Source organism: Siphateles boraxobius, unplaced genomic scaffold (assembly GCF_051911475.1).
Source record: "Siphateles boraxobius isolate OS27281-9 unplaced genomic scaffold, OSU_SipBor_1 15, whole genome shotgun sequence".
Classification (NCBI taxonomy): Eukaryota; Metazoa; Chordata; class Actinopteri; order Cypriniformes; family Leuciscidae; genus Siphateles; species Siphateles boraxobius.
In genome coordinates, this window is record NW_027508755.1 from 3499557 (window position 1) to 3571645 (window position 72089).

Here is a 72089-nt window from a genome sequence, read left to right on the forward strand (position 1 = left end):
GACATGCGGAGTCCCTCAAGGCTCAATTCTTGCGCCACTCCTATTCAACCTGTACATGCTCCCAATGAGCCAAATAATGAGAAATAACCAAATCGCTTACCATAGCTATGCAGACAACACACAGCTCTACTTATCCCTATCGCCTAACGACTACAGCCCCATTGACTCCCTTTGCCAATGCATTGATGAAGTAAACAATTGGATGTGCCAAAACTTTCTTCAGTTAAACATAGACAAAACTGAAGTCATTGCGTTTGGAAACAAAGATGAAGTTCTCAAGGTGAACGCATACCTTCAGTCTAGGGGTCAAACAACTAAAAATCAAGTCAGGAATCTTGGTGTGTCTCTAGAGTCAGACCTTAGTTTCAGTAGTCATGTCAAAGCAATAACTAAATCAGCATACTATTACCTGAAAAATATTGCAAGAATTAGATGCTTTGTTTCCAGTCAAGATTTAGAAAAACTTGTGCATGCTTTCATCACCAGTAGGGTGGATTATTGTAATGGACTTCTCACTGGCCTTCCCAAAAAGACCATAAGACAGTTGCAGCTCATACAGAACGCTGCTGCTAGGATTCTGAGCAGAACCAGAAAATATGAACATATCACACCAGTCCTCAGGTCTTTACACTGGCTGCCAGTTACATTTAGGATTGATTTTAAAGTATTATTACTGGTATATAAATCATTCAATGGCCTAGGACCTCAATACATTGCAGATATGCTCACTGAATACAAACCCAACAGATCACTCAGATCATTAGGATCACATCGGCTAGAAATACCAAGGGTTTACTCTAAGCATGGCGAGTCCGCCTTTATATATTATGCCAGCCGCAGCTGGAATCAGCTTCCAGAAGAGATCAGATGTGCTCCTACAGTAGTCACATTCAAATCCAGACTCAAAACACATCTGTTTAACTGTGCATTTACTGAATGAGCACTGTGCCACTGTTCGTCCGACTGTTTGCACTGTATTTTATTTTATGTTTTAATTATTCTGATTTCTGTATTTTATCTTTTATTCTAAACTGTTTTAATTATTCTGATTTCTTTTGATTATTTTAATTTCTTCTATGTAAAGCACTTTGAATTACCATTGTGTATGAAATATGCTATATAAATAAACTTGCCTTGCCTTGCCTACATCATATATGTTTCTATGTGTGTATACTGTGAGTAATATATCTGCAATATATTTATACACATGCAGCACCATATCTTATCACATGTGCATCTATATATTATGAAGTGTATCACTGAATATGAAATGACATAGCCTAGGCCTACATGATATATTTAGTAAATATATGGTCAGATATTTTTCAATTAATGAAAAGCGTAAATTCTTTTTAGATTCAATATATTGAATTCAAATTCAATATATTGTAATATATTAACGCAATATATTATTCTGTAGCCTATAGCCTATTTAAAAATATACAGCCCACTAGTTTCTTCCTCCTGTAGCTGGATGTGGTTTGTCACTTGTGCAGTCTGTCAACTGTGAAGTGTTTCTGCTCACTCCTACAATGTGAAGCTATGAGCCGCTCAGTTTTTTTTTCATTTAACGTTTTGCAGCGTATGTTTTCTTTAGACTACATTTGAAACTCTGTATAGCAGCAGCTTTTAAGGTGAGTATCATAATTCTTGATCCTTTACTGAGGACATTTTTTGTCTAAGAGGAGTGTTGTTGAATGAGCAGATAAAGTTTTTTTAATGGACAAACTAAAATTAGCTCGAGCAAATAGTGTGTTACGGAAATAACTTACAGTGCGAACCTAATTTAATGTTTCCAGACACTTAATTGCATGTTCATTAAATTAACCTTTATCATAGTTTAAATTGATATTACATGCAATTGTTTGAACTAAAGTGCTTTTTGACACACTTAAGTAACCGTATAGATCTTTATACTTTGAAACACGCTTAAAGTTACTGCTGAATGTACTGACAAGCATTTAAACTAAAATATACAATGTCATTTGTCATGATGAAGTTGCAATTTAGTTCATAGTACATAATCAAGTACTTTACATGTGCTTTAGTTTGTAAGTCAACACATCAAAACAAGTGTACTTTAAAACACGACAAATGATTCTTAAAACATAATGAGTTAAAATGTACTGTACTTTAAAGTAAAACTTTTAGTTTGACATTATTACAAAGTGCACTATTTAAAAGTGCTTAAGTGTATTAAGAAAGTGTAGTTTCTATGTATAATTAAGTGGCCTTTTATTTTGTTAATATTATATTATTTGCAAGGCAGGGTCTGATATTAACTTTTTTGCACACCAGCCACTATGGCTAGGGGTTTTCCTAAGTTATTAGCCATTTAGCATTTTCCCTGGTCACAAATTTTACACCAATACCATGGGGAAAACCTGCCATAAAGATCATTTTAATATTATCTCATAATTTGGCAGCAGGTTTATTAGGTCTTTAACTTTAAGACCTGACGCACAGATACATTGTTCTGTTACACATGCGTTTTCTTTCTCAACTGTTTACATTCACTTAAAACAACTAACTATGTTTACGTGAATACTGACATTTTGACAGTTTACTTAGTTTATTATTGTCTTTTAAAAAGACTACAATTGAAAAATGTATAGTCTGTATTATATATAAAATTAAACCAGCCAAATGCGCGTCACTCCTTCTAGCCACTTTGGCGGGTTTAATTTTATATATAATACAGGCTATACATTAGGATTAGTGACCGTAGTGTGTTAAAGGATTAGTGCACGTAAAAAATAAAATTCTGTCGTAATTTACTAATTTTCCTACTATGGAAGTCAATAGGGTTCATCAACGGTCTGGTTACCTTCTTCAAAACATCTTCCTTTGTGTTCAGCAGAAGTAAGAAAATTATACAGGTTTGAAACAACTTGAGGGTGAGTAAATGATGACAGAATTTATTATTATTATCCTTATTATTTAGAACTCTGCAATAAATGAATGATTTTTTTTTTTATCCATGTGGTTTATTTAAGTAAGAAAGGCTCGGGGAAATAAATTACACCTTAAAGGGATAGTTCACCCAAAAATGAAAATTAGGCCATGATTTAGGCCTACTCACACTGAAGTCATCCTAGGTGTTTATGACATTCTTCTTTCAGAAGAATTCAATCAGAGTTATATTAAAAAAATGTCCTGGCTCTGTGTATCTATTCATGATAAAAGTGCATCTATTCATGATAAAAGTGTATCTATCCATGATAGAAGTGTATCTATCCATGATAGAAGTGCTGTACACACGGCTCTGCGGGGGTTAATAAAGGCCTTCTGAAGTTAAGTGATGTGTTTGTGTAAAAAAAATTTCCCTATTTAAAACTTTATCAACTAAAATAACTAGCTTCCGGCAGACTGAAAGAAGAACGTCATACACACCTAGAATGACTTGAGGGTGAGTAAATCATTTTGGCGAACTATCCCTTTAATAAGGAAGTTCATTACTGATTATGATACAGCTTCTGCTCGGATGCACAGTCTGGATGGCTGCATCCCGGATCACGGAGACGATTCCCATTGGATATGAAGATGAAGAGCTGATTGAGCTGGAAGCTGTTGGGAGATCACACAGAGCAGTGAGATGTGGGCACACGCCATACAGACAGCCTGGTGTAAATCCCATTAATAAAAGACCATAGGGAAGTAATAACTTACTGTTTTTGTCTTATAGTTGATGTGACTCATAGGGATCGAGAAGACCTCGAGGCACAGCGTTACCATGAGCCCAAACACACAAACACCCCGCAGAGGAACAGCTGGTCCTCTTCAACGCAGAGGGTCCTGTCCTCCATGCCCAGTCGCTCTATCAGTGAGGGACTGTTTCCATACGGTTTCCCAAGGAACTTTAAAAAATCATGGCTGTTTTACTTCAAAACATAATAAACTTACTACTTAATAAAAAAAGATAACAAAATAGTTTTTTCAAACAAACCCTTGTGAATAAGCAGATTTAGATCAACTTTACGTCAAGGCCGCATTATGACCTCAGGTGTGCATTAGGCTATCTTCTAATAATTCAAAGGCCCCTCCGTCGTCAATCGTTTTTTATGCACCTTTTATGTAATTCAAATTAAATGACAATTTAAGTACTGTAAGTACACTTCACATTCGACACAATTAAATGCACATGGAATGATTCTGGAAATTTCCTATGAACTGAATTATGCGATTTCTTTTAATCAGCTTGTGATTTCTAGCGCATGTATGCAGTCAGTTTTCCCTAAGTTTACTCACAACAGGTGTAGATAATCACATTAGCTATTCCTTTTGTGCATGCGCTGTCTTTCTTTAAAATAAATGCCCATTTTTATTTTCCTATCAAATGCAATTCCATTTATACATTAATTTACTTGTAGTTACTTGTAACATAGATACTGTACGTTGAGGTTCAAAACAGAATCATTTTCTGCACTTTATAGCAATGTGTTCATTGTCATGATTCCTGTCTTTGTGTTCCCCTTGTCTTGTGTGAACTTTTTGTTTTTTCCTGTCTTGTGCCATGTTTTGTAGCAATTGCGAGAAATAAACTCGAAATTCACTCAGAATTGCATGTTTATATCTCGCAATTCTGACATTATAACACGCAATTGGGAGATATACAATGAAAATTGCGTGATTTAAAGTTTCAATTGCGTGTTATAAAATCAGAATTGCGTCATATAAAGTCGCAATTGCGAGGAGAAAAGTCAGAATTGCAAGTGTATTTCCCGCAATTCTGACTTTATTACATGCAATTGCGACTTTATATCATGCAATTGCGACTTTATATCGTGCAATTGCGACTTTATATCGTGCAATTGTGACTTTATATCATGCAATTGCGACTTTATATCATGCAATTGCAACTTTATATCATGCAATTGCTACTTTATATTATTCAATTGCGACTTTATATATGTGCAATTGTGGCTTTATATCATGCAATTGCGACTTTATATCATGCAATTGCGACTATATCGCGCAATTGCGACTTTATACCATGCAATTGCGACATTATATCATGCAATTGCGACTTTAAATTGTGCAATTCTGAGAAATACAGTCAGAATTGCGAGATGTAAACTCGCAATTGTGAGATAAAAGGTCGCAATTATCTTTTTAAATGTTTTATTCTGTGACGGAAACAAGCTTCCACAGTTAAGTGTACAGTGTCTTTTCTCAGGATGTAATCAGACAGCTGTGCTCTCCCAGAACCAGAGCCGATCCACCAAAACACGAAGAAGACGAGCGCCTAACCCCGTCTCCAGCGCTGCTAACCAGCATGTGTTTAGAGACTGGGCTGATCATGGTTTGCAGCAGTTAAACACTCACAATGCCAATCATTTCAATCAAACAGGGCTCATATATCATGAGGAATCACTTTTCCTTGATGTTTTAAGATAAACAGGAGGAGCTGCTGAATAAACTACAAGATTTGCCTGCTGGAGAATGTGTACATCTATTGCGTGAAATGCCTCTTAGTGTCTCTGAGAAGCGTCAGATCAGGTACAGACTGACTTTCCATTAAAGCTACTTAAAATGTATTTAGGAAACAATAATGAATTTATTCTTTGTGTGAAAATTTGTGTGAAAAGTCTTTGTGTAACCTGTCTTTTTAGAGCGTTATGCTTGGGCTGGGAGCTTGAACAGCCTCTCTCTGAAAACAGAGTCCTGTGCTGCCGTCAGTTTAAAGCGTGTTTCCTGAAGGTGACTTTTTGCACAGTAACTTTCAGATTTACATTAATTCTGATAATTTCCATGAATCGTGTTTAACTTAAGTTGATTTGAAACTTGCTGATGATGTGTGATGTCTGCACAAGTATATACACGGTGGCATACATTGCATTCGGACCGATACCGTTTTTAATTCTGTGTAAACTACAAAAACATGAATTTGTGAAAACGGTGATGTCATGCACATGCGTATTACGTGTTCAGTCTACAGGCGCATAGTGTTTCTTTACAAAGTGACATCACCAACTACTGACCTGGCATGAATAATACAGTGTTTTAGTCGTTTCCACCGATCAGTGTGAACGGGGATCGTTTTGACCATTTTGTCGTATGTACGTGAAAAAACGCAAAGGAAAAACTTTTCTGTTTTTAGTACATTGTTGTCATGTAAAAGTACCCTAAGGAAACTAACTAGGACATGCTAAACTGAAAGGATATACTAAAGACAAAGACAAATGATGGTTAGTAAAAAAATAAAAAATAATAATAATAATTTAATATCAAATCAATAGATTTCAACAACAACAAGGCAAAGTCACTCTTCAGTTGTCTCTCAAGAAGACTGGTTTTATGTCTTCAATGCTTTAACAATGTAAGGCCGTGTGTGAAACTTGCCTTAGAGGAATGGAGGCATTGGTTAGAGGGGGCGAAACATCCATTCTTAGTACTTACCGACCACAAGAACCTCCAGTACTTGAGAGATGCTAAAAAACTCAATCCACGTCAGGCCCGATGGGCACTATTCTTCACCTGTTTCGATTTCAGAATCTCATATCGTCCAGGCTCAAAGAATACTAGAGCGGATGCCCTCTCTCGCATCCATGCCCCAGAAACTCCGATGGAGGAACCTGAGAACATCCTGCCCGAGAATCTGTTTGTCAACCCCATCCAGTGGGAAATCAACGAACAATTATTGGAATTGTCACGACAACAACTTAGAGTCCCAGGATGCCCCCCCGAGAAGATTTACGTACCTGAGGATTTCCGCAACTCTCTCATTTCATCAGCTCACTCCTCTGTAGGCACAGGTCATCCTGGAATAGGCAAAACTTTCTCAACTCTCCAACTCAAATATTGGTGGCCCAACATGCAACAGGACATCACAACGTTCGTACAAGGTTGTATTCCCTGCGCCATGTCCAAAGTTCCCAGAAATCTCCCTGCGGGTAAATTAGTAGCACTTCCTGTCCCTCATAGACCCTGGTCACACATTGGAGTAGATTTCGTCACGGATCTTCCCCCTTCTGACGGCAACACCTGTATCCTCGTAACCATCGATCAGTTCTCCAAGGCATGCAAACTAATTCCTCTGAAGGGTCTCCCTACGGCTTTTGTCACTGCTGAACTTCTGACGGAACATGTTTTTCGAAACTTTGGCATCCCAGAGGACATCGTGTCCGACAGAGGACCCCAATTCATCTCCCGAGTTTGGCGAGCCTTTTTCACTCTTATGAACGTGACTGTAAGCCTATCATCAGGGTATCATCCGCAAACAAATGGCCAAACCTAACGAAAGATCCAGGATGTAGGACGCTTCCTGCGTACATTCTGCCACACCAACCAGAATATCTGGAGTCGATATCTAATTTGGGCAGAGTACGCACAAAACTCCCTCAGACAGTCATGCACGCAGTTGACTCCTTTCCAGTGTGTGCTGGGTTACCAACCCCCATGGTTTCCATGGTCCGGCGAACCCTCAGAAGTACCAGCAGTAAATAAGTGGTTTCAAGAAAGCGAAAGAGTGTGGAATCAAACCCTTCATCACCTCCAGCAAGCGGTGAATCGCCAACAGCATTTCGCAGATGCTCGTCGCCGTCAAACCCCTGAGTATCAACCCGGACAGTTAGTCTGGCTCTCCACAAAAGACATCCGTCTACGTCAACCTTGCCGCAAATTCAACCCCAGATACATCGGACCATTCCCCATTGTAAGACAAATCAACCCAGTCACCTACCAACTTCGTCTACCCCCAGAACATCGGATCCATCCCACGTTTCACGTCTCCCTCCTGAAACCTCATCACCCTCCTGTACCCAACTCAGCCACAGAACCGGTTCCGGAAGATAACCCCCCGATACCGCCTAAGCCCATTTTACCGAACCAGAGCCCATTTATCTGATAAAGGAGATATTGGACTCCCGACGTCGAGGTGGTCAGCTCGAGTATCTGATAGATTGGGAGGGGTATGGACCAGAGGAAAGATGTTGGATACCCCGGAACGACGTCCTTGATCCCAATTTGCTCCTTGAGTTTCACGCTCAACATCCTGACAAACCTGCACCACGGCCCAGAGATAGACCACCACGACGTCAGGAGCCAATCAAACACAACATCCTTCGCCACACAACGATCACTCTCCCCAGAATACTAATCACCTGCACCTGTTCACAATCAGTAAGCCTCATCAAACCCTGCATAAAAACACTCACCACAACCTCAGTCATTGTCAAGCCTCCAACAGGAACAGACCATTTCCCTTGTCTTCCGAAGTCTCTGATATGTCCAGTTCCAGCCAAGTAACGTATACTCACCTGTGAATTACTAACCTCTGCATTCCTGTTCCACGGTCTTCAGAGATCCTGTCCAAATCCGTGTTTCCTGCAATCCTGTCTGGATCCTTGTTCCTCGAAATCCTGTCTGGATCCCTGTTCCCAAAAAAACCTGTATTCTCCTGAGTCCCTGTGTTCACGCCGAGTTGTCGCTCCCACGACGACATCTGAAAGAGAAAAGACAAGTATAAGAGATCTGTGACTGCTTGACATCAGTTAACCTGAAGAGGACCTGCTTACCTGTAATCTGCCCCGCACGTAGTAATCTTCACCAAATCTGCACCTGAACTTTTAGAATACTCACCTATGCACTTGTGTCACATTAAATAAAGCTGTGTTTGGATTCACTTACCTCTGTCTCCGTGCCTGTATCCTGACAGTGTGTCCACCAAAGCCTTTTTTTTTTCACGCAGTTGCCGTATTTTTCTAATTGTTTTCAATGAGAGCGCCGCGTTTTTTAAACGCCATGAGCATAACGAGACGTTTTTATTCACGCTGAAGCGCTGAGCGTCCGGCATTTTTGTTCAACTTTGGGGTAAAATGCAGCGCTCATCACTGTCACTTTTTACACAGCCGTCCAATCACAGCGGAGAAGGGGCGGGACTAATATCACACCGAGCAACCGTCAACAAATGACAACAACAAGCATTATAACGGAACAAAATAATTTAAAACAAGAGCCAGAGAAAATACGTTACATGTATCGATATTTTAATATAGAATCAACACAGAAACAAAATATGTGTGAAATGAGATACTAGTAACACTTTCACGAATATTACATATCATAACAAGCAAAGTGTCTCAACTTAAGAAAAAAGAAATTCTGCGTTGCCAAAATGCTCTCAAGCGCCCATAGCTAGGCGTTTTCAGCTGGCTAAAAACGCTTTGGTGGACACACAACCTAAGGGCGACAACAATTTGCACCCAATTTGTATATAAATCACTGTTGAAAATTACATTTTTAAACATTTTAAATGTAGATTTCTGGAGGTTAGTATTAAAAACCTGCCTGCACTTCTTTTCGCTAGGTGTTGTGTGGTTGCTGGTTAGGTAAACTCTCGCAGCAGAAATCCATACAGCTCTGGCAGAAAGTGCTTAAAAACATCAGTGCTCGCTTTGGTTCCGGGATCCTGTCCTATTTCATCTTCCTCAGAAGACTGTTACTCTACAACATCGTCTTCTTCCTCATCAACGGCCCTTTCCTGCTCCTACCACAAATCTCAAATCCACCTCCACCTTCAAAAGATGAACACACGGACCTCTGGATGCTTACTGGCACGGTGAGGATGTATATTATCTAAAGCAAGTCCTTTATATTAGGGTCATTGTTTTTTGTGGTTTCTCTATGGTGTAGATGATTCATTGGGCAAAGGGAAAGGACATATTTTAAGTAAATGCCCTGCTTTATATCTCTTACCGTTTTTTGTTCCTCAACAGGGAATTCTGACAGACACAGTGATGTTTTATGGCCACTATATCAACTCCACAAGTGGAAATTGCCAAGCTAAAACTGAAATGTGTCCTAACAATTACAACATACCCCTGGCATATATTTTTACTATTGGGACAGGCATGTTTGTTACATGTGTAATGCTTGTTTACAGGTTTGTCTATTTTCCGTACTCACTGTTTTAATTCATTTTCACATCATTAGCTTGATTAAATCATAGTTTCTTTTTCCTTCCAGGATGTCTAAAGCATTCGGAAAGAGTTTCTGCACGTTCAAGCCTACTGGTAACCTAGCTATAAAGGTTTTCTGCTCTTGGGATTTTAAAGTCTGCAAGAAAAGGTCTGTTAAACTGCAGGCGGTGAACATCTGCACTCAGCTGAAGGTTTGTGGAAATATGACTCATATTAAAACTACTTTATCCTCCACAGCTAGCAGTAACTGCAAGCACTCTGAGTTCGTTTAAAGTTTGTCATTTCACTGTTTTTACTCAATATAGTGAAGTTTCAGCTATATAAAGTATTTAAATGCATTGTAAAGTTTAATTGTGTATTAAGAAATATCATTGTTTTAGTGGACTCTATTAAAATAAGTTCTGAGTACTCAAATGTTGAGTTTCCTCAAATGAAATGAGCTAGCTTAACTTGTTGGGTTTTACAGTGCGCACTAATAATTAAATTACAGTATGTCATACACAAATGTTGGGATATTTGAAGACATGTATGAACACTTAAGTCAGATAAAATATTATATTCTGCACTGTCAGAAAAAATAAATGTGCAAAATCGTACTTTTAGGGGTACAACAGCTTATCACGGGGCTATACTCTTGAAGTTTTTACCTTATCTACCCCTAGAAGATGCATATGAGTTCCTTAGAAAAGTGAATATATACCCTTAAAGAGTCAGTTCACAGTTTACATTTACTCATTCTCATGCCGTTCCAAACCCGTAAAACTTTTTTTTAATCTCCGGAACACAGATCAATATATTCTTAAATAAATCTGAAATATATCTGTCCCTCCATTGACTGTCCACGCAACTACAAATTTGACTCTTCAAAAAGTTAAAAAAGATATTGTAAAATGAATCCATATGAATCGAGTAGTTTACTCTAAATTCATTTCTGAAGAGACTCGATTGCTTTATATGATGAACAGATGTAATTTAGTAATTTTATTCACATATATATAAACATTCTGTCACGGGGAGGTTCAGGGAAGACGGAAGCAGAAGATATAATCCAAACGAGTTTAATTCACAGAACAGGAAGACAGGCAACCGCGTGTAAAACACAAACAATACCGGACACTGAACAGAAGACAGGCAGGAACTTAAATACACAGTGGTGATGATACAAATGACCGGCAGCTGTGAGGGAGGTAATCAGTGTCCATGGATACAGATTGGTGGCGGGAAACTCAGACAGGGGAACACACGTGGAAAATAAAAACAAAAAGAAAGTCCAAAGAAGCCTAATGGCGACACATTCGTCATCACACAAATCAGATATGATAAACGTAAGCACAAGCATGCTCACTTGACGTGTGAGAACCAATGAGGTTTATTCTCGTGTTACGCAGCACGTTTGAGTCTCTACAAGAGAACCGATGAGGTTTTCAATGGAGTGTAGGCTTCCTTGAATGATTTGTGCTCTTAACAGTGCACTATACGGAGGGAAATGTGGAGAATGAAGTGTACCCAAGCTTTTAGGTTTAGGTTTAAGATCTCCCCGTCTCAGTTTCTAGATCCTGCCCCCTTTTAAAGCTGTGAGATCTCCAGTTAGGGTGACCCCCCGTCCCGCTTTGCGTTGTAGGCAACCGCACAGCATTTTCACTCCTTGTCCCGCACGTCGCATATTGAGAAAATGTCCCAGCATTTTCATCAGTCTGTTGCTTTTTAGTTATCATATTGTTTTTTATTAAGTTAGATAAACATTATATGACTCGTTCCAGAATTGCAGGTACATTTCAAGTAGAGAAAGAAAACAAAAAATAGGATATTATTTTTCTGTTTATTTTCATAGAATGCACTTTAAATTCAACATTTTCATTATTTGCTGATCTTGTGAGATTTAAAATATTAATACTGAACATCAATTTACTAACAGAACTGTTATAGACAAATTGGGTTGACGATAACAGAGTTGACATTTTCCACTGTTTTGTGCTTTAGCTCAATATGCTAACCTCAAACCAGACACCATGTCTAAAAACAGTTTTATGGGTTTTCGCCATATTGTCATTTTTTAAAAAGTGAATGAGAGATTCACTGCAATATCACAATAATAGATTTTACAAATAATGAATCTACTATTGGTGTATCCTAAACATTTTGTACAAATGAATGAGAGAAGAATAATGACTGACATCACTGCTTTCCAGAGTTTCCCGCTAGAGGAAGTGACATCACTTGGTGCAAGTCACATGCTTTTTCTACAAATGCTTTGGAGTTTTTTTATTTATTTATTTTTATAACAGGTAACAGAGTTGACCAGAACGTAGGGACAGACACAAAATCTATTTTTTTTATTAATTCAATTACAAATAATACAGGGAATCTATATTCTATGCAATTGTTTATATAACAAAAAATATTTGAAAATTAGACTTTATGGTTTCATGATAATTCAAGTTGAATGTGTGAATCAGGAGGCAGAGACAGTCAATAATAGGTGGAGTGGGAGTCATTTAGTTAATATTTCCCATTAAAATATTTTCCTAAATATACATAAAGCATTATTTTCAGTGATAGTTTAATATAATTTGTGTTTTTTTTAAAATAAAAGGTTTATCTGGGAGACTCGAAATGTACCACCTTATTCTAGAATTACTCATAATAGCTGGAGGTTATGTTTTAGTGTTGGTAACATGTCCCACATTGTCCCACACAAACTTATAATCGTCCCACATTTGGTTTGTTTGATGGTGGTCACCCGATCCTGCAGATAAACCTTCTCAACCCCGACGCCCCAGGCCTGGTCAACCACTTTAACCACCCAGAAACCACTTCAGATGTGCCAAAAACACCAACAACCTTATGCTGGTTTTAGTGATGTGTAGTTTTAGTGTCCTATAAAAAAAAAGTTTTTCATTTGCTAATAGTGAACTATGCGTTCAGTACAGAGCTATCTGTTAATCAGGGTTTCTTGTTAGTAATCAGTAGTTACTGGAATGTTAATATTGTGTTACTCATTTGTTCCTGTGTAGTTATTCATCAATGACGGACCAGTTTAAAGTGCTATTGTCATTTGTTTAATGTAAAACACTTCCTCCAAGCCCATTGCACAAGACTTTCTGACAAGCCTAAACACAGTAGCACCATCAACACTGTTTTTTTTTTTAAAACAACTGACTTGGTATCATCAGCAAATCCACATGTTTGTCCAAACAATGGAAGACAGGGACAATTCAGTTTGAAGACACTAGTGGTGCATACTTCACCTTTAACGCACAATGCATACTCATTTGTTGACTCTCACCATAGATTTGAGTCTGAATGTTTGTGTTGTAGGAAATGCTGTCAGAGCTCAGCTGCAGAAAAAAGAAGAGGAGCTTGTGTTCAACGTTGGGCTGGTTGAGTGTACACATACTAGTATGGTCCATTTGCTTATTTTGCATTGGTGCCTGCGTGATGGCTGTTTACTTCCTCCACCCTTACATTGAGCAGGACGTACGTATGGTAAGGGTCTGGTCAAAGTGTCGAATAGGCAACAGGAAACCTAACGCTTGATACATCACACAAATAATGGTGGAAAAGACCAGTCACTTCCTGTTCAGTTCACACAACAGTTATTTTCGCTGCTTCATCATATTGCAAATAGCTTTCAAATGTATTCTCTGGTAACTGTTTTCTTCAGATATCATCTGGACATCTGGATTTTTTTTTCATTGCATTACTGATACGCAACGTGTTTTCAGGGTGTTTTAGTTTAGCCTTTGCAAATTTGACAGAAATTCTGTGCTCATTCTCAAGAAAAAAAAGCCATTTGTATGATACTGCAATTGATAAATTGAAGTTCTCTGTTCAGAGCGCAATGCAAAATAAGTCATACAATAAAACTCTTTAAATTGTAAATGTAAATGTGCATCAAGTTACATTTTTATGGGTTATTTAGAAAACTTTAACGTCATTGAAATGCTCACAGATTTTTCCTCTAAAATGCTATATGCATCTCTGAATTATTTTGTCTTTGCTGAACCCTGTTATGCTGTGACACTTAAAACTAAATTGTATTTTCTTAGAATGGGCTTGATGTGTGATCTGGCATATTGTTTTTGAATACTTGATCTGATATATTGTGTGCGCGTGTCTTTATCATGTGTGTTCAGGAAAATGACCAACTCCGTTTGCTGACCCTGCCGCTGGCCGTGTCTTGCCTCAGTCATCTTCTGCCTGGTTTATTCAACAAGTTATCCTGGGCGGAAGATTATAACTCCCCAAGTGTTCACATTTACGTGTCCATTGTCAGGTCAGGGAAGCATTTACTTATTTGCATATCATTCTTTCACTAACTATTTATTCACTTCCTGTCTAATTCTTCCGTGAGCTATGAGCATTTTGCTTTCAGTGCAGCAGGAAGCAACTTTAGCATGCTTCATTTGATTTCCTTTAAATCTCTTTATATTTGCTGCTCTAGTGTGACATTTGACATTTGAATGCGCAGTCTTGCATGACACTTAGACACCTTTTAGACACATTATTTGTCTGTTTAATAAGCGAGAAAGTCCTTCTTCCAAACCAATGAGATGCATCATTTACAATATAAAATTGAATCTTACAGCATTTTCCACATAATGGAAGCAGTTATGTTTGTTTTTAAACTTTGTTAACCCGTGTACATCAATTAAAAACAAAGTTACACATAGCTACATAGAGGACAAAAATGTCCAAGTCAAAAAACTGTCATAAAAATGTGAATCTTGGGAGCACAGACTTAAGTTTGGTATTATTTTAAAGACCCTTGGCAGATTATTGCTGAAGTAAAAAAAAAAAAGTAAATAAAAAAATATATATAAGTTTACGTTTAAGTCAACATTATTTTATATAAAAATATATATTTTATGAAACAAGTTGAACTCTAAAACGGCTAGAAAATCAAAGCCATAAATCTAAATAAATTGTGTTCCAAATTTGAGGATGATATCTCAAAAAATGAGCTTTCGGTAAGAGTTTGTTTGGGCGCAGTAACAGATTTCCCCCATTGGTTTCCAGCAAATCTCCACTGGTGCACACAGTAATTGGATTTTAGATTTGCAGTTGAGTTTTTCTCTCTCAATATTACAAACACACACACACACACACACATACACACACACACACACACACACACACACACACACACACACACACACACACACACACACACACACACACACACACACACACACACACACACATTTTTTTATAACACACATACCAACCACACTCTAACATCCATACCAACGCACCCACACAAATTATTGTTGCATAATTGATCTATTTGGCTCTATAATATACCGAAGCAGAAAACAGGAATAAAGCGAGTATTTGCTTTATAGGCCAAACCTGAAAAGAATGCCACCATCTGGTAAAAAATAGTAAAAAACAAAATTTTGAAGCCTTGCCAACAGAATGAAAGCCTCTTAACAAAGATTGCATAATTTTATAGTTAAATGGCCCTGGGATTAAACAAAAAAAAAACTGCAGTTTTAATGGGTTTCAATGTGCACATTTTTGTCCAAAAGGCGCTGAGAGGGAGTTTTTTTGTATCTAGTGTAAAATAGATTTTTTTTAAAGGAAATGGTGGTGAAATAGTAAAATTCCAATAAAAATGCACACCTGTGCCAAATTTTATGCGTTATCATTAACACAGGCAAAGTGATAAAAAACAACAACTGAAACAGCCAAAAATGTCCATAAGGATGCACAGGGGTTAAAAAAAGAAAAAGAAAACTCTCACATGTCAAATGGTAAACCCCCAAATGACACAACTTTTTATGTTTTATGTCTTTGACTTTTAGTTTGTATTTCAGTTTCTGTTTTCTTTTGTTCGTTTTCCTGCTCCTCGTTTGTTACCATGGTCACCGCCATTATGTGTTAGTTTGGTTCAGCCGTGCGTGATTAATTACCTTGTTTTGTTAATGCACTTAAATTCTGTTTTGCTTTCTGTTCATTGTCGGTTGCATGTTGGCTTGATATGCTGAGTTTGTAATAAATCTTGTGTTATCTTATGATCGTCTTATGTGAATTTGAGCGTTACACCAAACTTAACGATATTCACAATATGTGTACCTTATATGTTGCTAAAATATGTAATACTGTATCATTTAAATGCATGTATACAGAAATTACATGTACAAGAATCTTGCATTTTAAACTAGATTTCTATAAAATCTCGTTTTCATTTGTTTCGGACATGCTTATCCATTTAAATATACGTTAATAACTAAACTGATGTCAAATAACATATGTGTTCAGTTCAGAAAGGTTCAAGACAGGTTGTTATTATTAGAATCAAATATCTGAGTGTTCAGCAACAACCTTTCGCCTTTCTGTTTTCACAGGAACCTGTTGTTGAAGGGTTGCATTTTTAGTGTGTTGTGTTACTGTTGGCTCAATAAAATGGATGACAGCAAGAAAGGCCAAAAGGTGACCAGAATCATGAAACCTGAAGACCTCTTTTAAAAAATCCAGTAATGTTGTTATTTCAACAAAATTATTCAAAGCAATATTGATCAAGCACCCAATCCTCACAGTTAATTTGTTGATTTTCTTTTCGGTGTGTGTAGGATTTGTGGAGCCCGATCTCATGAAAGTGAGTATCTATACAACGAATGTTATTTCTCGTGCAATTGATACGCCAAAAATAGTTTTTTTGCGTGCATATGATGTAATATGCACACACTCCCAACCCTAATCCTACCCAAGGGGTTTTCAGTGCGTAGCATATGCGCGCAAAAAACATTTTTTGGTGTATAATTGGCACGAGAAATAAAATTTGTGTTATAGATACGTACTTTCATGAGATTGTTTTGGAATGAATGATCATTTAATATATATATATATATATATATATATATATATATATATATATATATATATAAACTGTTTCTATCTATGTGCTCATTAGTTGAACATGAAATAAAGCAGGGTTGTTTTCACTTGTGTACTTGCAGTGCTGGGAGACATTTGTTGGTCAAGAGCTTTATCGTTTGGTTGTAATGGATCTAATAGTTGCAGTGCTGTACATCATCTTGACAGAGTTTCTGTGGGGGTAAGTCCTCCTGATCCGTGTAATGGCAGTGACGTTTATCTGGGTTTATTGACTCGCTCTGCTCCTTCAGGCTGTGTTTCAGAAACTTCACATTGAGGAGGAGGAAACTGGAGTTTGACATTGCACGAGATGTTCTGGAGCTCATCTATGGTCAAACGCTTGTGTGGTACTGTCACCTTCTCATAAAGAAACACTACATGTTGTCCTGATGGCGTGACACTAACAGTGTTTTCTGTGTTTCTTTCATAGGTTTGGTGTGCTGTTTTCACCCCTGTTGCCTGCAGTACAAATTGGGAAACTGTTTCTCTTGTTCTACTTCAAAAAGGTCAAGAGCTTCTTAGTATTTTTTAGGCTTCTTTTGAACTACAGTTGAGGATAGGATATTAAGTTTAATAACTTTATTGCTTTAATTGTAAAGATGTAGTTCCTCCCAAATGCAATTCGGTCACAATTTACATGTTGTTCTTTAGTGAAACACAAAAGGAGATGATAGGCTGAATTGAATCCGTGTATCATTCGTTCAGTCGTTTTTTTTTATAATATTAATAGTCAACATTGAAAGTAGAAGAATGAGAAGAGCCTAGTCAGATCAAATTTATAGCAGCAATAAACCTGAGTGCGCAGCGTCATTGTTTTATCTATTAAGCACAAATAAAAGCCTGACAACGCTAAATGTTCAGTTTTCTGATAATATAATTCACATATTAAAGTGTAGCAATAAATTAAATGTAACAATTATATTAATACTAACTATAAAAATACCAATGGAGTTGCTTGATGCAAGTAAATGGTGATCTAATTATTTTATGGTTAAAATATATGATCATGTAACATGAATATATGATCATGTAACATAGTCTTATTTGAATGAATGAATGAATGAATGAATGAATGAGGGATTATATAGCGCTTTTATATGTACTACTGTACACCCAAAGCGCTTTATAATCATGCCAGGGAATCTCTCCTCAACCACCACCAGTGTGAGCATCCACTGAGATGATGTGCGCCACACACACACACACACACACACACACACACACACACACACACACACACACACACACACACACACACACACACACACACACACAGATGGAGAGAAGAGAGAGTGATAGAGCCAATTCAGTGTAAGGGATTTTTCGGAGGCCATGATTGGCGAGGGCCATTGGAGGGAATGTGGCCAGGACACCCGGGTTACACCCCTACTCTTTACGAGAAGTGCCAAGGGATGCCAAGAGTCAGGACCTCGGTTTAACGTCTCATCCGAAAGACGGATCTTTTTTTGTTTATTATTATGTATAAAAGAAAAATGTTAGTAAATGGACTTAAACTAAAACCCATAGAGTAGTGGTCTGCGTTCAAGTATTCCCGTGACTGGAGAGAAAGTGAGGCTACGTATTTCTCTAAAAACAATAAGCACTCCGGCTCGGAGCTTCATGAGAAATTGCGCTGCGTACCCGATACACACTTTGAAGCTTCAGTGTCATATGTAACATCACTAGGGCATGGTATCCACCCTGGTCCTTTGCTCCTGGACCCCTTGAGGGAGAAACTTTTTGGCCGCCTAGAACCTATCGACGACAGCATTGCCTGTGTTGCTCAAAAGGCCAGATGCTGAAATCAGGCCATCCGGCAAGAAAACCTCTTTCTCCTCGAGTGCCCGAAAGGCTCGACCACAGATGCCCTTGGGCAGTGTCCCAGAGTTCATTAACCGTTTCGGGATCTATCCCCTCGCCAGTGTCCAGATCTTTTTGCAGGTCAGCCTGATATGACTGCAGGACAACCATTGTGTGTAGGGATACACCAGCATGACCTGCCGCTTAATAGACAATACCCACCAGATGTAATCTTACAGGGCCTGGAGGGTAAGGTTCAAGACTACAAAGCTCCACTTCAGCAGCACTTACATACACCAGACTTTACCGTTTTATTCCTATCAATATTCAGATGTTTTTCACACAGACAAAGAGAAAAAAAATGTTTGCAATTATTAAGGTTATTAATGTTATTGTTAAATTATTAATCAACTAGGGACGTATTGTGATATCGGTTCATGGGGTGCCTTGGATTAAGGGTATATTTAATACTCTAAGGTACAAATTGTAACCTGGCTGTTTTAGAAAATGGTATTTTGGATTCAGATGCAATTTAGACGGTTTATATAAACAAAATAACAGAGGTAAAACACAAGAGTCCAGCCAAAGAACAAGATGATACAACTTGGGTCCATCCATCCATCCGTCCATCCATCCATCCATCCATCCATCCATCCTTCCATCCAACCATCCTTCCATCCGTCCGTCCGTCCATCCATCCGTCAGTCCGTCCATCCGTCCGTCCATCCATCCTTCCATCCATCCTTCCATCCATCCTTCCATCCTTCCATCTGTCCGTCCATCCATCCATCCGTCCGTCCGTCCGTCCATCCATCCGTCAGTCCGTCCATCCTTCCATCCATCCATCCTTCCATCCATCCTTCCATCCATCCTTCCATCCTTCCATCTGTCCGTCCATCCATCCATCCGTCCGTCCGTCCGTCCATCCGTCCGTCCGTCCGTCCATCCATCCATCCATCCTTCCATCCTTCCATCCTTCCATCCTTCCGTCCATCCGTCCGTCCATCCATCCATCCATCCATCCATCCATCCATCCATCCATCCATCCTTCCATCCAACCATCCTTCCATCCGTCCGTCCGTCCATCCATCCGTCAGTCCGTCCATCCGTCCGTCCATCCTTCCATCCATCCATCCTTCCATCCATCCTTCCATCCTTCCATCTGTCCGTCCATCCATCCATCCGTCCGTCCGTCCGTCCATCCGTCCGTCCGTCCGTCCATCCATCCATCCATCCATCCATCCTTCCATCCTTCCATCCTTCCGTCCATCCGTCCGTCCATCCATCCATCCATCCATCCATCCATCCATCCATCCATCCATCCATCCATCCTTCCATCCATCCATGCAAGTAGGGCATCACCAGACAAGGAAACACTGGGGTTTAAATACACACAAGGTAGCAAGGGGCTGATGAGGGACAGGTGTAAGTGATTAGTTACTATGGGAACTTACTAGGGTAACTATGGCGACAAACAAGGGACAAAGCCAAACACTGGCCGGGATCATGACACTAATATACTAATATTTAGAGGTTGATAAGGTACAAAGTTGTCCCTTTAAGGGCACTGCCCCAGTGACCAGCTGTTATACCTTTTTGTAAAAAAAAATTCTTGAACATTTCAACATCCAATTTCTAAATATGGAAAAGGCTAGCTCAGACATTCTGATAATATAAGTGTAATATTTTGGTTAAACTATTCCCTTTGCTGCAATGTAGAAAATAACTGGTGTCTTTAACTGTGTAATAATTTATTAGATATGTTGTATTTATATTATTAGGATATCCTCTGCCAATTAAAGGGATAGTTCACCCAAAAATGAAAATTCTGTCAGTATTTACTCTCTCTCATGTTGTTCAACCCCGTAAGACCTTCATTCATCATCAGAACACGAATTAAGATATTTTTGATTAAATCTGAGAGCTGGATCACTCCTCCATAGGCTTCTAAGGGATTTAAACTTGTTCCCCGAAAAGTTATTAAAGACATCGTTAAAATAGTCCGAGTGACTACAGTGGCTCAATCTTAAGTTAATCTTAAGTCCTTCTCTGTTGGCCTCGAGTGAGTTAACTTAGTGGAATTGCGTAGAGCTACGTCACACGTAGACTCACTATTGGCCGACACTGGTCATGTGTGTGATGCGTGTGACGTACAACACAGAAGCTTACGCTATTATACTAGTGAACTCACTCGAGGCCCACAGAGAAGAAAATGAATAGTTGAAATAAAGTCATTATTTTTGTTTGTTTTTGCGCACAAAAAGTATTCTCGTCGTTTGATAAACTTAAGATTGAGCCACTGTAGTCACTTGGACTATTTTAACGATGTCTTTAATGACTTTTCGGGGCCGGCAAGTTTCAATCCCTTAGAAGCCTATGGAGGAGTGATCCAGCTCTCAGATTTAATCAAAAATATCATAGTTTGTGTTCCGAAGATGAACGAAGGTCTTACGGGGTTGAACAACATGAGGGTGAGTAATCACTGACAGAATTTACATTTTTGGGTGAACTAACCCTTTAATGGCATATGTGTCACCCCCTTTATAGACAAGTTTGATGATGAACTTCCAAGCACCCAGGAAACACTGGAGGGCCACTCAGATGAGCACCCTCTTCGTCAGCCTCCTGTTCCTGCCCTCCTTCATCGGGGCCCTGGTGTGCGTCATATATACAATGTGGAGGTTTGTCTCTTCAGAATATTACATTCACTCTTCACTGCAAAGACAATATATATTTTCTATAAATTGGCAGATAATCTTGCTAATTTTGCAAAAACTCCTTAATTTAGACCCCCCCCCCCCCCCCCCCCCCCCATGATATTTTATGGCATTTTACTCATCTAGTAAATGCCTCGTGATTTAAGAATTTTTGGATATTTGGACTGGAAACAAGACAAAAATACTAAGAAGTGTTTCCAGGACATGGCTAAATCTGGAAAGGACCAAATCTAGTTAAAAAACAAGCATCAATATTGGTTATTTTACCACCCATGTTGGTAAAATATAAGTCCATTTTATGATTTTAAAGGGATATTTCACTCAACACCAAAAATTCGGAATAATGTTTCTGGTTTTAGGTTTTGTCCATAGCCATTTTCACATATACACACACTCACTTGCATAATTATAAACCATAAGTCCTGAACACAAAGCAAATCATTTCAATAATAATTTCAACATTACAGTGGCAGTGTGTTTCTGTTTTCTCAGGATCAAGCCCTCCTCACACTGTGGGCCCTTCAGGAGCTTCCACAACATGCTCCTCTTAGGCAAGCAGTGGATCCTCGGTCTGGGGAGCTCCAACTGGCTCAGCTGGGCGTATAGCCACTTGGTGGACAACCCTTTGTTCCTCTTCATTTTTGCAGGCCTGTTCCTGTGAGTTTTCCTTGCTAATGGGACTCCTGGGTGAAGTATAGATCAGATTTGGGTCATTTTTTTTAACCTGCCATCTCCATCTCTTTCCAGAACCATTATATACATTCACATGCAAGTTTTGGATGGCCAGAAGTTGATCATTGCAAGGTTACAAGAACAGATAGACCATGTGAGTGTTATGACCCTTGTGGAAAAATACATTTTTTTGAGCACTAATTACGGAAATAATGTACTTAAGTGCAATATGAGTATAATGTTTTTGGGCACTTAGTATATTTAAAATATAATGAATTTAAATGTAATATTGAATAACTTGACAGTTAAAATCATAATCAAGAGCTGTGTCCCAAATGACGCACTATACACTATGTACCAAATGAAGCACTATACACTATGTACTTATACACTATGTACTTAACCGTGTAGTGTATGAACTTTATAGGTTTATTTTGTCTGAAGCCCCTCCCCCTCCGCCACTAATTAAAGCTGCGACAGTCGAGTGTTAAATAAGTGCATCATCCGGGCACTTAAAGCTCCAGTCCGTAACTTTATTAGGTTCAAATTATCCAAAATAAACGTTTGAGCAAGTACATAATCAGCCAGTGTTCAACACTCTATGCTTGCCGTAGCTCGATTCAAAACGGTAAGCTTGTAATAATGTTTTTAATTCCAGTGGTACTGGTGGATTTCCACGAGAAATTTGAGCATGTCTTTGTCGCCCTGGATGACAAAACCAGTCATATGGGTCATTTTTTTGAAATCTGGATTTATACATCATATGAAAGCTGAATAAATACGCTTTCCATTGATGTATGGCTTGTTAGGATAGGACAATATTCGGCCGAGATACAACTATTTGAAAGTCTGGAATCTGAAGATGCAAAAAAATCGAAACATTGAGAAAATCGCCTTTAAAGTTGTGCATTTATGTTCGCAATTGTGCAGCATTCACTCACAAGAATAAATGTTTTATATATTTACGGTAGGAAATTAGAAAATTTCTTCATGAAACATGATCTTTACTTAATATCCTAATGATTTTTGGCATAAAAGAAAAATTGATAATTTTGACCCATGACATGTATTGTTGGCTATTCCCACAAATATACCCGTGCTACTTAAGACTGGTTTTGTGATCCAGGGTCACATTTATGCATTTGGCAGATGCTTTTATCCAAAGCGACTTACACTGCATTTCAAGGTACACATTTACATTCTTATCCGTTCTTGCTTTCCCTGGGAATCGAACCCATAAACCTGGCGTTGCAAGCGCCAACGCTCTACTGTTTGAGCTACAGGAAAGTTGGCCATCATGTTGTCTTATGTTGAAGAAAGTCTTTGTATATATACTCTATACTTCCAAAAAGTATAATCTGTGATTGCTATTGACAGGATTCACATCGGTGACTGACAGCCGCACACTCTCCTCAAAACATTGTGTTCATCCGCGCTGTGCCGTGCCGAGGCACAACCCACGTAACGTTGATCTTTCCGCGAATAACTGCAATTGCAGATTTCGAACAGAGATGGCGACAAAGAGGAAAAAAAACTACGGACTGCAGTTTTCAGTGTAAAAGCACTACTTGCACTATTTATACTGCAAAATGGTGTAGAATTGTGCACAAGTACTTGATTTGGGACGCACCTATAAGTACTTTAGTATAGTATGTCAAAATAAGTTACTTTAAAGCATGACAATTATAAAAACATGATTTAAAATGTACTTTCGGTAACACTTTATTTTGATAGTCCACTTTAGACATTCTACTAACTATAAGTAACTTTGCAGCGACATGTCAACTAACTGTCATTAGAGTATTAGTGGACTGTCTGCTTAATATCTGCGAACACTTTATTGTGTTGGTCCTCCAAAAGATATTCTACAGACTATAAATAACTTGGGAACTAGAAGTCAACTTATTCTCCTAACCCGAACCCTAACAGTCTACTGACAGTCTACGATAGTATACTAATACACTAATGAGAGTTAGTTTACATGTAGTTGCAAAGTTACTTATAGTCAGTAGAATGTCTAAAGTGGACTATCGAAATAAAGTGTTACCGTACTTTCATGTAAAGCTTTTAATTTGACAGTATTACAAAGTGCACTTTTTAGAAGTTCACTTGAGTGTATAAAGAAACATTCATGAAAGTGACTCTCTTAAAGTACAAGTGGCATTTTATTTCAGTATTGTTATCTGCAAGTACAGTTTTCAAATATACTTTTAAGATTTGAAGTACAGTACAAATGCACTAGATAGTGCACTCTATATAAGTTCAGTATTAAGTGCACTTCTTTTTCACAAGGGGCTAAACTACAAAAACTTTGTATACTTCTGGAGGGAAAACACTGTTTTAACAAGAAAATGAATTTGCATCATTTAGCAATGAGGGTAGATTCAACAAGAATACAATTTCAACTTTTATACAGAAAATTGTGAGTGGTGCTTGCCTTGATTCTGAGTTGTTGTCAGGATGTTGCTATTTGATGGCTGATTCTTCATCAACAACAACAACAACAAAAAAATTCTTAAAACATTTGTTTGATTATTTAGAAAAGTTGTAGCGCGCGCACACACACACACACACACACACACACACACACACACACACACACACACACACACACACACACACACACACACACACACACACACACACACACACACACACACACACACTCTCCTCTGTAAACCACATGAGGTTTCTGATACAAACGGATATGGGCTCTTTTAAAAATTGCGGTTAGTGGTTTGGGCTCAAATAACTAAACAGCGGTTCGGGTTTTCACAGCCTAATGATTTCGTGCTAACATCTCTCCTGTCTTCTTAGGAGGGTGCAGATAAGAAGTTCCTCATAGCTAAACTACAGGACCTCAATGAGGCGAATGCTCAGCAGTGAGGTGAGCGTTCAGTGCTTCCTTAAACCTGATATGCATTCAGGATGTTTGACAGATGAAGACACATTCCACAACTTGTTTTGTGGTTGATTTCCTTCTTGTGAACAGGTGTTTGAATGACCGTGTCACCTGCTGTTTACCTGTTTTACCAAGGAAGGTAAAGGATTCTACAGAAAAATCATCCAGAGGAATACATTGTGGTTACAAAAGCATAAAACCTGAAAAACTGGTGCAGCTTATGTAGAAGATGCATTTTGGAGTGATGACACTGATATTTAGTAGTGCCACTATTTTGAAATGCACATGGTTCATTTTTACTTATGGAAATGTTTTTGTCCATTCTATATCTATTTCTTTTGTGTGTGTGTGTGTGTGCGTGTGCGTGTGTGTGCGTGTGCGTGTGCGTGTGCGTGTGCGTGTGCGTGTGTGGTTGAGAATGTGATGATAATTTGTAATAATTTGGCTATGAAGGCATACCCTATAGTGCAAAACAATATACTAAAATGTATTTGAAAAAAAAAAAGCATGCTAAGTATACTATAAATACACTTACATATTTATGTGTCTAATTAAAATACCCTGCAGTTGTACTTTTGTTATACTAAAAGTCTACTAAATTGCAACAACTAATTTGTACTTAATGTACTTTAGTTATCCGGAAATAGTGCTGAGATGCAACTAAAGATACACTTAAGTGTATTTGCCTGTGCTAAAGTGAAACTATTGCAAGTATACTTTAGGTACCCTTCAAATAACTTGCATTTAAAGACTGATATTATACAGAGGTCATACTATCCTTACTAATATTGATATTAAAATACATGTTAAGGCTTAATATTAAGAAATGTGCATTGTGCAATAAAGAAATACTCCAAATAAAGTTTAATTGTAGTTTTATATCAGTAAGTCTTAAGTGAAATTTGAAGTAGGCCTATATTTAGTATGAAATAAATGTATTTTAAATAGATTTTGGTATGTTGAACTTTACTTTTGGAGGTTTGAGATCAATCAATAAATGTAAATTACAATTATTTGTGAATTATTATTATTCAATTTTTTTTACCTATTATTCTTGTCTATCACACGGGTTTCTGATTGGTCAAACGTGTCATTCCATGATGAAGTATTTTTGTTTGCATTAACTTTCCTATAAACATAGCTGTGCTGTTTTCATTTCTTTTTGATCGATTCTGTGACTCATTTATTCGTTGGTATATTTCATTTTCAGGTCAAGACTTAGGTCATTGTAATGTACAGTATGCGGTAATATAAAGCTAAGGAGTCGAGGAAGTTTTGTCTAAACCTGTAAGACTAAATTCTGAATAACTGTGTCACATGCCGGCCAGAGTTTCTGAAGTTAAGAGAGGCGTTTCTTAAACATCCACCTTATAAAAGCAGACACACTACACACTACACCACTGTAAGCTACAACAGGCGTTCGGGCATCTGAGGAGGGTACATGTGCAGTGTGAGTTTATCTTCCTCTTGTAATTTAGCCTTTTCCCACTACTTTTACATTTTCTGCATCCATTATTAATTGGTTAATTTTGCTGTTTTTATTTTAATTAATAGCTTGTTTTATGTTTCATCTGTTTATAAGCTTAAACATGTTGCCTCAGTCGTTGTATTGTATTCATTCTGTATAGATAAAGAGTGCAATAATGGAATCCACGGCACGTTTATACATCTGTGTTCCTGAAGAATATAAGGAAGAATTTCTAAAATCTGGAAATTGGGTAAGCTCACCAAATGTTAAAAATTAATTGATTTTTTCAGAACCTTTTTTTGTTTTTTGCCTTTATGAGGACATTTACCACATTAAAACTTAGCGGGACACTCAATAATATCAAATATCAAATGTATATTAAAATAATTGTAATATTAACTCAACAGCAGACATAATGCACAAAAAAATAACAGAATAATCCAAAACACATAAACTACCAAAGCTTGAGCGTTCAAAATGATTGACTGGCAAAAAGAGCCTCAAAGTTGTCCAATACAAAAAAGAAAAGAAAAAAATCACATCGGTTTTGCAGTCGACACATAGGCTATAGGTGTGATATTTTAGGACAGCCAAATCAATGACAACCTTCAGGTTAAATGGATATTATCTGAGTGCCATGATATAAACAATGGCTTACAACGTTTTTAACTGTCATTGACTCTCAGTCTTTTTGGAGTGTAAGTTAAGATGTTGCCTGAGATGCTGTAATACACACACATAAGTGGTTTGTAAAATGGAGGATTGAAAACGATTGGTTTCATCTTGTCCACCTTTCTCCATAGGACCATGGGATTTTTGTTACAGATCTGAATCCATACGTGACTAAAAATGAGTTTCACTCCTACTTTCAAAAGTTCGGGACAATTACAGAATATCATGTAAGTACTTATAATTTGGCATTTGTTGAACAGGGCAGATATGTTACTCTAAAACAACTTCTGTCTCCATTATATGTGCCCTGGACTTGTATGTTTTAGTGTGTCCTTGATTTCTTTTGCCATGTTTGTTGTCCTTTGTGTTGAAGATTAGTCTTCATTGTTCCCAGCTGTGTATCCGACAAGTGGCGTATTACATCATCTAGGGACATTTAGAGACTTGTTGAGCATGAAAATAGTTGGCAACACTCATGAATATCATTGAAGTTACGCTTACATTTTATATCTGCCTCTCCCTGGTTTCTGAGTTACAGTTATAGTTACAGACAATCGGACGAATGGTTCTTGTTGCTCTAGAAAAAACAGGCCAAATTAATTGACGTTTTCTTCGGCAAATAGCTGAGTTTTATAGTCGAGTTTAAACAAACACCAGCTGAGCTCAGAATGTTGGGTCAAACATTCAACCCATCCAGCTGGGTCAAAACAAGTGTAACGTGTATGTTCAGTTTTGGTTTCAAATGTCTTTTATCAAATGTCTATGTAACTCGACACCATTGCTTCATTTAGTGCGGTTCTGTGAATATGCAAATGAGCCCCGCCTCCACTCACTCACTCACTCAGAGATCCACTCGTTGACGATCACACGTTGATCTGATTGGTTACAAGGTAGTTTGTGACGTCAGAAACACCAGCGATTTCAAACCGTGTTTTTGAGACTGTCTTTGGTTCACTGCAGTTTTAAAGAGAAAATACTCAGCAATGCTGTCGACTTATGAATTTACACATGGTTTGTCTTAAAGCATATTAAAAACACCACATAGACATATAAACAACATTAAAAGCTGGATTTACACCACAGGGGGACTTTAAAGCCTGAGTTTACTTACAGTAGTTCTGTGTCCGGTATCGTCTCTGTTCTCCTAAAAATGATTAAATTCAGTATATTTCACAGAATCTCCTGCATCGTGCGCTTCATTACAGTAGTGCCGGAATTTGTCCGGTTTTGACCCAGTGCTGGGTTGCCAAAATGCCACAAAATTGGGTTGTTTTTAACCCAGCATTTTTGTGTGTGTAGCATACTTTGCCAGCCTTCTCTTCATTATCTCGTGTCTTTGATGATATTTATTGTAATGTTTAAATGTGTTTGCAGCTCTACTAATTTGTAGGCTTTTCTCACTGAACAGATCAGGGTTGACAAGTCTTCAGGATGGCCGAAGGGAGTGGGCTTCGTGAGATATTCGTCTTCAGAGGAAGCTGGAGCAGCCGAAGCGGATGAGCCAAACAAACTTGGAGGTTTTCCGATACGGATCAACACAGTTATTACGCCAAAAGTGAGTCAAAATACAGTTTGTCGCAAGGAGACGTAGACGACTTGCGTAGACCTTCTGGTCCAGATTGGCTTACTGTATGTTGGTTTGGTTCTGCTTACTGTTTTGGTGGACCAGCATTGCCTTATCCGTCGCCAGACGAAAATGGTATTTCTGATTGCCAAAGAGAAGCCTGCTAATTAAGCTAGCTAAGCATGTAGGGACACCAGCATCCCACTCCATAACATCCATTCATCTCAATGGCAGTTGCCCTCAGGCTGCCATCATTGCTCATGAGCACATGTTTTTTTGTCGAGCCAGTCATATGAACTGTAAAAGTAAGGGGTTCGGGACTGTTTGCGTTTTTTCTTGTGGTGCGATCAGTCAATCAGTGTTGTCATGAATCAGTAGTCCCATGCAGTGGCATCCCAATGATAACTGCACTCTAAAAAATGTTGGGTTGTTTCAACCCAAATTTTGGTCAAATACGGACATACCCAACCGTTGGGTTAAACTTTTTATTTAAAAACCTAACCCAACAGTTGGGTTTGTCCATTTTTTAGCCAAATTTGGGTTAAAACAACCAGCATTTTTTAGAGTGTGGGTGTCCTGTACAGTTTATTGCATTGCATGGGAACCCTCAGAAGAAATTACGGCATGGGGTAGAAAATTGGTGGAAATTGCGGGGACCTTCAGGAGAGATTGTTAAGGGCCCTTTAGTGTCTCTTTACACAGTTAAACCCCCCCAGCGCCGCTAGCCACGCCCCTGGTCACATGGCATTTTATGTTCAGGTGATTGGCTCAAATCGACCTGGCAGCAGAATTGTACGTCTAAATAGTCTGAATATCAAATCTGAATAGCCATGAGCAGATTTCATAGCACATATTTCTGCAACTGCCATTGAGATGAAAGGAAAAAAACTGAAGGATTGTTGTTATTTCCAAGTATTAGAGACCACTGTAAAAAAAAAACAAGAAAATAAAGAAAGTTAAAAGTTGTAAATAAAAACAAGAAAATACTACTTCAGTCTTTACTTTAAAATTTCTCATTTAATTCAATACGTTACTTGCTGTTTTTGGTAATTAGTTGTGAAATTGACAGGCCAAGAATCAAGTTACTTCCAGAACCGGTTTGACAGCCAGTTAAAAACTCCTGAACACCGATCCTTTCAGCCAAGCCTGTGTGTGAACTACAACTGCCACCGTTTGGACTGATTTGCACTAAACCTCATCCCTTTTACTGGAAGAAATGTGAACTACTGTAAATGTTGCTGTAATTCAATGTAAATTGTTTAATTTTATACGTTTATTATTGTATTTGAAATCCTGTTTGATTTAATGTCTATGAAATGCCCTATACTGTGAAGGATCACTTTTTTATGTATGCCTGAGATGTTGAATAAATTTATTTAGCAGTTCTTGGTGTCTTTTTGTTGAGAAAGATATATACATACTTATTATATAGACTTAAGGGTTATTTTCAGCTTTTACAATTGAGTGAGACTTTCATTAGATAAATGTGATAACAATGGGAACTATAATAATTTAGAACAGTGTTATAATTATTTATATGAGTGCTTCTGTGAAAAGTTTTTTTATGGCAATTTCCTCTGAATCTGTGAAGATTAAAATGACTTGAAATGGGAATGTTAATCTCAGCTCAGTCTTTCAATAAAAAAATAATAATAAATAAAAATTTGTTTCGGTTTCTATTATTAAAGTATCCTCTTCAGGTAATATTATGCCCACATAAATAATGATTGAAAAGCCTGTTTTAAGGGGCATTTGTTGCATCACCTTGCTTACCTTTTGCTCCCGAAAACAATGTTTTCATATTTGGTTGGTAAAGTATTTGCACTTGCAAGTTTCACCTAAAAACAAAAACGAAAACAAAGACATAGGCATGCGTTTCTAGTTTCAGAATGGCAGAAAAAAATGATAGGCGGAAATGACATGGGTATTTTGTATTGCTTGTTCTGGGGAAAATGATTTTGCCTATCGCCCTCAGGGTTCCTGAGTTATGATTCAAATGGTCATATTATAGCGCCACCTAGTGTCAGATGGGTGTGAGCACCTGAGTTACTGTGCACAATTGGTGCACAGCCATCCTGACAATTGTAGGGTCTCTACGAAAAATAAGGAAGGAAAAGAAAATCGGTAGCCTATATCTTCAAAAACAATAGGGTTTCTCGGTAGTAGGACCTCTATAATAGGCTACTCCATATAGCAATGTAGTCACAGAAGTTAAATTCTGACCATTTTATAATGCAACAAACTTTTTTTGGACCTCCGTTGAATAAGACATGCAGATTGAATTACAAAAATCTGCTCCATATTAAACATTTATGACATTCCTGTCAAAACACAAAACAGGCAAAGCATTTCCAGAGCCTGCGTCCTTTTGAACCATACAAGTAAAATAAATAAAAAACGGGTGAAAAACGTGTTTGTTGACAACAGTTCTTCTAACCCTAATTGATGGAGTGTGTAGCTTTTCATTTCTTAAACAAATGTAGACACATCATGGCCATTTTCCCGGATGACAATGTCAAGATTCATCAGGCTTACAAATGCAGCAGCAAAGTTGGATAACATTTGATTTTAAGTAAGCTGATATTTAAACCACAGAGCTCTAAAATACATGTATAAGATGTCTGGTAATTATAAATTTCTTTCCCCATCAAACGAGTAGGGGGAGGCTGCAGACCTGGAGCCGGCAGATAGCCTACAGGCCGCTGACAGTTTGACGCCCCTGTTGTTCCTTATGCGTCCAGTAGGGGGAGGCTGTACAGCGACACGAATTGAGTTAAGTTCGTAAATAATCTTTTTTTTTAATTTTTTTAATTAATACATTTATTTATTTTGTATTGAATGAAAGGATACAATACATTAACAGTGTGAAAGAGAAAAAAAATAACCAGGGGGACATCAAAAGAGATTGAATTTGGCTACACAAATCAATACAATTTTACATTTTGTCAATATAAAAAATTAAAGGTTCTTTACAACAGACGCAATGATATTATTTATTTTAGAAACCTTTGAGTTTAAAGGATTTTACATTTTCTTAAAAGAAGAAAAAAATCGACTTTATATCAGAGAATATTCTTAAATCAGGATCATTGAATGGTTCTGTCTTTATGAAGATCTATATCTGCCGGCTCATATGTGAATTGAATGCCACGTGTGATTCCGTCCTGGTTTCGTGCGCTAGAGGGCAACAGCTTTATATCTAATATCCCATCAGCAAACGCAGAAGAAGAAGAAGCCGATTCCACCAGTGACGTTCCTGGAGCCTTTATGACGACAGCGGGAAAGAATGGCAAACGCGGGAAATGAAATCGCGTTTAAAAAGGTATATTTCAACACGTTTACCTATTTTCGTCTTCGGGTCTTTAACATACATCTCAAAATACCATAGCAAGTCAAACCCATTATAGGTTATGAGCGTTTATCGCGGTGCCACGGCGTTGCATTGATTCCTATTTATCCCTGTGTTTTTAGGAAACTGTTGCCAAACTGTTGACACGCTCTTTTAAGGAGGAGAAAACTAAAGGTGAGAAACAGTCAGCAATGTGGGAAAATGAGAGAAGCGCTTGGTCAGGAAACTGTTATGCTTTTAAAACATCCCTGCATGTCAAATTGAGTTTTTTTCTTTTTCTCGTCTTCTTTTGATTAGGCCACCTGTCATAATGCATCATAATTTTGTTCCTCATTTTCTTTGTGGCCTGGTGTGTTACTAACATAATACTACGAACATGAAACGAAAACCAAACCGTTAGTATTCCCAGCTAAACATCTGATAGCACACGTACATCTGAGACGTATATTTGATGTGCGTGTTTACATATGGAAGACAAATTTTTTTTTCTCACCTGCAATCTCTCTCTAGGACGTTTCCTGTCAGATGTCAAATAGACGTTTAGAAAGTGTCTTTAAGATGTTTATGATTTAGAAACGTCTTAAAGATGATGATGCTTTCCAGATGAAGTGATCTGTAACAGACATCTTGCAGATGTACCTGTGCTCTTTGTATTTGGGTTTGATGGTTTGACATGATCCAGGATTGTTTGGCCGGCTGAGTTCCCTAACCCTAACTCGCTGCGCAATATCTAAACATATTTCAGACAAGTCTTTGAATATGCTTTAATCACCAGACAAATTTCACGAGCATGGCAAAAATGACATGATACATTAGATCATTTCCCTACAATTTGATTGGATGTTCATATGCAAACCCTTCTGTTACTAGGTAGAAGCAAACTCTGTTTTTCCTTGATTACTTCATTGTTAATCACAAGTTTTCAAACCTAAACGTTTGTCTAGTTTAATTTCCTCTATTTGTTATTTTTACACTCACACACTCAAAGTCACGAGGGGTTTGGAAACATTTAAGATTCAAACGCATATGAATGTTGTTCCTGCAAGAAAAATAAATGTTAGTTATGTTTAGTTTAAAAATCCTTCACAGCTTATTTCTTATTTCATATATCCTCTTTTTAAGCGGAGGTGATGCTAAAGTCTGTCCCGGCCACTGCGACTTTCTTACAAGAGTACACTATTGAACCAGGAACAATAATATATGATGTAAAGATACATTTGCAAATAATATTATAATGTTGTGTAGTCTTTCATTGAGATTTTAGTCTTTGAGAGATTTATTCGTGAGGGAATAATTACCTAATAATTGTATTGGCGCAGAGAATCGAACCCGATCCTAATTTTTTTTATGTCGGACGAAAGTTTCGGAGGCAGTGTGCAAGCGTGATTGACATAATGTGAGGTCGATATTATTATTATTTTTTATTTTTTTTTACGTGCTAAAATTTCGGATGCGAATTTCAAAGTGTGCAATGGCCTTAATGCTACGTTGATGTTTTGAGCACTTCTCGCGCTGTGAGCCTCTTCATGATGACTCGTTTGCTGTATTCCTCATTTGTAAGTCGCTTTGGATAAAGGCGTCTGCTAAATGTAAATGTGAAATCACAACATTTATTTCCTTCAAGAGGTGCATGAGTTTTTGGTGAAGATCTTGTATTGACAATGAATGAGGCCAGCAAATCGCTGATCATGGTTTCGAGGATCGATATATCTGGCCTTTCCTATAACAACAAGAATGCGCAGCAATCTCAGACAACTTAATCCAGATATTTTAAGCAAATCCGCAAATCCATTCGAAGAAGCAAATTTTCCATAAATCAGTTATCACGATTAATAGATCTGGCATCTGTCAAATCATCTCAGATGTATTAATCGAGGTATTAATTATTTGCTCTGAGGAAAAACATTTTTCATTTAGTACAGAATTGATTCGCTCAATCACACTTGCATCTGGTTCCCGTTCCTAGTTTTTGGGGCAGTATTGTAGCTTAGCGTATGTGCGAGTCATCCGATAAACACAGAAACATTACAGTTACTCAGGAAGAAGATGTTGTTCTCACATCATGAGGTTTTCTCCTGCAGTCAGTAGTGATGCTGTCATCCTCGTGACGGAGATGCTGAAAGTGTTTGTTGAAGGTAAGACAGACTCCACCCGTCACGGTCTGATAGTGTAGTGTAGTCTCTCAGTGTTAATGCTCTCTCTGCTACAGAGGCGACGCGCAGAGCTGTGAAACAGGCCGGCGGTGAAGACTGTGACACCGTCGATATCGAGCACTTCGAGAAGATTCTGCCACAATTGGTGAGTTCTGTCTGTTTTTTGCTTGTTTGAGATACCTATTGTTATACCTACCTATTTTAAAGGGGTCATATGATGCTTTTTAATGTTTTCCTCTAGTGTGTGTAATGTTACGAAGCTCACAGTCTCCTGATTTACAGTCAAACCAAACATTATTCAGACACCTTCAACATTTCTCACATTATCACAGTTTATTCGCTTTCGCTTTATTCGTTCATTACGAAAAGGGTAATACAATATGAGAAGAAATCAGAGTTATTAGATCAGTTGATATTTCACTGGTTTTGTCCGTCCTTCTGTTAGACTGTCTCATAGATGAATTATGTTGAATATCTGTCAGATGTTAAATTTAACTACACAATTAGATAATACAAGTTTAGCTCAAACAATTACCAAGCAATACTTAATTCTGTTCAGTCTGTGGTGTAAAAAGGTCGCATTAGCAATTAAAGAAAAAACACTTCAGCAAAACATAATAAACTATAGTTTCCTGCACCCACTAGTAGAAAAAATATCACAAATCATATCTGGTGTCTGAATAATTTTTGGTTTGACAATATTTTAACCAAGAACACTGATCCAGACCACCAGTGTGAAACATGAACATAATGCCATTCAAAGCCATTCATTCATGTCGTAATGTGTCGAAGACGCTGCGTGTTTGGATGCAAAAGCAAAACCGCTTTGTTTGGCCTTTCGAAAACGGAGGATATTAGGAATCGATGGTTAAGATTTATTTATAAACCTTTCCTGAGCAGCACTTTTTACAGGGGACCGGTTTCTGAACCTGAGCGTGTACAGCGGCAGTTATATACAAAGACTACTTGCGACTGTGAAATGTTCTTCTTAATCTGATCGATCTGCTTGATCATCGTTATTTTCAGAATCTGACTCGAGTTCAAACTGATATGGTAAAACATTATTATTATCTGTAATTATTATCTTTACAAATGATTAGGGCTGAAATGATTCCTCGAGTTACTCGATTACAAAAATTCCTCGAGGCAAAAACTCTTCCTCGAAGCCTCGTTAAATTCCTATGACGCACACTATACGCGCGGCGCAGGGATTTGATTGTTTCACACGGACCGTTTATTCACACGGACCTGTTCAGGAAGAAATAGTTGGCGCGATGGCGGAGAATAAATATGTAAATAAACGGCAGAAATTGTCTAAAGTGTGGGATCATTACACACTTAATTCACTTAATACACTTAACTCGCTGAAACAAGGTAACGTAGTCTAAGCCTATTGATGTTCACTGATTCTAATCCCATACTGTATTTGTAGCGATGTCGTGATGCGGTTTGACTAGATATGATTTTTAGCTTTGATGACATTTTTAAGTAGTAAACGTAACTATCACGTTCAATTGCAAGAGAGTATAGCCTAAAAAAAGAACACACACACACACACACACACACACACACACACACACACACACACACACACACACACACACACACACACATGCCAGTCAGACCAATTGCAGCAATGCATCACATATGCTTAAACTTTTATGTAGCCACGCAACAATAATTTCAGCATGCATTCACTGTACACACCGGGACGTGATGGAGGAACAAATATTGTATTGCAGTCTTTGCTTTGCACATAGTTTGTATTTCACGTCTGCCAAAAAGTTACAAACAACAACAAAAAAATAAAGTCCCCAGCCTGTTGGTTTTTAATAAAGATTCGGAGTACTCATTTTTCAGTTAAAACGCACGGAACAAAAGTGAGTCAGCTTTTACTGCGTGTTCAACAACAAGTCACGTTACAGCTCTTCTTCAGCGTTAAACTACCAGAATACACAAATATGCTTAGATGCTTAGAGTGGTTATATTATAACATCTTAAAGGAAAATTCACATATGAGATAGCTTTATAGCTTGCATACTATATAACTTATAGTATATAACTTATAACAGCTTTAACTGAAATAGAAACAACTTTAATATAACTATTCTGTTAATAAAACACACACGAAAAAAAATATCCGATTAATCGATCGATTAAGTGCTAGATTAATCGATTACAAAAAGAATCGATAGCTGCAGCCCTACAATTGATTTAGAAACCTTGGAAGCTAAAGCTTGATGCATGGTATTATCGATTCTTGCAAATTCCAACAGATAAAACATCAAAACCTGACGACTTCTGCTAGAAATTTTATAACGGGCCGTGGTTGGATCTTCCATCAGGACAACGGTCCAAAACAAACACATTTCTGAATGATCATGTGACACTGAAGACTGGAGTAATGACGCTGAAAATTCAGCTTTGATCACAGGAATACATTACATTTTTACTATATATTCACATAAACAATTATATATATATATATATATATATTTTTTTTTTAATTGAAATTGTAATGTTTCCAAACTTTTGACCGATGCTGTATATTTACATCATTAATATTGAATATTGAAACAATGGACTCATTAAAAATGATCACAAAACAGTTGTTTTCCTAAAAGCTGACTTTCTTACAATGGATTTTGAACAGTTAGCCGTGTTTTCTGTGCTTTTACTAAAACTTGAAATAGTCTCAATCTGCATTGTTTAGTGTGTTGCATACTAGCAAAACTATCATAATTTCTTACAATGTCTCATTTTCCTTCGCAGCTTCTTGACTTCTAGTTTCTCTGCAGAGATGCCAGCAGATGGCGACGCAAACCAGTTCTGCTGAAACACTCATCCTGGACTTCACTTTTGCATATTTACAAACTTATTTTGACTGTGTGCATGTATTAAATGTATGACTAATAAAATGACTATTTTACTGGTGATCCCGTGCTCAATCTGTTAAACGTTGATATTGTTTTGTGGTTTATTTATGTGCATAAATCAGTGGGTAACAGCGCTTTTATTATGGTTTGGCGTCTCTGTGGGCCACCTGTGCTCTGCTCAGCGGCAGGTGCTCCCAGCATGCTCTGCTCCGGCCCCCATCAAAGCCTCTCCAAGCAGTTGGGATTGATTAAAGTAATAAGGGAGGCAGCAAAGACCCTTAGATGATGACAAGTGGCAGGAAAAAGAAGCACCCCCTCCGGCCACTTTGAAGTTCCCCTCCTTTCCCCTCGCTGTCCTGCAAAGTGCTGCGGTTAAAGGTGTCACGGGGGTGAGAGGGCAACAGGGCGGAATGTGTGTGTGTGTGTGTGTGTGTGGAGAGAGAGTGTCAGCCTGTTAAAATTATGGCGACCACACGCATAGTTGTTCAGTTTTAGTGGAAGCATAACAAAACAAATTGGACCGAGGAACATGACACAGGAAGAGAGAGGGGTGTAATTTTGAGGGTAAATAAACAAGACGTGGAGTTGCTCGCGGGGGCTCCCGGTCTTTCATCGTGTCGCTGTGATAATTGCGCTAACCTGCCGCCAGAGAGTTTCCAGGAGTGAATGATGTTGGTCGAGGGGTTTGCTTTGCATGGGTTTGTTGTTGGGTAAGCAGAGCACAAGGGAAGATCAACATGTTGGATTTGGTTAGATCCTGTAGTTAAGGGCAACAGCAAAAAAATATTGCTTTTATGTTGGATACAAGCCGTTTTGCTTAAATTGGGTTTTCTACATTAGTGGAAAGCCTGAAAATACTGGGATATTTTTTTAATTGTAGTTTACAGGTGTGAAAAATTAATTTCTTTAGTGAATATATATATATATTTTTTTTTTTCTAGTTGTGTTCAGCTATGTAAGTAACACAGTTATCGTGAATACAGAACTAGGCTAAATATTAAAGCAAAAAATAAAAAGTAACATCCAATTTAACTTTCATGAAGTAAAATTATTAAAAGCCTTCCTTCCGCTGGAAAATAAATAGTCCCTGACCGTGAACAGTAACAGTAGTTTCATTATTTCTCCATTAGATTGCGGCAAAGACTGTCTTTATGAGGCAGTCAGCAGAGAAGAATTTTATATTGAAAGGGCCGAAGCTTTTTCTCAATGTCAAGGAAGGATCCTCGGAAGCCGTTATTTCGATACATCCGATACATCCGTCGAAGGACTGCTCCAATGTCGAGGATCCTCACAATTTCAACAAAGGACTGAGTCCTTCGTTCGGAAAATATCCCATACACAGGAAAGGATGCATATGTGTAGCCTTCGCGCTCTCAAATCACCCACAATCCTATGCGCCAGCTTTGCTATCTTGTTTAAAAAATAAAAAATGTCGGACGTTAGCGGAGTCGGAGCAATAACGGGGCAATATGCTTTCAAATGTAACTTAAGTATATTTACGTTACCATACATTTGTTATAACCGTAGTACATAAATTTAACGTTTAAATGCAAGTACAAACTACTACCATATCGATATTACAAATTACGTTATTGATGGCTAACTGAACCGGACCTGTCATTTAACAATTGTTAGCTTGGTTGCCGTCACCGGCATTTCTGTTATAAATGACTAGTTTAGTTGTACAAAGTAATTTAACATGGTTAGCAGAAGAGAATTCTTTTTAAAAAAACATTTAAAATCGTACTGACCCCAAACTTTTGAACGGTAGTGTACATCATCACAACTTTTTGATCTTTTTGAATTTTTGCAGCGCCAAAAGCGGACCTTTGACTGACGTAATGACGCAATGACGTACACTTGCTAGCCTGTTCCATTTACGTGTTCTCCGAATGCTAAAGAGGAGCCTCGCCTAGCCTCTGAAGGAAATGACTTGGAAGGACCAGTCCTGACAAGGAAGTATCCTTGACATTGAGAAACAGCTCTTAACTTTGTGAACACAGAAAAGGAAGACGCAAATGTCAGGGCACGGGAAGACCCCTTAACTGTTAAAAGGACAAGATATCGCAGCGGACATTCAAGCGGATTTTTATTACAAATATAGGACTGACCTGAAGGGATATGCTATGTAAAGTACACTCACTTACTCAATCTCTCACAATGAGAATAAACATGTTTACGTTGCTAAGAGTGGTTGCTAGGGGTGTTGTGATACATAGAACCGCTGAGTGAAGTGGTCATAGCCCCTACTGACCAATCAGAATCAAGGACTGGAACTAACTGTTTTATGTGTTAACCGATATTATAGTTTAGAGTTTTTTGCGTTTATTGCGTCAATAAAATTGAGAAAATCATGCATATCTTTGCTCAAAATGTGGGAATCTCAATAACATACTATTGTGCTTAGTGAACATAGACTATAAATGAACATAAATGCTTTCTAAAATGATACATCTTTACAGTTTACTTCACACTTGGTAATTAATCTTTAGTAGTAGGTGAATGATACATTTTAGGCCTACCGTCATTTAAAAAAAAAAAAAAATTCTGTATTGGAATTAATTCTCACTTATGCCTGGCTCACTCTACAGGAGTTTTAAAATCCTAACCGATTGTGAAATCTAGTTGCAGCACACACACTTAAGGAGAATCTTTGCAGCTTTTTTCCCCTCAAATCGTAAACATACTGCTCACACTACAAGATATGAAAATTGCGGCGCATCACTCACTACAGAATGTTATTAAGATTATCGTGCCAGAGGAAGCGCCTCATGTGATCTCAGTAGCAGATCGGAAGCTGAAAAGCGGTTGTAAACAAAATATCTGTCCTACATATCAAGTAATATTTGTGAAAAGGTTGCTGTGACCAAGGAAAGCAACATCTTTTTAAAATCATCCTTTTAACATTTAAGGATATTTCTAATGAATGGCGTTAGCGCTGGTCAATATTATGAATCAATGCCATTGATTCTGCATCATCTTCAGCGTTGCCCATGCGCCGCATTGCTGCTCAGATGAGCCCTAAAGTGGAGCTCAAAGTTAAAATTAAATATTAAAATAATTAACAGCTTGTTTTTGAATCCGCTTTTTTTTTTTACATTATCATTGAATGAACAGTTTACTCACACTCAAAGTCATTCGCTTGCCGCCACCTAGTGTCGTAACAGTGTAACTGGATGAGTGACAGCCTGTGTAGCTATAACACGCAGACGAGCAATGCCGATACTAGTGAAATATCAGCAGAAAGCCTTTCGTAAACTGAAATTTGAGGATAACAAACTTGTATATTATGTGGATCCTTATTTCGACATTATGGGCCCGATCTTGCACCCAGCGCATGTATCGTTCGTATTTTGCACCCGCGCAAAGCGGACTTTTCCCTCCTCAGACGCACGTCGGCAAACTAGGGAATGAACTTGCGCTCCCTGGGCGGTTCAGTGCAAAAAAGGAGGCGTGTTCCAGTGCAAACAATCCCTGGTGCTATTTCGCAGTTCCATAAAACAATTGTGCCACTGACCAGAAAAAATGTGGTGTAAAGTCAATGGCGCGTTGCGCGTACATTCAGCTATTTTAAGCGCGCATGCTTGGCCATAATACAGAGTGTGAACAACGCGCATACACTGTAGATGATTCTCTCATCTACACAGATGCATTTTCCTTTTTGCAAATGATACATTATTATAAGGAAAAATATTAAGACACGAGGGAAATCATTGCTGTGTCCATGACGATGGGAAAAATAGGCATAAAGCTTACACATTTACCCAAATTATTATATGCATGTTTAACCGAAGCTAATTTTGGTGGGTTTGTCCCATCCACAATGTCACTTCTCTTTCTTTTATGGCCCTGACGAGAACAGTGACTACGTTTACATTGTTTCTGAAACATTAGGAATAACCCGTTTACATGCGTGAGCAGAGAGAGTTACTCCTGTATACATGGAATTGCAATATCCCGATGTAAACGGCGACGCACGGTTAGAGTCTGGACGTACGGACAACCTTAAGACGCAATATGCGTCATTTCCGATTCTTCTTCCTGTATCCAAAGACAACAACCACAACAGCAGCAGCACGCGGATAATGAATAGTTCGGGGCAGATAGCGATCGCCTTTGTTTGCACTTTGGTGCTGGTACTGACCTCGCTCCAAAAGTATGCTGTGCTGCGTCTCGCCATGTTTACTTCCGGTATACTGCACTCGGGTTTTTGTATGCACTGAGAAGTTCCTCTACTCAAAAGACCAAGATTCCATGTGAATAGAACATGCGCAGAACACAAATCACTATGGGGATATGCCGATACGCGTTTACATGACCAAAAATTCGGGTTAGAAAAGGGGTACCCCAGGGATAATATCCGGGTTTTAAAATCCGGGATATGAGCATATTCGGGATTTGCCGGTGTTTACATGGCTGTGCGTGACCGGGTTATTACTAATATCCCGGTTTTGAACGGGTTATTGGCTGCATGTAAACGTAGTCATTGATCTCCTCGGCTGAGAACCGATTCTGAAGCGCGCCTGGTAAATCCGCCATAATAATAACAATCCGCCATGCAACATGCGCACCTGCTCTTAAAGGGTATGTTGGATGACGCTCTGATTGGTTTATTTCACGTTACGCCCAAACCACACCTATGAATGATGAAGCTATTTCAAACCAACCCCTTCTAAACTTGCGTCGGACGAAAGAGTCATTTATCCCGCCGGTAAAATAGCAACAGCGCCCAAGACCTGCCCACAAAGTTACTTGAGCTTCGCGCTTGATACTTGCATTTCAGATCGTTAAACTAGGGCCCTATATTTTCTGTTTACTCCACTTTGTTTCAACGCACTGTTTAGTTTCGGTTTCATTACTGAACATACTTGTCTTTGCCTGCTGATCACAGCGTAGTACTTATTTATTTAGCAATAAAAAATAAATAAATACGGCATATGGCGCTGTTGAGTCACTCAAAATGACCTCAAAGAAAATTCCTTCACTGCAACAGCCCTACCTGGCTATCGTGACAGTACTGGCGTTATCTTGCTCATCCCGATTTAAAATCCTAAATATCAAACATGTTTGATAAGTTCGGGACAGGCCTGATTTGTGTGAGAGCAGATAGGGAAGGTGCAATATTGGATCGGTGAACGCCTCACATTACCAGATAATCTGCGCCGAACATCTGAACCGATCGAGGTCCTCCACAAGAGTTTTCCTCAGATTCTCGGGAGGGGAAAATCGGGGATAAATCGGCCTAAAACTCCTGTAGTGGGAGCTAGGCATAAGAGCATAATTGCCCTTATTTTATCTATCTTGCATTCATTATTCCTGTGAACATAGAAGAATTTAACTTTTTTTTTTTTTTTTTGAAGGTTTGTCCAAAAGAAACAGCTTTTTACCTTGGATGAAAAATACTTACGCTGGAAATCATTAAAGAGATCGATCAGTACATGCGTATATGGCTTATTTACCAATTGTGGAAAACAAGCTCCATTTAATAGCAAAAAAAAAAACATCTTAGTTTAATTACATTGGGTGGTTCTGTCTTTCAAGAACAGCTTTGCTTATATGAGTCATTGGGAGTCATTTCAAACAACTGATTATGCTAAAAGACTGTTAATTATGCAGGATTAAAAAAAACGTTCTGATTGCGTTACAGATTTGTGTTCATCTGCAGCCATTTCATGGAGTCTTGTTAATGATGATTGCTTAATGTTATGAAGGCACTAAATTCATTTAAATTGATCACTTTCTTCATGGTAAGTGTCTATTGAGAGAACGAAGTTGTAGCCTGTCCACTTTAGTGGCATATATGATCATTGCAACTCTTTGTGCATCTTAGTGGAACAAATTACCTCTGAAGGCAGCATTATTTAACATTTGAAAGTAGTTAAGACAAGAATGGAGGGGTGGGTTGAAAAGAGTAATGACTTAAAGCTTTTTCTTGATCCTACATTAAAGACTGGGAGTGTCAACAGCCATTCCAGACTCTTTGGAGAAGCTCTGGAGCGCTGAGCGAGACAGAGACTGATCCGTCTCCAATTCGGCAGTAGAGCTTGGATGGGTCTTCACATAAGTCAGTATTCAGGTCTGTGGTTTGTGAGCAGTGAATTAGATATGATGTTATGGATGCAGGGGTTACAGCGACGCGACTAGTCAGGAGATCAATCTTCTACAGTAGCTCCATGGGATTTCACCCAAAAGTTTCCCTTGGAAATATTCGTAAATCTCATTAAAAACATAACATAGAGTACATCTTGATCCATTTGTCACTTCTGGCAAAAACATTATCAACAGGAATAGTTGGAGGGATGCAGGTTCAAGTTAAGCTGTACTGACAGCATTTGCGGTGTTGTTGACTACTAAAAAACAAAAAAATTAACTCCTCCCTCACTTAATTTACAGTGATGCATGTACAATAGAAGAAAAGGTTTTGTTAAAGCGCTATCTGTAGTTGAGTAAAACATGAAGCTTTATAATGGTCCATCTTAAGCTGCAACTACTTGTCTAAGTAAGGTTATACTGACTTAATGACTTACCTTGCTTACCCCTCTTCACATGATCACAGCATTGAAGCTGAAAGATTAATGTTGCACATTTAATAAGTTGTGTGCATATGTGCACAGTAAATATTCTCACGCAAAATAAATACTATGTTGTTACGTTGGGAATAATGTTTCCCAGTTTTCTGAAGCCATACCTTAGTTTTGTGAGGGAAACAGACCATTTTCACTGATATTCTTCCCCGCCAGACAGCTGTTCAGTGCTTTGACCTCGATAAGAGAAGTGGACAAGCCATTTAAAATCGGTTTGTAAACACGATAAGAAATTCATTAAAAGGATCTGATTACCAATATCTAGTTCTGAAATTCAGAATAGTTGTTAATTCAGAATATGCATGTATGCGTAAATTGATTGTGATTGTCTTCATCATCATCATCATCATCATCATCAACTTTTATTCCAGACTCTTAGTCCATTCAGAAGGCACAGACATAACATGCAACATACATAAAACGAATACATATACATATACAAATAGATAAAAAGATTTAAAAAAAACGCCATTTCTATAAAAGACACTTATACCAGTCTTTCCATAGTGATGATTGCTATCGTATGGCACTAAACCTATAGGATTTACTAGCAGCATAACAATGCTGTTCTGGGAGTCATTCAGGCAACAAAAGCATTTATAGATGAGTCTCCTCAATAATGCCTAATTAATGCCTGAAAGGTGCTGAACCCTGCATTACAAAATAGGTCACTTGCACTAGAGCACCTGGGTTTGTTGAGCATTATCCTCATACAGTCATTATAAGCAACCTTAAGCTTCTTCATACTAGCCTTTTTATACTTAGTCCATAAAGGAGCTGTCTTGTGTACAAATGCAATTGTATCATTACTAGCATTATAATAATTAGGCTATATGATGCATCTTTTTATAATTGCTTTCTATTCATCATAAAGTAGTATACAAGTTAATGAAGTCCAACAACGAGCTCACAGCTGGTTGCTCCATATTACAAGTTATGTTATGCAACTCTAGATGGCGGAGGGTGGTCGCTCCTCAACCCAATCTGCTTGCAATCACTCAATTATCTATAGGTCACAGCTGATTGGTTCGTGTTGTATCAGCAGCCAATGAGCTCGCTGAACATCCTTCAAATACTCGGTCAGCATTTGCTGTAGCGCGCTTTCAGAAACCCTCCACCGCTATGGGTAATTTATGTACGGTATATTGTACAGCAGCAGCATGTCTTACTTGCTCACAACAATGCAGTCATGACATTCACTGGATAATTTGTAAAACATGTTATTAATGAAAATGAATATACATAGGTTTGGTCTTGGCGGACTAGATCTGCTACGCTGCTGGAGCTAATGTTGCTGAGAGAGGGAAACCTTAAACAGATCTAGGCAGGTGGTGCTGGGGTATTATATTGATGCAATGAGGTTAAATAGGGACACGTTAATGGATATGTGAAATCGGTTGGCTGGGAACATTAGTTTCTTGTTGAACTATTCATTAGCAAGTCCCATACTTGCTCCGCAGCAGCATAGCAGATCTATTCCGCCAAGACCAGACATATCAACATTGTAATACACATTACCAAGCCAAACACTCAGAGAGTTGTCATGACAGAAGTACAAATAGCTTAAACTATTTCTGTTGGTCATCACTGTAGGTAGACTGTTTTTACATTTATTTGGCAGATGCTTTTATCCAAAGCGACTTACAAAAGAGGAACAGAAGCAATTCATCCAAGAGCCGACAATATTTGAATTATGACAGTTTTAATTTTTGAACAGTTGCTTAAACTTGAGATTAGGACATTCCTCTCAACACTAATGGCAGTGTTGTAGCTTTTGAGCCAGGACTCAGTCTTGAGTCTGTGTAGAGTCCAAGACCATATTTTCATGAACTCCTTTGCATTTGGTCTCAGTCTTCACACTGAGTGTGAAGCACTGTGTGTGTGCTGTGGAGGTTCATGTGACACTGATGTGAAACCAGGATTAATTCACTCCAAAGGGAAAGCATATTTACACTGTCTGAATCGTTCAGACCCCCTTTAGGTTTCTGTCTTGACTCAACCTACTCGGGTCTCGGCCTGAAATCAGACCTCAATAAGCTGGTATCGATTTGACTAGAACTTCTCATAAGACAGTGTTATTGCCTAATGCCCCTTGTTTTGAAAAAAAAAAGTATGCTGAAGAAAACAGTGTATAAGTACATAATGATATGTCTAAATATGGTCTAAGAATGGACTTTAACTTTTTAAAGAGCTGTACTGTGTGCTTTGTTGCTGGGTGATGTCATTCTGAAACAGTTGGGTTTGTATCAGCAGTTTCTTTTCTATCCCAAGCTCTACATTAGTAGGTAGCTTGTCTAAATCATGAAATAAAATAAGGTAAAATGCAATTCAACAATTGCTATCTTTATTGGCAGGTCATGGATTTAGTTTTACATAATTTAGGGTGTGTTTACACTTGGCAGGTTTGGTTGGAATAAAAGGAACCCCGGTGCGATAGTTCTGTTAGTGCGGTACGTTTTAAATAAGTGTGAACACTGACATCTGAACCCTTGTGTGGATGGAGACCCGTGAAAATATGACCCGTGAAAATATGCTTCCTAACAAACTATGGTGCAGTTCAACTGAAATGTGAACACAACACGGACCAACGACATCTAAATGAACCAAAAACAGGATACAATGTCACAAGATGTGACCCTAAAAAGGACAGAATCTCAAGCATACCAGAACTGCATCTCCTCGCAGCAGATCTTGGTTTGTGTGTGAGATGGAGGAATTCCTGCCCCTGTTTTGACTCCTTTACACATTTTATAAGCTCTTCACGAGTTGTCAGCGCCATCATATACCATCATATGTACAAGCATATGATAATATAGGCATAGTTTTGAGTGATCGACAAGTTCCGTTGCAAAATTTACGTCATAAAAACAGTTCTTTAGGTTCGATGTTAAAAATTACAGTGTGAATGCTAACCGGGAGTATGGCTGCGTCCGAAATCGCGTACTCTCTTGAGTAGGTGCTTATTTTGAATAATTACTTCACGACTGCTAAAAAAGTATGTTCTATATAGTTTGAATGTAATCTGGAAGTACAACATCCAACATGTTGTCATTATCATGTGACCTAACCAGTGTCAGTTACATTGCTTCACTGTCATTGACAAATCATCTTCCGTGGCCTCATGGGATAGTAAAGTGTTCATCTTAAGCACACTTTAAAATCTCACCAGAAGAAGTAGCTCATCCGGGTACTTTTTCCCTACTCTTTTCTGAGTTCTTTGAATTCTGACATACTACTTTTATCACATTCTGTTTTTCACCTACTGTATAGTAGGGAAGTATGCGCTTTCGGATGCAACCTAACTTTTTTATTTTCTGTTTTGGTCCGGACCACATTTACACTTACATTTAGTCATTTAGCAGATGCTTTTATCCAAAGCAACTTACAACGGAGGACTAAAGCAAGCGAGTCATCGTGAAGAGGCAAGAACAACGCAAGAAATGCTAAAAAAAAAAGTTCAGGCATTGCTCAGAGTAGCAAAAAACAAAAGGAAAAGTTTTTTTTTAAAGGTTTTTTTATGCTAAGTACTCACGGAAGGGATGAGTCTTCAGTTGTCTTTTGAATGAGACCAAGAGAACCGGACTAAAAGTGTGAACCCTTAAAAGAGAATGTGAAACTAGTAAATTTCCAGTGGTAGTAGAATTAGCCATTGAATTGATTCAGAGTGTAGAACACAGCATGACCAAAGATGAGAAAATTTCATGAATTTGGAAAGACCTACATAAAATCTTCTATGGTAATGCCTGGAGAGAAGCTCACTGTTTGCCTTTGTGACCTGACCTGGCGAAACAAGCAAGCCTGTATGACCTTCCTCCAAAGACTGGCTCGGCTTCAATGGGGAGCCTCAGGCTCTGTGTTTGTGCTAATAAGAACATACCTGGCAGCTTCTGACAGTAGGGCACTTTGCTGGGATCACTGCTAAGTGCTTTTGGCGCTTGGCTGTTTGTCTGGGGCTGAGGTCGGACCTCTGCTGTGCTCTACCTATTGGCTGGTGCTCTTGAAGCCATGGGGGGCGGAAAAGACTCTTCCGGAACAAGCGAGGTGGATGATGGGGTCACCGACCTTGGCTTGCAGCTGAGGAGGGGAAAAAGTGCACAAGAGATGAACAATTAGGCTGTAGACTGGGCTATTTCTGGAGGCACTCTGCCCTTTCCTTTGCTAGTAACCACTGAGCAAGTCCCAATAGACGCCCGAGGCGCATGCAGTAACAAGGTAATCCCCTTACATAACACCAGCCTGTAAGTGCCCGTCTTTCAATTCGTTTTGTGAAGGCCTCTAAAAATAAAGAGCTGCATTGACTTGAGTGACGTCAGAAGGTTAGGAGTGACTGGGGCGACGGGTAACCCAAATTTGAAGTGATTTGACTGGAGGTTAGCAGAGCACTCTATTTTTAGGCTGAAAACACCACTGCACAGGCCCTGTATGTACTTGTCCAAGGCTTAGTAGACCTAGTGCATCATAATGTCATGTGCTCCAGATCATGAAAGGGCGACAGCCTGGTGATATTTGAAAAGGAGCAACTAATGACGGAAATCTCTTTAGGAGCCCGCAGGGAGCTTGTGGTGAACACAGTATGGCGTCACACCATAGTTAGACCTCATCCGTTAGAGCAAAGGTTACCGCAGCATTGTTTGAGAAAGTCTTGGATTGTTTCCTGCATTCATATTATTTTACAGGTGATGCATCACAGTTATGGTAAATGAGGAATTCTGGAGGAAAAGTTCACCCAGATTTGAAAGTTGGCACCATTTACACCCTCAAGTCATCTCAATCCCTGATGCATCACTATGACCAAAATTTAAGCCTTAATTCACTAGGGATGGGAATCAACGATTTGAGTTGTTGATTCTGGTACTGATCCCAAGTCTCAGTAAACTCTCCAACTGATTCAGAAATGTTTTTTATTCACTCGTAAAGCAAATACATGAGTTAATCGGATTTACTCTGCATCTTTCACTACTGAAGCTCTGAAATGGACTACTAAATGATAGGATCAAATGACATTGGTTCTTCTCATCAAACAAAATCTGTTCATTACACAAAGACTTGGAATATAGCATTTTTATATACTTGTATGGTGCTTTATACATTTAGATTGACATGAACTGTCCTTGGTCTGCCTAAAGGAGGCCAGTGCAAACTTTTTACTCCGTCTAGACTGCCATGATCATATACACGAGACACCAACTAAGGGTGGGTTTTAGCTGTTTTTACTGGACCACTCAGGTGTTTTATATGAAGCAGAGATTTTCCTTGCGACAAGTTTATCTGAAAACACACTCCCGCCAAATGGCTTTGTATATCAAACGGTGACCATAAACTTATTTCACAAAAAGCTGTGAAATACTGGGCATGTGAATACTCTACATTAATATTAGTGACTAATGTTTTGCCTTAATGTGGTTAGTACATACACCTGTTGTGTAATTAAATTGTATTGGATATAAAGATTTTTATTATTATAGAAAGACATAAAAGCTCAAAAGAATCAAAATGTTGAGTTAAGAAGGAAAAAATTAAGGTACTTAAAAGCAAGGCCTCTTTTTTTTTGTTCATGGCAAGAGACCAAGGAGACGCTATTCAAACCTCTTTTACGTCTCTGTGGCAGGAAATCTAATAAAACAAAGAGTGAGCGGCAGGGGTGATTTACCAACCTGTCTTGACATCAGAGCTGAAATAAAGCAGAGCCGTTGGAAACAGGTTGGTTTGAGGGAGCAGGAGGGTAGAACTGTTACTCACATGGCACATCTGACAGGTTCACAGAGTAGTTTAACAGAAATAATGTGCCAACCGCAAAGATGAATTTGCAGATCAGTAGGCAGGGACTGCTTTACAGACTGGAAATCCAGTTATTAAGGGGCACAATTATTATACTGTACACTGTAAAAAGTACTATATTATTACATTTATGCTAAAAATCTAACAAAATAAAAACTGTGGTTGCCCGAAATTCACTGTAAAAAAATACTGAGATAATGTTTACTGGATGGCATATTGGTGCCTGCATATTTCACAACTTGTAACAACTGATGTCCGGTTTGCAAACTAATTGTTCTTTTGAACCAGTTCTTGTGAAAACAGACTCGAAATGAACCAATGTCCCTCCTGTGATGCCGATTTACAAACTGAAGCCCTCCAAATAGCCCAAGACTACACTGAACTGATAACAGTATATGAACAGGTTCGACACACTGAAAACTGTCTACCGAAGGTTTCAGAAAGGGGGCAAAATGTGCTTCTGATGTCTTTTGCTAAGAAGTATAAAGTATAACTGATAAAACAAATCAGAAGTATAGTGGTGATCCGATGGCAATAGTTCTCAAGTCAATTGCAGTAACCACCTTTAATTATATAGTACTTTATACAATCTACAGTATATTAAATGATGACCATAAGTACACACTGATAGCAGTTTGCTCTCAAGTCAACAGTCAGATAATAGTTACAACAGTTCTTGAGTAACACTGATCTGTGGAAACACTCTGACACATGTCTGCAGACGACAGATGATCTTGTCCATACAAAAATTGACAATATTTGTTAGCATGTGCACAGCAAAGACAAAAAAACATCAGGATAGCACACAACACTAAAATAATGCGATAAACATGAGCTAAATAACATAAAGTATAACCCAAAACACCCTTACTTTGTACATATTAACTTACCCTCATACCATCACTTTGTACATATTAACAAAATATCAAAGAAATAAAACTATTTAAATAAAGTCCAATCATATTTGATATCACGCAGGGACTTCTGGGAATACCCTTTTACTGTTTTTTCCACTGTAAATTATATAGCAATTCATAGTTTTCTTCAAGAAACCATAACATTTTCTGTATTTTTAAGTAAAATTCATTGTTAAACCTATTCCAATCAAAATTTAGAGTCACAAATATGTCCTTAATAATATAAATTTTACTGTTTTGAGTCTTCTGTTGTTAACAACATGTTACATAATGTGACTATACTCTAATCTGTTTTTTTCAATGATGCCAGACTGCATCAGTAAAGTTTCAAATAGTTAGATATCTTAATGAGATAAAGTGCATTTAGGTGTTTTATTAACTGGAATATCTAACAGTAGTCATACCACGTTTTTTTATTTTATTCATTTGAATTTCAAGTGATAACTTATATTATAATAATTACAGTAAAATATGATTACTCATACCATGATAAAAGAGTCTAGATTGTATTCCCCACCCATAATTATATTAGCACAGGTATAATGATGCTATAGTGTAATTATATGGCTATATAACCCGATGAGGCAAGTCTATGTGAAAGGAAATAGTTAAATGTGGCAATAACCTCTGTATACAGGCCCCATCCTCCCTCATACTCAGCGTCCTCCTTGATCTGACTGTTCTACTCTTTCCCAGACATGAAAAGTAAACCCACTCCAAAAACAGCACCAGTGCAGATCCAATCTCAATGAGCTGTAATTTAAAAAACGGCCCGCTGGAAAAACAGCAATAAATTTGCAAAGCCTTCAAAGGAGCCGCCTGTGCGTTCACCTTTTTGTACATAAAACAAAAAGACTTTAGCTATTGGCTATGAAAAACATCTCACGACATGCTGGGACAGAGAGCAGGACATGAATTGGCATAATGGGGGAGGGAGGGTGGTGTTGTCGGGGAGCTGTCAAGCGCACAGCCAGATGTTAGTCAGGCATGTATCCATGAATGCTGCTGAAATTGAGGTACCCAACGGCTATCTCTCCCGAAGCTAACTGAGACTTGCGTTACAAAATACTCGTAATTTTAAAAAGTAGATCAGCTTGAAGCCCGAAGAATACTTCAGTTTTGATGTGAACTCCTAAAATGTGTCTCTAACTCCAAAACAAACTCTTGTCAAACCAGGCATCTATTGCCTCTAATGTGATGATGTTGTTCTGTCTCTACAGTTTATTTCGTGCCAGTGAAACAACGGTCCAGGCCAGTATTGCCACCTTGTGGACCAGCTAATTAAGGCACATGTGCGAGCTTGAAATCGCACGGTTAGAAAAGTCGAGCTGTATTCGCAATACTATGCTGATGACGAAATATATGTCAAGCACACTCTACGCATTCCCCAGCATTCATCTGAAAACCAAACTTTGGGCTTAAGTCAGGGCCATCCGATTCACTAAAATGAACGGGCTGGCAAAACCTTTGAAATGAGAGTGAATTACTTTAAAGGATTAGTTCACTTCAGAATCAAAATGTACTGATAATTTACTCACCCCCACGTCATCCAAGATATTCATGTCTTTCTTTCTTCAGTCGCAAAGATTTAATTCCAGGATGTTTCTCCATATAGTGGACTTTAACGGGAACCAACGGTTTGAAGGTTCAAATTGCAGTTTCAATGCAGCTTCAAAGGGCTCTACACGATTCCAGCCGATGAATAAGGGTCTTATGTAGTGAAAAATTGGTCATGTTCAAAAGAAAAAAAACAACATTTATATACTTTTTAACCATAAATGCCGTCTTGCACGTCCATGACTTCACGCATTGTGTAATGTGAAATGTCACGCGTAACGTAGGCGGAAGTACTAAAAAAAGTATCTTTTTTTTAGAAAATACCCGATGGTTTAGCTAGATTAGACTCCTCGGCTGGGATCGTGAAGAGCCCTTCGAAGTTGCATTGAAATTGATATTGCATTGAAAATGCATTGATTCTTTTCGACTGAAGAAAGGAAGACATGAACATCTTGGATGACACGGGGGTAAGAAAATTATCAGGAAATTTTAATTCTGAAGTAAACTAATCCTTTAATTAGTTACTCCAGCCTGTCCTTTACCAGAAACTAAAAGACGATATGAGGTGGAACAGTGGCTGTGATCTAGGTACCAAATCAAAGTGCTTGAACATTAGCATGCACAGGAGATGAGTATATTTGAACAAGTCCTTACAGAAAAAAAAGTAGTTGCCCTACTCAACCATGTCATGGTGGTGGTTTGAAGGTTTCCTTTGGAAATGAGTGTAATGCATCTTGTGAACCCTCCTGCTCTCCTGGAAATGAGTGTTTCTTCACCTTTGTTTGGAAAGAAGCTTCTGAGAGGATATCAATGGGAGAACAATTTCCTGTATGTATGACCGACTGCTCGGAAAGAAAGGGCCAAATTTCCCCCCTACACCAGTGCCGCAGTCGTCCAGTGAGCTATGACTCTGTCTCAGTAACTCAGAGCACTGAGCTGTGGAGGCTGAGCCTCTCCATCAAACCTGGGCGCTTTCATGCCAGTCCAGATTTGGCTGTTGAGTGTCCAGTACACTACAATACTAACAATTACCCAGATACAAACTAAACCGTATTCACGCTCTAATGTCCTTAAAACGTTAAGAGATTGTTTTTAATTTCTTAAGTAATACATTTGTATACTTTTAGGGGGCATAACATCAAATTCAAGGGTGATTGATACCACACTGAAGAAAAACACTCGTTAGATAGTTCAGCATAATCTTTGATTACTATTTCTTAGGAAAAACAAACACCAGGGAAGCAGATTTGTAAACGCCTATTGGGCTGGATATGTTGCAATCCGTGGTAATGGTCAATAAGGCATGTTTTTGTTTTTACAGTCTTTAGTTTTATGAATAAACATATGGAGTAGTGTTGATACAAGACACACACACACACACACACAAACATGTACATCAATTCTCAGGCTAAGAATTTGAGTACATGCTGACTTGGTAGATTTATATAATCGTCCTTGATCTCTTCTGATTGTGGGAATATTGCTATAATATTAAAAGGAAGTCAAGGCCCCTTAAAACAATGTTAAAACAAAGCAATCTAAGGAGTCCTGCCCTTCTATGCATCCGTGATATTTAACAGGGAAACAAGACCTGTCCAACTACAGCTGAATAAACTACTTAAGTCGATCATATACTGCGAAAGACATGATCATAGACGGGAAAACCTAAAATGTGGTTACAGAAGAAGAGATAGATAAACACAGTGTTTGAAGTCTCATGGATCATGGTTCGAGTACCCCAACTCTAGGAATAATTCACCCCAAAATGCAACATGTCTTCTGAGGTCACACAATTGATTTGTTTGAGGAATGCACAGAAATTTACATCATTCTTCATTAATAATCTTTCATTCATGTTCAAATCACCTAGGGTTCATCAAGATGTGACTTGTCATGTAGCCAAGTATGGTGTCCCATACTCAGAATTTGTGCTCTGCATTTCACCCATCCAAGTGCACACACACAACAGCGAGTATGCAATGTGTAATTAGAAATCAATGTGTGAAAAGTCAATACAGAATATTTCTTCATATTAACAACACGTTGAACCTATTTTTACAGACTTAGTGTAACCTTCTGCCTAACATCTCCTTTTGTGTATGGTTGAAAATAAAATACAGTCTATTTAAGACAATGAAAAATTTGAGAATTTTGGAAGAACTATTCTTTATGAGATGAGGTAAGCAGAATTGTTTCCTCTTTGTCAACTGTAAATACATCGGCCCAATCCAGTGTAGCCACCAAATTACTATTGCAAAACAAATTCAATGCTCAAGTGGGGTTACAAAAATTGGGTGGCACACAGACGTACTATTCGTGCGTACTATTCTAGTGGCAAATTTGTGTCATGCATAAGTGGATCTTCGCATACCCCGTTAAAACCGAAGTATATTCTGGGCTTTATTGTGGCCATTCAGGTTAAAATCCTGATTGGAATTCGGTCAGCTGTTAACATCTCGTGACTGTTTACTCTTTGCACTTGTGTACTACTTTTATTTCCAGCCCTTGCCTAGTGGACAAGATAGTGCACTCTTCAATATGTGGAGAAACAGAATGTATACTAGCATACACTGAGAGGACTGCAGAGTAGAGGAACGTCATACTTTGATCTGCTAATTATTGTGGAAAATTACCTGGCAAACCACAGACCCTTTTTCTATCTAACAGCATTAGCAGACTTTTCCACTTTTAAAAAGGACTTTTATTGCACCATAAATCTGTAAAAGCACTGTTAGTGGTATAGGTTTGTGTACTGCTAATGTGCCAAATGATTAGTCATTTTGATGTAAATGCAATTGGATGCACACCTCAGAAGACAATGTGAGTTGGCTGTAGTTTAAAGTTTTTTCTAACTTTACCTCTTTGTAGTTTGCAGAGATGTTTTACTATGGCTATTGTAAATATTATATCTGTTGTTAAACATTGAAAAGAGTGTTTTACTGTTATTTTTATCTTTCTTTGAAGTCCTCCGTAAGAGACCATATCTGCACTTTGCTGATGCCTTTAATTACCATTCAACACAGAGTAACTACAAATATAAACTGATCTCTATGGAAATGGCTCCAGATTTAATGAGGTTGTCACTAAATTAACTGTCATGCCAGCTCTTCTAAAAGGCAGCTTCTTAAATCTATCTCCCCAGGTGGGAGGGGTGTGAGGAGCACTAGGCATGAGCCCCATGATGGGTCTGTGAGGCGCTGCTGTGGCATAAGTGGCTCTATTTCCAGGGGGCACAGGGCACAAACTTAAAGCCATCCAAAAAGGGGCATGCACCCTGCTACTGTGGGAGAGGTCATAAACATTGTACCAAAGAACAGCACTAAGACATGAAAGGAGGCCAGCGCCTCTCAAATCGCCAGCTGCGGCGCATTCATATCACCTGCTTTTGTGTAGAAATGCATTTGTGTATATTACGCCTACATACATAAACACAACTCACTCCCACTTGCATACAAAAGCAAGCAGCAAACAAAGAGCATAAAATAACAAAGGCATCATGCAAGCCTCTTGTCAGATTTAAGATGGGACACATAGTTTAGTCTCACGTGGAGTTCTCCGCACCCCAAGGTATTGCTTTGATTCTTTATTTCGTAGTCTGTCCTCTCTTGTCTCTTAACCAGCTCCCCCCTGCCCTTAAGTCCAGCTGATGGGAGACTCTTTTGTCCAGTAGCACCCAGGCAACAACATCAAAGGATCCAGGGGACAGCAACAGAGTTCCCCCCAAAACAAAACAAATTAAAATCTAAAACAGAGTTCCCAAAGTGGTTTCTGGAAAGGAAATAAGCTAGGAGTGGAAAAAAGAATGATTTATAATTGGCTGGTTGAACAATTTCAAGCTCAATGGAAAACAGGAAGGTACAATTTTTATATAATGCACAACTTGTATGAACTTCTTTCCAGTTTAAAGGTATGCAGGATCACTCTGGACATTTTGCTAAACATCCCATTTAGTGTCCCACGGAAGAAAGAACGTAATAGGGGCTTGGAACAACAAAGGGTGAGTAAATGATGACAGAATATGAATTTTAAGCGCACTAATCCTTTAATGACAAACCCCAAATGACCAATTATAATAGAGATGTTAATCTTTGAGATTTGTTTTTGCATTGATCTCTCAGGGAAGACTCTAGTAAAAGACATCCTTGTCTGTTGTCCACCCACTCTAACGCTGGCACCAGGTTGCCAACCGATGTTGTGCAAGCTCTCTATTCAGTCCGACGACAGAGACGCTCCTCCATCCGGGCCCAGCTTGTAATTAAAAGTCCAGACCTCAAAGAGCACAACATTTCTGTCTTAATGGTAGGCTTCTTTCCAAGGCCCTAGTTTAATACTAACGCAGCAGCCATAAACCAGTGATGTGGACAGAAAGGAAGAAAGATATTAAGACTACAAAGTGCTTGCGTCCCATCTCGGATTAGAGGTTCACTGTCCCTTTGTAGTACTAAGTGGTAGATGCACACAATCAAAAATAATAACTTCATTTGAGTCTCCCATATTGTCTTGTCCCTCGCTCTATTTTAAGACTGCACAACAATGTTCAAAAGCAGCGACAGGAAAATGTCTGGGAGAAAATTAATGCATTTCATGTTTAGAGAGCGTGTTGTGCGATTAAGGGAAGCCCACATCAAATGCTGCGGCTTCAGAAAACCACCACTTGAAAAACAAGGCGCTTCTTCTTTGTGGAACTGTGGAGAAAAGAGGAGGTGTTGTTTTTAGAGAGGACCAAGCCCATGTTAACAGTTTCCTGGAGCGATATGAGTCAAGAGACATATACAAAACAGAGACTTGTTTAATATAGTGTCGGCATGCAAATGGTCATTTGCTCAAGGAGTTAATAGAGTGTAATGAAGCCATCAGCAACTTCAAATAGCATAAAGAGAACCCAAAACAAAACGTCAACCAACTGTACAGTGTTGCATGCAGTGGCTTAAAGATAAATACGAACCATGCTGTTGGACACTTAATGTTGGCTAATAACGTGCATTCTGGGACCACTGACAGTATTCTTTGACAGTGTATATCACTATATTTGCATGGCAAGGTGAGGATAGGTTCTGAGTCTCTTATTCACATCTCAGTATTGTTGCCACATGTGTAAGGTTGTTTACTTTGTTTTTGACTGTGGAATTTCATGAATCCGACCACAAATTAACAGCCTAAATTATTAGCATGTTGTTTTTTTCCACAACTGCAAACACTTTACTATTAAATAAATGTGCTAATACACATACTTCCAGAACTTCCAGGCCCCCAATGGATCTTTAGGTGAGAGGATGACAAGTTTATTTTTAGATGCCCAATCATGGAAATCTACTCATTAAACTTTAGACTTCAGGATCACGTCAACCACATCAGAAGAGAACCCAGGTCGGGAATGGTCACACGGAGGCTTTGGATAATGAGCAAGCTCAAAGAAAGAGAGGTGGGTGGGGAAAGAGACTGTGAAAGGGAAAGGGTAGGGGAGAATGGAAAAAATACAACTTGAGAGAGGAGTTGGAACTACTGAGGTTTGGAGAAACTGTCCTTCTGATTGCATCGTTGCTCAAATAAACAACCACTTAACAGTCTCTTCAGAATAAAGCTGTGGTGTAGATAGAGGAAGGCTTTCATTTTGGGAAATGCTAATGTAATCTATAAGGGGTATTACTTAATGCGATAGAGAATGAGAAAGGACAAAAACAGACCACTTTAATCTGGAAATTTTCCATGACATGCTTAGGGTTTGAGCAGAGTTGAGCAAATTTTGCATGCAATTTATTTTGATTAACTGTGTGATTCACTAGTTTTGTTTTGTATAATGAATTCATTATATGGCTTTCTTTCTTTTGTTTGTTTGATTTTTGATTGATTTGATCTTGACTTTATGTGGTTTAAATGCTCATCTTCTGCTTGGGTAATTTGTGTAAGTAAAGCATCCTCTTGTGTGTGATTTACTTTTGTGTAAGCCATCAATAAATCTTGGTGACTCCTATTTAAACAAACCTGAGTTATGCCTGTGGGTAGTGTTGTCATGATACCAAATACAGTGGAACACATCCGATTGCTTTCTCAACTGTTACGTTTATTTAACCGACTGTTTACACGGATACTCGCCAGGACGTGCATTTTGACATATTTTTGACCATTTAAGCACAATAATCTGCGAAAGAGAACTGATTTTGCGATCGAATGCTGTCTGAAAGGCAGCTTTTTGTGCATGTCATAGACCTGCGCAGCCAGCAAAGGAGAATGTAACTCAGCCGGAAAACTAGAACCCACCAGTGTGCAGAGCCACGCAATAAAATAAAATGGCATTTTAAATTATTTTAAATACAAAAAACAGGAAAGATGCTTTTCCATTGCCGCAGTTTGAAGAGCCCAAAATGGTTACGACACTTGACTTAGCCAGTAGTTATAGTCAGGATGAGGTTGCTAAAAAAAGATAGGGCTAAGACTGCTTTCAATTTGATGCCATTTGGGTTGTGCAATGTTCCTAGCACTTTTCAGTGCCTCATGGAGCATATGTTTGGAGATCAATATGTTTTGTTATTCTTGGATGATTTAATTGTGTTTTCTTCAACAGCATTTAGAACAGATGAAGTAGGTGTTTTCCTGTACCTTGGTCATGTTGTTTTGATGGAAGTGGTAGCTACAGATCCAGATAAGGTGGCAGCAACCCGAGATTGGAGAACCCCCAATAATTTGGTAGAACTGTGATCTTTTCTTGGATTTGCCATTTATTAGAGTAGGTTTGTTGCAAGTTTTGCAAAGATGGCAGCACCATTGTTTTAGTAATAGATAACAGCTATTCAGGTCTTGGAGCGGTGCTGTCACAAGACCATGATGGCAAGATACAACCAGTTGCTTTAGCTAGATAAGGGGCTTAGACCATCTGAAAAGATCAAGTAGAACTATTGGAGTTCCTTGCACTTAAAGGGATAGTTCACCCAAAAATGTAAATTCTGTCAGTATTTACTCACCCTCATGTTGTTCCAATTCCGTAAGACCTTCGTTCATCTTCGGAACACGAATTAAGATATTTTTGATTAAATCTGAGAGCTGGATCACTTCTCCATAGGGTTCTTAAGGGATTGAAACTTGTTCCCCGAAAAGTTATTAAAGACATCATTAAAATAGTCCAAGTGACTGCAGTGGCTCAATCTTAAGTTTATCAAACGACGAGATTACATTTTGTGCGCAAAAACCCCCACTAAAATAATGACTTTATTCCAACTATTCATTTCCTTCTCTGTGGGCCTTTAGTCAGTTCACTAGTATAATAGCGTAAGCTTCTGTTGTTGTATGTCACACGTCTCACACACATGACCAGCGTCGGCCAATAGTGAGCCTACGTGTGACGTAGCTCTACGCTATCACACTACGTTAACTGACTAGAGGCCCACAGAGAAGGAAATGAATAGTTGAAATAAAGTTGTTATTTTTGTTTGTTTTTGCACACAAAAAGTATTCTCGCCGCTTGATAAACTTAAGATTGAGCCACTGTAGTCACTCGGACTATTTAAACGATATCTTTAATAACTTTTCGGGGCTGGGCAGTTTCAATCCCTTAAGAAGCCTATGGGGGAGTGATCCAGCTCTCAGATTTCATCAAAAATATCTTAATTCGTGTTCCAAAGATGAACGAAGGTCTTACGGGGTTGGAACAACATGAGGGTGAGTAATTACAGACAGAATTTTCATTTTTGGGTGAATTATCCCTTTATGTGAGCAGTCTCTAGAAAGTTTATAGAATATTTGCTAGGTGCATCTTTTACAGTGTATACTGACAACAATACGATATCTGATACAACCCCAAATCAGAAAAAGTTGGGACATTTTGCATTTGCATAACACACCCCTGCATTTGCATAACTGCATTAAAATCAGGAATCTGTGATTTGTTAATTCTATTTAAACTTTTTTTAACTGACAAAAGTACGAAGAAAAGTTATCCAATGTTTTCTCTGACCAACATAATTTTATTTTGTAAATATGAACAAATTTTGATTTTGATGGCTGCAACACACCCCAAAAAAATTGGGACAGAGACAAAATAAAAGTGAAAAGATTATCCAAATTAGATTATCCAACTCTTTTGAAACAGTTCACAATGAGCAGGTGAATTGGTAATAGTTGAGGGTATCGTGTTTGGGTGTAAAAGTGCTTCTCCGTCTTTTTAAGCAAAGATGGGTCATTGCTCATCACTTTGTGCCAACTATCATGAGAGGATTGTCAAACAATTAAAAAATCACATTTCTCAATGCAAGATTGCAAAGAATTTATGTCTTTTATCATCTTCCATACATAATATTGTCACAAGATTCAGGGAATCCAGAGAAATCTCAGTCTGTTTTGGGTAAGGCAGTAGAAATCTGTTGAATGTGCGTGACCTTTGAGCCCTCAGATGGCATTGCACAAGATACCATCATGCTAATCCATTAAATACAGACACATGTGCTCAGGAGTAATTTGGAAAAACGTTTTCACTGAACACAGTCTGACTCTGCATCAAGAAATGCCACTTGAATCTCTGTTACACAAGGAGAAAGCTTTACATCAGTTCTATGGGGAGATGCCGGCGAGTTCTCTGGGCCTGAGCTCATCTCAGATGGTCTAGAAGACAGTGGAAATGTGTGCTGTGGTCAGATGAGTCCATGTTTCAGCTTGTTTTTGGAAAAAAATGGACACAGAGTTCTCAGTCCCAAAGACGAAAGGGACCAACCAGACTTTCACCAGTGACAGATGCAAAAGCAAACATCTGTCCTGGTATTGAGGTGCATCATTGCAAACTAAATTTGCTAAATTTGGGGTAGGTACCAAGGAGCTTGTCCGACAGTGGGCTTAAGGAGAAAGATGCACTGTTGTATCAGTGCATTTATGCTTCAGGCGGAGGACAGGAGGTCTTTCAGATGGTTGTGCCTCAGTGTTTGTAGTGGAAAGTGCTTTCGAGTTTTGGTGTGGCCACGCTCACACCAAATATCTGTATGGCAAATGATATAGAGAAGTGGTGTTATGAGAGTTGAAAGGGCATTATTGCTAAGGTGTGCAACCCAAAGTTTGGCCCTTTATGGGGAGAATTCAGGCCAGTCGTCCACAGGTAGTGACAAGAGATTTTACCGTTTTGGAGCCCGCATCGGATGGTAGGGAAAATCTGTTGTTATTAACAGACGTTTTCTCCAATTGAGGCATGAATAAATTATGAGCTGAATTGTTTTAGTAATTTCTTTTATTCATACTATTTTTTTTATTTTTGCTGTTTTTTTTTATGACTTTTTAGTAGCTTTTTGTGATGTTCAGAGTTGATATGTTTATCTGAATATGCTGTTTGTCACCGTTATCGAGATTCATGCTGATTCTTAATGTGTCTGTGTTTTTGTAAAAACTTAAGAAGTTCAAACATTTTCTGTGTAGAATCTCATGCTGTAACACCACAGGGCAGCTGTAATCAATTATGTTAAATTAACACCACTCAAATATTCAGAGATTGGGCCAAGAATGATCTCAGTTAATCATGTAACTACATGATGATTAAAGTAAAATAAAAATAAATCATTTTCTCTGTGCCTTCTTTGCCATAAGAAATGTGTTTTATAAACACTCAGTTAAAGCAGCCATATATATATATATATATATATATATATATAGCCGGCAGCTTGAGCTGGTAATTGGGCCCAAAGAAATTGGAAAGGCCTTTGGGCCAGACCTGTTTCTTTTATTTTTTTGTTTATATATTATTTGTTCCTCTACTGTTCACTACTGCATTACGAGGATGCTACATGCTTAGGGTTTGAGAAGAGTTGAGCTATTTTTGCCTATGATTTATTTTTGATTACCTGTTTAATTAACGAGATTTGTTTTGTATTATGTCATTTTAGTTCATTTTGTGTGTTTGATTGTTTGTAAGATTTGATCTTGCTTTTATTTGGTTTTTAAATGCTCATCTTCTGCTTGGTTAATTTGTGCGAGTAAAGTGTCCTTGTGTGTGTAATATACTTTTGTGTAAGTCATTAATTAATCTGGTGACTCCTATAGGGCTGGTCATGTAACACGAAGGAGACTTGACTTATTTTTATAACAAGGAAGGATGCATGCAGAATACCAAACCGGTGCAGCATTTATCTTATTACAAAAAGCTACAAATAATCCATATTAGGTCGCAGTAGGAAGTTATTACAAACACTCAAAGTGAGTTTTGAGCAAAAACATACATAAATCATAAACTGTCATGTGCAGTTTTTACTCAGAAATAAACTAATGGTGCTTGCTGACATTCAGAAAAATGCAGTATATAACAAATAATATAGTAGTCAGGGATATGAAGACCAGACCGGCTAATCGCACACTGTATTATTGATGTGTTTTATGTTGTAGAATGAAATGAGTAGTGCTGTTCCAGGATCAATAAGGATGTTTACTGTGTTCTATTGTGTAAAATCATGCTTAGCATCTGGGGACAGTGTCACGGTCAGGGATCCACTTTGATGAAAGTAATTATTCTGGTAGTCCAGCTGAATGCTGGAAGATAAGAGACAAAAACCATGGCTCTTTTGGCCACATCTGTGAATGTCTTTCATTCACCTTTTTCACCTTTATCCTTTAGTTATCTTACTCACACATCAACACTGCCCAAAGCAAGAAGTAGGACCTCATTGGACAAACCAGATAAGTTAGTCCTATTTTTAGCCAAGTAGATCAAAGCTCTCTCGATTATCCAACTCTCCAATATCAAACGCTGATGAGGTCAAAGGCATCGGAAATGAGCATGAATGATCCACATCCCCTTTGAGCCGCTCAAACTAAGAAGGCCAATTAACTTTTCTAGAGGAGGTTTCATCTCAGAAGAGATTGCAGTTCTCGGGATGCCGCTGTGCACCTGATGTACATTTGTCAACCCCTTCATATGGATTGACTAACACTCCTTTTCAATTCGAAGCATGTAATCCTTTATTTCTATCTACTCATGTCATAGTTAACATAACCTTAACATTTTGAGCATGAAAAAACAATCCACTATTTAAAAAAAGCCATCTGGAAAAGATACTTAAAAAAAAACACCCTTTCACTAAATGCAAACCCATATTGGACAATGTGAAAGTGGCCTTGCAGAATTGTATCTGCATGGCTCACCATCAAATTCAAATCCTGCAGATAAATGACAAGGAGTGTCTCATTTCATGCAACGGATACAATGAATGTTCACAGAGGGATGAAACAGGCTCTCACGAAGACCACCCACATAGAGAGCAGCAACATGACACTGACAGCCTTCTATGGCCTATACAGAGACACTCTTGGGATTGAGGAATTTTGTCCATGGCTTTGATGTCTACATGCTTTGTATTGTCCAATACAAACGTTTACATCCATGCACTGGTATTCATGCACATGTCCATATGCAGAGGAGGCCATTATTCGTATTATTCATGTGGACTAGACTTGCACGTGTCTGTAAAGAGGCGATTCTGGTGTCTAATGATCCTTATAATGACAAGAGCACAAACAGGAATGTTGGGCTTAAAATAGCCTTAAAACTTTTTCCATCCCTGTTTCCTATCCGAAGTTCCAAGAGGTTAACAGACCTGGCAAAGTTTAAAAAGGCATGTTGTGGCATAAAATAAAGATTTGTTAAAGTTAAATAAAGTTAAAGGTTTGTAATCCTGATTTCGCATGGTTTGTCACTTTCTCACGCCAAGTAAAGTGTAAATGTCAGACGTTGTTCTAGGAAACATGCTGAACATTCCTGCAGAAACAAGATTGTGTTGTGTTAGGAGAAAATAACAAAACAATTGAAACAGGTAGAGACAACAGCCCGGAATAAAGACACGCATATCAGCCTCCTATGTTTCTGCCGCTGCCTCATAAGATGCAGTAGTCCAGCACGGAGGCTACACATAGTCCTGCTGTAAATAAGACAACATCTGTATTGCAAACCCCTCCATGTTGCTGATGTTGTTGTTGTTTTTGGTGTATACCTACCAACGCAACATAGAAACCTATGCAGATATACCAGAAAACGAAAGAGCGGCATGGGAAACACAAATCGGATCTAAACAGTTGCGATACACAGTGTTGACAGTCAGTAATTTAGATCAGATTCCAATCAGACACACAAATAATCGGATTTGGACTGACAGTGTGAACGTACAGTAGCTCATTCGAACTACAAGTGTGCATTGTCTGCATGGAAAGTGTGCATGGAAAGTACTCACCCCTTCTCCTCTTTCTTAATTATTCTGTATAATTCCAATTTGAGTAGAAAGGATTATATAATGCTTTAGAGAACTGAGGGGTTTTATTTTAAGAGTTTTTTTTTTTGCAGGTTGTGAGTACATTTTTGCAATTATTTTAATTTTGTATTTTGTAATTAAAGTGCCTAAAATTATCCTGGGGGCTTTAACAGCTTCCTAATCTATTGGGCGTTTTATATACTGTCAAATTACTGATTTATGTTATTAATTATACATCATAAGATCCCTTTGAAGACATGAAGATCATTCCTCATTAGGAAGACAGAATGTCTGGACGATGAAAAAGTGGACCCATTAGCCAAGAGAACTACTAGTTTCCTAGAAAATCAGAGGGTTCTGTCCTATTGTATCATTATTATTTTTCTGCTTCATTTTTCAAAAAAAAAACAAAAAAACATCAGGACCTGATGTCAGTGTATCATTGTCATTTCAAACATACCCTTCGAAGTGGCACACAAGTTGTGATTGAACTCAGAAAGCTGCCCTGGAGCTTTACTTTGAGGGAGAAACCACAGAACCACAGCTAATGCCTTGCAGTCCCCTGGTCTGAACTACTGTCAACAGATTTTCACTCCGTGAAATACTGGAATATGATTGTCATACCAAATTCTCTCTCAGCAGAAGCTTCGGCACAATGAGATGAGATTAAAGCGACAAATGTGAGCTCAACTGTTTGGTTGACAACAGGCAAAGACACAGATAGCGCTCTTTCCACCATCATGGTTTGCATGCAGGTTCCAGGTTGGTCCCAATTGTCCAGGCTGGATCCTCTGAGGTAAGGGAGACTCTGAATTTACTTTAACATATGAACAAACAATTATTTTTCCTTGAAGCAAAAGAATATATTTGCCCAACATTACCATTACCTTAAAGAATGTGGAGTTAGGGTGAGTCTGTTGGGTTCTCTTTGGAGAAGTAACTGTAGATGAAGAAAGACAACAAAGAGACATGACATGAAGAATAGATAATGGGAAAAAGAGTAGAGACTATAGCTGATTGATTCAAGAGTCAGGAGACACAAAAGACAATGGCCTAAAAGCCTCCTCTGCCTGCATCCTTTGCTTTATGTCGGATGGACTTTTCAGGAGAAGTTGGTCTGGAGATTCTCCTTTCATCCCTCACCACAAGCTGAAGAGACTTATAAAAACTTTTTGTGCCAAAGTTGCAATAGTTGTTTTTAATTCAACCAAAACCAATGTGAAAGGCCTAATTACAGAAGAGTGAGCGACCCAGCCCTTTTTTCAAATTACTGTACAGTAAGTTTGATGTTTTGTGTCCTTCATCCTGTTTTGTTTCTTTTTCTTTCCTTCATCTTGTGTGTTATAAAGAATGCCATTGACTCACTTGTGGTTTACATTTAGTCAAAGAGTGTGTCTCCTTCTGCACCCTCATGTTTCCACCCTTTTCCTGGCTTTGATCATCATGGAGACTAAACTGTCTGTCTCGTGGACTCATGCACCATGTGTCCGCTGAGTACCAATGTTACATACACATTGCTTAGAGTAAAGTGCATTGAGTTTGCATGTTTACACACACTCTAGGTAAAAGAGTAGATGTTTACAAAACTGAAAATAACCGTAAGCAAATCTGAAAATAATTGAATGAAAACATTCTGAAATAAGTTACTCAAGTCATTACTCAAACCTCTCAGGAATCAAATTCTAAGGCATCCAGTCAGCAATGACACCATTCTTCCAATCAACCATTTCTTTACCTCCAGCATCCCTGGGACTAACACATTCTTCCTCTGTGCATCCACCTGGCTTCACAATGAATCAAACCAATCAAATTGAACCTAAAAGTTGGTCATTGCTACAGGGGTGTCTAATTCTGCTCTTGGAGGGCCGCTGTCCTGCAGAGTTTAGTTCTGACCCCAGTTAAACACTAGCCTGGTCCCACCAGACTCTCGTACATTTCATTTGTACATAGAGGTTGGCATCACTCCATTCACAAGCGTTAACTTCCTTGTAGGCGGGTACTCTATTGAAGTCTAAAACTATTGGATCTGCCAAGAGTCACTCTGGATCTGCCATAACCAATCGCTAACGTTTGGTCGTGACGTATGTCATGTCGAACCCCGTGGGGAGGAGGGCCACAACATCATGGCCACCAACAAAATTAAGCAAAGATTGTTCTTGCTCCGGCTTTAACTTCTTGATATTCGGCAGGATTGCCACAACGCACCGAATGGCTTCGCTCGCATCTTTCTCCTCTGCCATTACTGAAGTTCATCTCAAAATAACGCACGACATCAACATCATCGTTCTCAGCCACTCCCTCTATTCGCTGATTGGCCCGGTAAAAAATTTATCAGAGAAAACCAAAGTCTACAGCACAATCCTATACGTTGTACTGAAGGAAAATTAAAATTGAGCGGAAGTACGTAGGAGGGCAGAGCCAGGCTAGTTAAACGCACATGAACCAATCAAGGTCTTTATATGCACCAGAAACTTCCAGGAAGGTGCGTTGGAGCAGGAGGTTGGGCTTCCAGGAGCAGGTTTGGACACCCCCGCATTAAGACTTCTCTCCTCAGTCCATGACCCTCAACTCTAAATTTAGTTTTCACCTTCCTCTTCTGCCCCTAAGAGACTTACTTTTAAATCTCAATCTCAGCAGATGGATGTCTTGAGGTGTGTTACTCTAGATGACCTAAGGCTCTCCTTTGTGAATCATATTACAAGAACTGTCAGGGTTTACCATAAGGATGCCCAATGCTCTTATTTAGATTCTCCTACAGGCCCTGATCATCTTGTGGTTAAAATACTACTGATATGTCTCCATCCACAATCTTTTTAGTTGACCTGCCATTCATTTATCTTCCCCACCTGCCAATTCATCTGAGAATACAAGGCATAGTTTCGGTCTCACACAAAGTTGTCATTGTCTTAAAAGCCTACATTTAGTTCCTCTTTAAGACATACCAATGCTATACATCACACGGTGACTCAAATAGACAAATAAACATATACCTGGATATTCTGTAGCTACTCAATGTCTTGGACATATCCAGATATGCTTTCACCAGATAATTTAAAAATCGTATTATTCCATCGTACTTCAAACTGCCATTTACTCTAGTTTTTCCAAGCTGTAGAGTTTATGTGATGAAATGTTGAATGACTTATTTATCACTTACAGCATTTTCCCACTAACAGCATTCGAGCATTTGAAAAGTACTAATCTAGTAAATAAAATCCAATTTTGGACATCCATGATGCATAGATAAGACTTGCAGGCATGCTGGGACTTTGTCAGACCATGGAGCCTAGACCTCATTGTGGAATATTGAAATAAACCCCAACCACTACAAGATTGAGCAAGGGACAAAGACATCAAAGTAGAATTACACAGGCTGTTTGATCTCTTTCCGTTTTCCCCCTCATTTTAACATCATGCTGTACTGTTTACACTCTGTTCCTCATTATGCTCTTCATCCATCAGACTCATTCCTCATTATGCTCACTCCTCGATCAGGGAAAAGAACGTGACTTTTAAGACGATGTCGGAAAACTTCAGTTCCAGTTTCTAAGTGTGAGGTAATATTATTGTGTAATTTGTGTTTATGGTATGTGCAAGTCTTATGTAAGTGCAAGTCTCATGCGAATGATGGATTTTATAAAGTAATAACACTGATTTATCGCTTGCTTTTTCACTAAAATGTAATGTTTGTGCTTTCACAAATGGGAATGATATCGTTTTTTATATGTTTTACGTAGATGTCTGCTCTTCTAAGATAAAATAAATTTAGAACTATAAAAGGGCAGCAATTAAAGCATTTGATAGCCTCATTTTACAAATAAAAATGCAGTTTTGGACAGTATGCAAGAGTTTTTAGCACGTAACAAATCAGGTAACAAATAGAGCTCTGGTGTTGATGGGGCTGTATTTATCAAATGTGAGATTCTGGCAGCTTTGGGATTGTTCACACAAACAACCTCTGCAGATCCTGCCAGTCTGGGTGCTATAGTGAGGGAAGTCGTTATAGAGATGTATATCAAGTATTTTCACAGGCCATCTCTGTGATTTCTATCGAGAAAAATAATGTATCTCTATTTTGAGGCCACAATAGCTTCACCTTCAGGTCCTGATATACAAGCAAATAACAAAGAATGAATTGGCATCATTTTGGAAAAAATCCGGCCTAACAAAGTTTGTTTAGAGTTCGTTTCAGGAATTTTTAAAGTGAACTTCCCGAAAAATTGGAAATCTTCTGCAGTTTATTTCTTCTGTTCAGTCTGTCAAGATCAGCTGCGATTAAAAACATAAACACACTGGAGAGCTGCTTTAAAGTTGTAGTTCTAATTGAAAGCGACAGGGTATTTTCAGTTTAATACTGTAAAGCTTCTTGCTTTAAAGAAGTCTATTGTGTAAACTGCTATAAATAAATGTAACGTGACTGGAGTACCAAATTACAGAGCGGGTGCAAACATAACCACATTGCTATGATCAGACGCTTTCTTAAAGGGTTAGTTCATCTCAAAATGAAAATTTTGGGCTGTGATCTTATCTGGCGAAACGATCTGTCATTTTCTAAAAAAAAAAAAAAATGGACGCTGGACGTAGGCGATACCGCCCCATTGTTTACAAGCGTGGAGAAAGAGGATTGTTCAAATTTTATTGTATGTTGAATGACATATTGATGTCTTTGATTCAGTTTATCGTTTAAAATGGTCCTTTCGTGTGCGTGTCCTGGATGTTTTAAATTTAAAACAATGGGGTGGTACTTCCGCCTACGTCCAGCGCGACCTTTCCAACGTGATTACGTAATGCCTGGCACAAGATGAACAATTGTGGTTAAAAAGTATATACATTATAATTTTTTTTAGAAAATGACCGATCATGTAGAGACCTTTGAAACTGCATTGATTTGGACTTCAACAATTTGGTTATCGTTGAAGTCCATTGTGTGGAAAAAAAATCCTGAAATGTTTTCCTCAAAAAACTTAATTTATTTTCCACTGAGGAAAGAAAGACATGAACATCTTAGATGGTATTGGGGTGAGTAAATATATATATACCTGTATTAAATGCCTCTCTCAGCAGCATGGATGGCACCGAGATGTTAGCTATATCGCTGCAAGCGTATTTAGAACTTTTTTTTACCCCTAAGCGAAGAACGAAAAATAACTTTGTTGTGAGTATATTTGGGGCCTCTACTGGAGTAAGGGTCTTTTCCCCCCATCTGGCAGTCATAAGCATTTCAAAGTGTGTGAGCATTTGTGTACAATGTGTTTGTATAAATGTTTGTCAAATTTCTTACCAAGGTATTGTATAATGTGTGTGTGAGTGTATGTGAAAACAGAGACACTTGTGCCCGTGGCGTCAGGGAGAGCTCGTGACTGTGTCTGTTTAACTCCGCTAACAGAACAACCATCCTCGAACGCAATCACGCAACCCACAGATGGCCCACAGAACAGACAACCACACAGAAACTAACAAGGAACCATAATAATCCACAACCCCACAGCATAGACACATAAACCAGGGAAAATACAAACTTCCCTCAAAACAGAACAATTGTGTTGTTTTCACAGCACCTCCCACCTGTTTCCAAGGAGTGGAAAAAGTCCTTGACATTCATTCCGGGACGTGGATCTGGATCATCACCTGTAGTAGGAGTAGTTAGTTTATCATATAACCTGCACTTTAACTTGAACACATTATTTTGCCATTCAATGGAAGTAAGTGGTTGTTGAAATTTGAATTTAATATTGAGAAATACTAAGACTAAATTTACTGAAAAAAATTGAGAGATTTAAATAAGTATTGGATTATTGATGTTGATGTTAGCCACCATTGTGAACGTGATTTCAACAAGTATAACATGATCCTGGATCAACATTCAATTTAACCAATCAGATTTGAGGGACACGTTTATGGTTTATGTCAAGTTTTGACTTAAAACTGGGGTAAGGTGCTTCAGTGTTATTCATCTATTATTTCCCTCTGATTTTAGGGAGACTGTAAGTTATGGGTAGGGTTAACAATACCTTTACTACAAGCCAATTGAACCATAATAATTGTGTTAATTACAGTGACAATAAATGAAGAACTCACTATTTGTACACTATGTGTATTTGGTAACAATATAGAGACTACAATATAATTACTATGAATTAACTACACCATAAAAACTAATTTGTTCAGTTTACTTAATTCAATTGTGCAAACATGTTGCCTTAATTTAATTTAGTAAGCATAACTTGATTGCTTCAAGTTCTTCTTAATTAAGCCATTTAAGTTTTGTCAACTTAATTCTATCTGTGATCTGAGGAAGTGCACTCCCAGAGTGCATTGCGGCATGAATAAATTAATTGCTTTGTTTTACTATTTTGGGCTTTATTTTACCATGACAATGGTAGTTATTGGGGTTATACTGACAAGAGATAGCAAATCAAATTGTAAAGGTCCAATTAATTAAATGAATAAAAAAAATTAAAAAAAACTTGTTACCATTGCTGTGGTTTGCATGCTGAATGTTGAAGTCTGTGTGTGACTCAAGTAAAATTGCAAGATATTATTAAAAATGTATGCCATAAGTGTTAGCAATAAAATGTTAAAAGAGCATTATTATACATGAAATATATTTATGTTATATATTTATACATTCATTCAAAACATAGAAATAATATGTTTAAATAAATATAATATTTATTATTTCACTTCCTTTGAAATCAAATATCTGTGATTTCATGTTGCATCACTGCATCAATTGGAAAATAATTACAATATTATAAATGAAGTTCCAAATGCCCAACCAAAGGGAACACTAATCATAATAATGGTGATCAATTTTAGGAAATCAACATGCATTTATGAAGTCAACTTTTAGTTTTATTGACAATAACATTCAAGATGACTGGAAACTAAGTGAATGCAACTTTGAAGATGATGACTGCAGGAGTGGGAGAAATTAGTGATAAGTCTATTAAGAATTGCCCCGCCTCAAAAACCATTTGCCCTGCCTGTTTTTTTGTTTTTTCTTTCAGTCAAGTAATGTTTACTTGGGTTTTCTGAGTAACGAAGGCATAGCATGCAAACAGTACAGATTACTAAATTGCTTTAAGTTCAACAAATGATTGGAAATTAAGTAAAGTTAACTAAAAATTCTTAGTAAGAACAACTGTTTTTACAATGTAACGATTTTACAGTGTTGTATTCATTTTGCTTCATACGTCTTGAATTGGATTAAAATAAACAGGGTTTCGTGACGGTTTTTATTTTGCCATCATTTTGAACTTTTAATAGGCCTGATCAGTGATCAATCTATTTGCAGCTTTTAATTAAAAGAACAAACAAACAAAACAAACCCATTAATATAGGCCAAACTAAAATCTAGTTTGTTGTTATTTAGTGTGCAATAACTAGCACTGTTATTCTGTTGTGATTTTTGGGAACTGTCTGAATGAGTCTGTGTCTGTAGCTGCTTGTGCTTTTCTGTATTTCTGCTGAAAGGATGAGCAACCTTATAAAAAACATTATTTTCATTCTAAATATAACATAAAATGCTAAAACTTTACAATCGAATTTGTTACATTAGTTAATACATTAGCTAACATTAACTAACAATGAGGAATTCATTTTACAACTTTTAGTAACCTTTAACTAATGGTAACAGATACAACTTTTTATTGTAATAATGTATAAGTAAATCATGAGATTAACATTAAAATTAATAAATGAGAATTTGTAGATTTGATATTTGGCATTTGTATTGTATGCACTTGAAAGTCCTGAAATACTTCAGATTTGATCTGCCCTTCAAAAATCTAGTAAAGAGAATAAGGGAAGCAAGACTTCCCCAGAACTGTATCCTAATATAGGCTCCCGATGCTAGTGGTTCATTATATTTTTTACAATATATGTTTTTCTGGTCAACCTCCAAGCTGTGGTCACCGGTTTTTGTCTAGCAGGTTTGTAAGGCTTTTCCGAATGCCCCAACCACTCAAAAAATGAGGAAGTTCTTCTTTCTTCTCAGAATTGTTCTCTGATTCATGTGTCTTTTAAAAAAAGCGTTTACAACTCTCTTGTCTAAAAATAGCTTCAGAGAATGT

At 38.1% G+C, this 72089-nt stretch overlaps 2 protein-coding genes and 1 long non-coding RNA gene across 4 annotated transcripts; all 3 read left to right on the forward strand.

Moving 5' to 3' along the window:
- The first annotated feature begins 1519 nt into the window (after positions 1–1519).
- tmc6a (transmembrane channel-like 6a) lies at positions 1520–25235 on the forward strand. Its single transcript, XM_077230695.1, has 20 exons — positions 1520–1634; positions 3474–3597; positions 3686–3823; positions 5177–5302; positions 5394–5499; positions 5613–5700; positions 9308–9559; positions 9717–9883; positions 9967–10111; positions 13239–13406; positions 14057–14196; positions 16271–16355; positions 16883–16980; positions 17051–17146; positions 17230–17305; positions 21147–21280; positions 21809–21973; positions 22064–22142; positions 24806–24875; positions 24981–25235. Exons 2-19 carry the CDS (start codon positions 3498–3500, stop codon positions 24872–24874), a joined length of 2232 nt encoding a protein of 743 aa, XP_077086810.1. The 5' UTR covers positions 1520–1634; positions 3474–3497; the 3' UTR covers position 24875; positions 24981–25235.
- A 1749-nt stretch (positions 25236–26984) lies between these two features.
- On the forward strand, positions 26985–29979 carry LOC143738689 (uncharacterized). Of its 2 annotated transcripts, none has more exons than XR_013203941.1 (4): positions 26985–27056; positions 27162–27257; positions 28439–28585; positions 29649–29979. It is a non-coding gene; the product is annotated as an uncharacterized LOC143738689 (long non-coding RNA). The 2 variants fall into 2 exon arrangements; XR_013203940.1 differs by having other exon boundaries at positions 29664–29979.
- A 1808-nt stretch (positions 29980–31787) lies between these two features.
- On the forward strand, positions 31788–37032 carry cenpx (centromere protein X). Its single transcript, XM_077230763.1, has 5 exons — positions 31788–31916; positions 32066–32117; positions 34025–34078; positions 34153–34241; positions 36869–37032. Exons 1-5 carry the CDS (start codon positions 31881–31883, stop codon positions 36881–36883), a joined length of 246 nt encoding a protein of 81 aa, XP_077086878.1. The 5' UTR covers positions 31788–31880; the 3' UTR covers positions 36884–37032.
- The last annotated feature ends 35057 nt before the right edge of the window (positions 37033–72089 follow it).

Excerpts from the sequence above, each read along its gene's own strand:
- cenpx (XM_077230763.1), top strand. The coding sequence starts at position 31,881 with ATGGCAAACGCGGGAAATGAAATCGCGTTTAAAAAG. Across the intron at positions 32,118-34,024 it reads TAAGGAGGAGAAAACTAAAG|TCAGTAGTGATGCTGTCATC; the intron begins GTGAGAAACAGT and ends TTTCTCCTGCAG. Across the intron at positions 34,079-34,152 it reads GCTGAAAGTGTTTGTTGAAG|AGGCGACGCGCAGAGCTGTG; the intron begins GTAAGACAGACT and ends TCTCTGCTACAG.
- tmc6a (XM_077230695.1), top strand. The coding sequence starts at position 3,498 with ATGGCTGCATCCCGGATCACGGAGACGATTCCCATTGGATATGAAGAT. Across the intron at positions 5,500-5,612 it reads TCTGAGAAGCGTCAGATCAG|AGCGTTATGCTTGGGCTGGG; the intron begins GTACAGACTGAC and ends CTGTCTTTTTAG. Across the intron at positions 21,974-22,063 it reads ATTTTTGCAGGCCTGTTCCT|AACCATTATATACATTCACA; the intron begins GTGAGTTTTCCT and ends ATCTCTTTCCAG.